At 36.3% G+C, this 72,089-nt stretch overlaps 1 long non-coding RNA gene across 1 annotated transcript; it reads right to left on the bottom strand.

The window, feature by feature from the left end:
- Nucleotides 1–24,891: 24,891 nt before the first annotated feature.
- Nucleotides 24,892–66,525, bottom strand: LOC123458570. The gene is made up of 3 exons (XR_006635723.1): nt 66,503–66,525; nt 35,717–35,761; nt 24,892–24,976 (listed from the first exon to the last, which is right to left on the bottom strand). It is a non-coding gene; the product is annotated as an uncharacterized LOC123458570 (long non-coding RNA).
- Between the last annotated feature and the right edge of the window lie 5,564 nt (nt 66,526–72,089).

The following is a 72,089-nucleotide window of genomic DNA, read 5'->3' as shown; positions in this document are numbered from 1 at the left end:
TTCAACGTATCTTAATATAGTGCTTTGTTAGTACACAACTCACATCAGTAATTTTAGATTGTATCAGAGCCCACATCGTCTGTAGCCATGACTTGCATAAGGAGTGACATTTGAGAAAAAAACATCATTCTTCTACTTATTAGTAGGGGAAAGCAACACAGATTCATCTTGGGAAAGTTACTCAACCTCTCCAGTTATCCAAATTCTTTTTGCTTAAAATTAATATTTGAAAAGTGAGTTTAGGGCTGGAGAGATGGCTTAGCGGTTAAGCGCTCCCCTGTGAAACCTAAAGACCCGGGTTTGAGGCTCAGTTCCCCAGGTCCCACGTTAGCCAGATGCACAAGGGGGCGCACGCGTCTGGAGTTCATTTGCAGTGGCTGGAAGCCCTGGCGCGCCCATTTTCTCTCTCTCTCCCTCTATCTGTCTTTCTGTGTCTGTCGCTCTCAAATAAATAAATAAAAAAGAATTAAAAAAAAAGAAAAGTGGGTTTAGCATGGCTGTATACTATTTTTTTAAGATACACAATCAAAACTTTAAATAACAATCAAAAATAAAATTTTAAAAAATCTAACCTTTCAGAGCAGTGCTTGGTCCACTAATTGCTTAGTTAACATTGGTTATTAGTACCAGTAACATATGAATACATGCTTCCTAGAGCCTCTTGTAGAGAAATCTGTAGTTCTATGGGCATAATTTAATCAGAATCTGATGTGACCTGTTGGCATTTTCCAAAGATGAATTCTTCTAGATGTTATCAGAAAGATGAGAAAGGAGTCATGGGAAACAAAAGTATGCTGAGCTCATTGTACTAGTGGGAATTGAATTCCATGCTTCAGAATTTGGGGGGGGACTAAGAAATATTGACCAATACTTGTGTTAGTTTTGGAGTGTTCTGAAACTGAACCACTCTCTAGATCCATGGAGAACACTGAGCAAGTATTACAGCATCCTGCAATGGTACTCAAATCTATGTGTGCTAATTTTGTATCCTAATGACTTCTCAAGGATAGTTTGCTTTCCATAAGCCTGTTCTCCTGAGAAGTAATTGGAACTCTTTTTGCTTACACCATGTGTGGGGGCAATGCATAAATTAGGTGAGGCTGGAAGCTACCACATTTTGCTTCTCAAGTTTAACTGAATTTTGATAAAAGGAGAAAAGATAAGGCCTAGCTAACTTCTGTAATATGAGAGAAAAGTAGTTCTAACATGGGCACATTTTCTCTTCACCAGCAACGTGTTTGGAACAAATACAGATTTTAATTACTTTAAGAATCTATTACATATATATTCTTATCTAAAATGCAAATTTTGTTTTACTTCCATTTCTTTTCATGCTGACATTTTAGTGTGCTCTGGGAATTTTTTATGAAGCCTTCAGCTTTTTGGCAGAATCTCATGGCACTGGGTGTATGTGTGAGTGCACAGATAACAAAGTTGTAGAAGAATAATGTATCACCGTGTTTGCTTTCATATAAACCACACTCCATTTTAATTCTGGATGAACTGCACATTTAGTTATGATTCATGTTTAGTAATTATCTTTTTACTTTATATATGTCATGAAAAGGCATCTTTTTATATTTATTGCCAAAAGAGGAAAATTATTTTGTTTTCTAAATACTAACATGAAATATTCTCAGGTGATGATATGCCTTTTTTTTTTTTTTTTTTTTTTTTTGGTTTTCCAGGTAGGGTCTCATTCTAGTCCAGGCTAACCTGGAATTCACTATGGAGTCTCAGGGTGGCCTTGAACTCACGGCGATCCTCCTACCTCTGCCTCCCAAGTGCTAGGATTAAAGGCGTGCGCCACCATGCCCGGCTTTTTGATATGCCTCTTAATGGATTTCTAAAGTTAAAAAGGAGTATTCTGGTCTGAAGTGACGGCTTAGCAGTTCAAAAAATTTTCCTGTGAAGCCAAAGGACCCAGATTTGATTCTCCACTACCCAGGTTAGCCAGGTGCAAAAGGTGGTACATGTTTCTGGAGGTCTTTTGCAGTGGCTGAAGGTCGGGGCATGCCCATTCTTTCTCTCTGGATTTTCTTCTCCCTCAAATAAGTAAATAACTAAAATTTTATAAAGGGAGTGTACTAATTTTGGTGGTCATTTGTGTACTTGCCTTTTCTTAGGCACTGAACATGGAAGAGAAGGTATCACTGATCAACCTCCTAAAACTCTAGGTTAGCTTCGTTTTAGATTCCTCAAATTTGAGAAAATGTGCTTCTCCAGGAATGGAATAATATTTGTAGTCTTGTAAATGTGCCAATTATTACAAGTACATTAAACAGTTTGTACTTGAGAAAAGAACTAAAGAACAGTGGAGAAATTGAATATTTTCTCACATGGAAACATTTTGATGAAGATCTTAAGTTCCTTAGATTCTCCTTTTAAAGACTCTTGGAAAAGTTCAATGTAGAGAACAGCATGCCAGTACTGCAGTGCTCAGTGACCATGGAAAAATTAGTACAATTGAAACAGCTCAGATCTCAGAAAACTTCAAAGTGCCTAAATCAAAAGATTGATGACCACACCTTCTCTGCTTACCCTAAATAAAAAATAGAACAGAAGATGCCACATAACTTGTTGTTTAGCATTCTATGACTATAGTGATATCTGAGATTCAAAAAAGAGGAAAGGTTTCATTTGACTCACTGGTTGGAAGATTTAGAACGTGCTCAGTTCACTCTTTTGCCTTTTGGCCTCTGGCAAGGCAGCAGGTCAGGGAGAGACACCATAATGGAAGCATCTATTCGGCTGATGACCAGTAATGAAAACAGAGAGAAGAAAAGGGGTTGGAGTCTCTATATTCCTTCCTCACTAGGAAGAACTCCATTATCTCAAATTTTGCACCACCTTCCAAGAGTGCCTTACGCTGGAGATGAAATCTTTATCACATGGGCTTTGTGAAGACACCTATTCAAATACTCAAGTAAAAAGCATAGCTGTTTAGAAAACTTATTCATATTAGCTGATAATTCTAAGATGATATAGCTCTGAATAATAATTAATTGTAATTGATCTTATTGTATTGACTCTAGCGGTGACCAAATAAAAAAGTCCATTTAATAAACAAATGAGAGTTCCTTGAGAAGACTGTTTCTTTACCTGATGACCTCAAGTGCATGTTTCACTTTATGCATTGTTTCTGTAATAACATACAAATTGAGATACTGTTAGCACAGTTGTCTAGCATGAATATGCAATAATCCATTTCTATATAATAGTGAACTATGCATATTACACATCTTGTCTCTAGCAAATAACTTAGAGAAAAGTTTACTTTGTTTGAGATATTAAATATTTAACTATATGTTTAAATATGAAAGATGAAGTGACCAAGTTTTTTATGTGGCAATGCACATTCAATGTGATGTATTCAAATAAATAAATGATTTGGAACTATCATGTTTCTAGGCTTCCTGTGGAAAACTTTCACAGGGAATATATATGAATTGTATGCTTATTATTCAGTGAAAGAAAGAAAATAATGCAAATTATGAAGTGACAGATTTTAAAGTATAAATAATTTACAGATTAAGTTTGGGAAAATGATATATTTTTCATTAATCCAGTATAATAAAACTTATATTAATATTTTAAATCTTTTAAGTTTTTGTTTTGTTCTGCTTTTTGAGAGGGTCTCACAAGGTAGCTCAGGCTTGTTTAGAACCCACTATGATGTAAGTACAGGCTGACCTCACACTCATGAGCCTCTTGCTCTTTAACTCTCAAGTGCTGGTGTTATAAGGGTGCTCCTGGATATCATGCGAACGTGCTGGCTTTAAAAGGGGGTGCATATATATTAAATTCCAATTGAAAGAATATTTTAAGAGCCTTTTGACTAAAAAAAGTAAGTAATTGTAGTTTTCTTATAGTGAAAGTGTGCATTTTCTCCCAGTTTCTGCCAAAATTTTCAATAGCAACCTCCATAAATCTGAAAGTATAACAGGACTAACTTTAAGTTTTTTGTAAGTCTGTTAGATTTCATAAACTTTCCACAAAAATCTTTCCTTATAATTATTTTAATGAAAGCATACTCTACATTAGAAACTACATAATAAGAGGCTTGCAGATTTAATAAATGTTATGAATGTAACACATACATGAACAATATCCAAACCATCAATAGGACATGACACAAATATCAGAAGCCACCATAAGCTCCTTCCCAAGAACAAAACTGACTGAGATAACTACTAACCTGAAAATTAGATTGTTTTATGCATATGGACGCATACAGAAATTATCTTTTTATAATTGGCTTCAGAATTAAGGAATATGAAAAGTGTTGCAGGGAGCTGCTACTTGAGCGTTTATTAAATTCCACGTGGATCCTGTTATATTACACAATTTACTAGATAACTATGAACAAATCTGTGGTTTCTGATTTCAGATGACTCCAAATGAAACTACTATGAGCATTCCTGCACATATATTCTGGTGTTCAAATAGGAACATTTTTTTTTCTTTGTACCTAGGAGTGAAATGGAACACTTACGTGTCCACATTTATTAGCAATCAAAAAGGTCAACAAAGTACGGCTGGAGAGATGGCTTAGTTGTTGAGGTGTTTGCAGGCAAAACTTCCTCCCACCTTCCCTTCACCTCTCTTTCAATCTTTCTCTCTCTCTCCTTGTACATAAATGAATGAATGAATGAATAAATAAAAAGTACAACAAAGTGGTTATAACACCAGGTTGGAATTTTTAATGTTACATATGTTGCTTGATATCATGTGCTTAATTTTTTTTAATTTATTTGAGAAAGACAGAGAAATTGAGAGAAAAAGGGGAGATGGAAAAAAAAATGGGCATGCCAGGGCATCCTATCTCTGTAAACAAAGTCCAGATGTGTGCATCCCCCTGTGTATCTGGCTTGATGTGAGTACTGGGGAATCAAACCCAAGGTGTCAGGATTTTCGAGAAAGCCCTTTAAGTGATATTTACATATGATTCTTTTTCTAAGGATTAGAGCTCATCATTAAATTTTATTTCTGTTACAGCCTCTATGTCTCACCTTTTATCTTTCAACTGAATCTTTTTTAAAGTTTTTATTAACTTTGAGTAGATTATTTGCATTAATTTGTCTTTCAGATTAGAAATTCTGATATCTCTTCAGAGACCTCAAATGAATTCTACCTGCCCAAGTTCCATAAGAACAACAACAAAACAAACAAACAAACAAACAAATAAATCATGCCATCCAGATTCTAACTCTCTCTTTGGCTGTCCAGGATAGAAAAATGTAGCATGATGTGATCAGGGATAAAGCTCACTGAGGCTTAAGACTTGGATGATACTTGTAAGTATACAAAAAAAAAAAAAAAAAAAAAAAACCAAAAAAACATAAACATGTTTAGGGTAAGAGCATCTTTTTAAAAAATTATTTAATTTTATGTATCATTATTGTACATTAATTGTATAAAACAATGGGTTTCACTGTGACATTTTGATATGCAGACAATACTTTAGTCTTTGCCATCACGGATTGCTCTCTTATTCTACTGCTTCCCTCACCTGATTACTTTCCACTTGGAGTTTTCTTTATACTTTTTGTCATTTTTCTTCTTTAGATATCAGAGAACACAGATAATATTTGTATTTATGAGTGTATCAACTCCTTTCTCATTGTTGGGACAAAATATCCAACCAGAAGTAGCTTAGGAAAAGAGTGACTACTTCCATTTACAGTTCAGGAGGGTGGAGAAAATCGATATGGTGTGGAAAGCCTAGAAGGATCTGGAAACTGGTCTTATCACCATGTGGCAGGGAGGAAGTAGAGAAAGTGAGAGAACAGCTAGCAGGTCTGGTACTGTCTAAAGACCTGTCACCAGTTACACCCTCTGTCCAGTAAGGCTCTATCTCCTAAAGACTCTACAACCTTCCTGGGCAGCAAACACATTAATGTATAGGGCCCATTTTTCATTGAAACCAACATAATAGATGTAGCTAATTGTGCTTAACAACATGATCTTTTCCCACCCATTTTCCTACAACTGACACGACTTCATTGTTCTGTATGGCTGAATAGTAACTGTTCACTTATTTTTGCTTCTTTTTTCATATTTATTTTTTTAATTATTTTTTATTTGAGAGAGACAGACAGAGAGAGATAGAAAGAGGCAGAGAAAAATGGTTGCACCCAGGCCTCCAGCCACTGCAAACAAACTCCAGACACATGGGCCCCCTTGTGCATCTAGCTAACGTGAGGGAATAGAGCCTTGAACTGGGGTCCTTAGGCTTCACCGGTAAGCGCTTAGCCGCTTTTATCTCTAAAACATTGACCACTCAAATGACTCTGTTTCTCTTTTTAATTAGTTTTGTATTCAGCAAATACAGTCAGTTTGGTACCATTAATAGGCTCATCCTTGACCTACCCCCTCCCCCTTGGCCCCTCCTTGTTGAGGTATATGAGTCATGCATTGTGGAGTTAGCCCACAGTTATTGGTAAGATAAATGTCTTTGCATATCCTGACCTAACATGTGGCTCTGACATTCTTTCCACCCCCTCTTATTTGAAGTGCATGCATGTACTGAACAACGACTTAAGTGGACCAGGGAATGGTGTCTGTGTTGAACAGGATGCCCTTGAATAGTGTGTTAAGCTACAGGGTCAAACATTCTCTATGGTCTTCTCTGCCACATGTCAATAGTCCTACTCAACCCTGCTTGCTATCCAGCTAATTCATCATCTTGGTTCAATATATATTCAAATGTTCTAACTTTGATTTGAATTTTATCTTAGTCTGCCCCTGTCCCTCATCTACATCCATGGATAGTGTCCTTGCTCCAAATTTACTATGCATGTCAGTTCTGGCCAGGTTTTAAGTTACTCTTCCAGTTACCTATAATGGTTCTCATAAGCAGACCTTTGTTGGGGCATGGACTTGACCTCTCTCTGTCTCCTCTATTAAGCATGCAACTATTTTACATTTGGGGACAAATGTATTTCTTAAAATTAAGAGCATGAAGTACTTTTCATCTTGAAAATAACCATACATAATATGTCATATGTAAAATTTAAGAAAAAAATAGAATGAATGCATTTTTATTTATTCATTATATCAAATATTGATTAATTTGGCAGATAACATGTAAGTAACAAACCTACTTTTGTATGGAAAAATTAAGTGTGTAGTTTTAATTCTATATTAAGATATATGACTTTAGCTAAACTCTTTCCATGTTACTGAAATTACAATTTCAAAGGGAATATGGAAAATAATGAAGAAAGTTTATTCACACTGATGAGTCTACATTGGTAATCAAGAACTGCAGACGTTGTTCAGTCAGATTAATAAAATGTGAGACATTATTAACCATTCAATTAATCATCTATGAATTGGTCTTTCAATATGAAACCTAAGTTACATGGAAAGCATAAGAAAATCATTTAACTTTAATTTCCAATGGGTGTTTTGATTTACTTCAATTGAAATTTACTTCACATAATTGTTTTATGTGTTCAATCTCACTAACAGGAATTTAGAAGAGATAAGTTACAATGAGGAGTTCATAAGACACTGTTCTCAAAGAGTAAAATACAAATAAATACACAGAAGATGAGGTCAAATAACTGTAATAGTAAAATGATTAGAAATATCAAAGCTTAAGCAAAATATTTACTGTCCATCTCAAAAAGCAGGGAGGGCATGGTTGGAAATGAAAAGCTCACTGTCATGGACTGAATTATTCCTCTGAGAGAGGCCGTGTTGAAGAAAAGCAGTGATTCCAAGGATCATGAGGAGGTGTGCTCCTGGCTTCATGATGCATGTCTATCCTGGAACATGTCCATTTGACTGAATGGGAGATAGCTTCATTGGCAGAGGCTGACAGAACTCTGAAGATACCATCCCTGACAGTTATAAAGCTAATTACTCTTGAACTTTTGGGCGGTTTGAGTTTTTTAATTCACCAAACTTCCTGGTGTAATCTGGCTTCTAAAGACTCTCCTATATGGAGTGGAGGTACTGTGTAGTTTGTGAACAGATATATTGCTCATTAAAATTAATATTTTGTTTCTGGTATATAGCTACATATTTTTAATTATGATTTTTGTTTTAATTACCAAGAAATTAATATACTTGAATTACACTGGCAAAAAGACAATTCTGATTCAGAATCTTTGACAGGAATAGAAGTCTAATGTATTCAATGAGAATTTTTAAATAATTTCTACTCAGTGCTAATATTTACTTAGCAAAATCTGATGGTACTAGGCACGTGTCACCATGCCCAAATGAAAACATAGAATATTTCTGAGACTCCAGAAAACTTTCTCCTGGTCCTATTTTAATGACTATGTATGTATGCCTGTTGAGTGTGCATGATGTATGTGTAGTCAGGTGTGGGGGCTCACATACTGTCGTGAGTGTGTAGAAGTCTAAGGAAAACTACTGGGTGATATTTGTTCTCTACTTTCCATATTGTTTGAGGCAGGGTCTCGCTACATGTGTGCCAGTTTCGCTGGACAGATTCCCTGGCTCCACTTCCCATTGCTGTAGGTGAATTTTAAGTCATTGTGTTCCTACAGTGGCAGATGTTATGATGTCTGTCACAATGGATTATTTCTGTCTTTTCTAGAAATTTATATAAATTGAACAATTGAGCATGAATCATGTTTTCCTTGAGCCTTCAAACAAGGACATACTGGCAAAAATTAACCTATTCACATATAATAGTAAAGTTATGTTCTTTAATTTCACTCTATGAATATGGCACTATTTTTATGTTGTTTTATCTAAGCTTTTTTTTTTTCCATCACAGCTTATGTTATTATAAAGAATTCTGCTGAAACTCCTTCATACATTCGTGCTTCAGAAAATTTGGTCATTCTTTTATTTTTGTCCTATATTAAGAACTAGAATTAATAGCATATGCTAGAGCCATGTTTGAATCTACAAAAGAATATCAATCTATTTTTCACTTTATTCTTCCTCTAGAAATTCATGGAATGAAAGTTTCCAATTTCTATATAACTTTAAAACATACAGCTTTTAATCATTTTAAATTGTGAACTTCTCTTCTTTTTATTTAATGGAATAAAATTGTCATTTTTTTTTCCTTCTCAGCCATTTTTTATTCCATTCTTTGATTAAAATTGAAAACAAACCTAGGGTTTAGGCCTCAAGTTCTTTCCTGGACCATGAGCACCCCATTATACTACAAGTTATAGGAACAGAAATCCTGTATTTCCTTTATCCAAGTACACCTGATGTAATCATTCTGCCCATTTGATTTACTGTTCTAGCTCTCACTTTCTCCCCCCTTCTCTCTTGCTCTCTTTTCCCTCTCTCTCTCTCTCTCTCTCTCTCTCTCTCTCTCTCTCTCTCTCTCTTTGTTTTTTAGTTATTCACACAATGTATACAGTCATGTTGGTACCATCTTTAGTCTCCTCCCTGTCCTCCCCCTTCTGCAGGGTCCCTCCTTGTTGGAGAATGTGGGTCATGCATTGTGGGTGAGCCATCAGTTAGGGGTAAGAGGCGATGTCTGTGCATCATGACCGGACGTGTGGCTCTAGCATTCTTTCCGCCCCCACTTCAGCAAATTTCCCTGAGCCATGTTGGATTAATTTTATGTCTGCTTCAGGGATGAGGTGTTGGGTGCCTCTGTGTCTCTGGATATCTGGTTTGGTAGGAGTTGATCATTCTCTGTGTCCATCTCCTTCACCCTTGGGCTGATACCAGGTTCACCAAGGAAGCAGCACTCTTGCTCATTTCCCCAAATATTTTTAGTTTCAGCTGAGGCGCTGGTGAGGTGTGATGGGACTGTTCTCTCCTTAGAATCTGCATCCATCTGAACAAGAGAAGCAAATTCTCCAATGGGGAGTGAAGTTAGCACCAGATAAATGGGATAAACTTTTTTTTTTTTTTTTAGAGAGAGAGAATTTAGTAGGTATAGACCCTCTTGTAGCCCATGATTGGTGGGAGCTTGATAATGAAGAGTGGGCTTATTTGGGGATATGGAATCTGGAAGAGAGTCAGTCCCCAGGCTAGTACCATAAGGTGCTACCTTAGCGACTGGGGGAAAATAACGAACATCTGTCCAAGCAACTTGCGGTCTAAGCTACTCAGTAGCAATGAGTGCCATAGTGGCACACAGCCATGGTGGCAAATAAGTGCTCTTGATTTGGCTAACTGATCTGCTCAGCGGAACGGAAGCCATAGCTAGAGTTGGGAATAAAGTCAGAACAATATCTAAAATTGTCAGTTTTAATTAAGCCTAATTCATTAAGTTTTTTTTCAAAAGCTGTTAGTGTTTTGGGATCCAAGAAGTCTTTGCCTTCCCCAGGGCTGTGGCAGCACCTTCCTTTGTTTTCATCTCTAAGCCTTACATTGTCAAATATTATAGAATAGAAATATATGTGATCAATTTTAATTGGTGTATCATGATATAATATCATATATTTTTGTTTTATAACTTGTTTTTCATTAATAGTCTCTACATTTGCTAACACTGCATTCCTTTAAATCAGTTTGTTAACCATAGCTGCTTCTCGTTGGTATGGTGAGGCTATGTAGTATACTATGCGACTATGGTTTATACTCTTTTGATGACAAGAGTGCCACTCCCAGTCATAACAAAAAAAAAAATCTATAGAGGTCCAAATATTCATCTTGGGGGTCATGAATTACTCTCAGTTGAAAACCACTGTTCCGGCATATTAACAATGGCTATAAATTACATTTTTTTTATAATTCTGTCATTATAGAGTAAATATCTTGTGTCTTTATTTGTACAAGCATATACTCTAATCACAGATAATGCACCATAAAGACTCTAGCTTTATTACATTCTTTTGAGGACTGGGCATTTTGCTTAACCCTTTATAACACATTATAACACATTATAGGTTTATATATATATATATATATATATACATATATATATATCTATATATATATATATGTATATATATATATATATGAAGTCCCCATGTATTTGCAAGCGCCTCTCTCTGAGCAGGACTTACAATGAGTGCCACACCTCCTATGAGACCAAGAGCAACTGACATTTCTTCTGAGGTTTTTCAGTGTCCCATCTGACCATATCCACTGGGTCCTGTGTAGTTTTCGGGACACAGGCACTGAATTCCAAGATTTAAACAGAGTTTCTTAAACATTATTCATTCCATCAGTTTCATCTTCCTTATAATCACTCTTTTAAAATTCATGTCTTGAAACATTGTGTGCATTAATATTTTCTAGTTTCTCATCATTATCTTCTGTGGTCATACCAGTGTAATGGTACCTAACTTGAAGTTGCCTGAGCCAGCCCTGCCTCTGGTTAATCTTTTATACTCCAACTGTACACACAATCAACTGTCAACTCAGCAAAAGTGAATAGCCTATTTACAGTCTTTCACCTTGTGCACTTATATTCTTTCCACTCCACTATACTTGCATTCCCTTATATAATTTTCCTATGTAGAGTTTTCTATTAATCATCTGAGATTAAAAGTTCATGTTTATATAAAATATATAAAATATATGCATGCTTTGTATAAACATCACAGGTTTTCTGTCATGTTCAAACACAGGTATTTATTGTTAGTGAGCAGCAAAAAAGGCATGTTTGATGAAAATGAAACAATTTAGGAAAAATTGCCATTCCACTAATATTTATTCAGTAAACAGGCTACATCTTCATTCTTTAATCAGCCCCAGGATGTTACCTCCAAACATCTTTCAGTTCTGTCACAATCACTTTTTCAAATATATGTAAATCAGATTCTATATTTCCTATTCTGTTCCATTCATTTACTCATGCAGCTGTGTATCAACCCTATACAAATTTGATTACTGCAGCTTTGTAAATGGTAAAAGCACCTAATGTTGTCATGTGAAGCAAAAGCTCTCTCACAGAGTGTCCTGCAAAAATAAATCCAGCATTGAAAACCCTTCATACAAGTTATTTGTTAGGACTTTGTGTTCAAACACATAAAAAGGGATTTTTCCTATTATTAATTATACTTAGTATAAAATAAATAATAATATTAGATCAATGAAATTTACATTCCTCACTATATATCTAACATATTTGTAAAAATATGTAATCAAAAAAACAGTGAGACATTTGAGTGTCCTATCAAATATTAGTTCATTTAGTCTAGCAATCTAAATATAATTTTATGCCTAGATTGATTACAGTCAACTTTGTGAAGTTGAAAAGATTTTTATTACCATAGCAGCACATCTAGACGAATTCTTTTTCTTCTACTTTCCGCTCCTGGAAGGGATGGACACCACTTCAATACCGAGTAACTGTTCTAGGTTCATGTTTGAACTCTTTAGTGATCAGCATCTGCACTTCACAGTTTTGGTTATTGTAGAAATGCTAAGCCATAGTGATATATTACTTCTGAATCAAACACAAACTAACTTTAGTTTTTTTAAAACAAAGATGGATTTATGTTCATATACATGTAACATTTTATGGTGTTCTATATTTTTAGGTTCTGCCCTCTTCTTTGAGGAATCAGAAGACTGCACCCCCCCCCTTCATCTGTTTCTAAACTAAACTAAAGGAATAACAGTCTCAGTTGACAAGGCTAGTTGAGATCACTACTGTCAAATGGAAACAGTTCATTAGCCAAGTCTGATAGTTTATGCCAGTAATCCTTGAACATGGAAACTGAGGCAGAAGGATTGCAATTTGATGCTAGATTGTGTCACAGAGTTAGATTCTGTGTAAAAAAAAATGTGTTTACTTGGCATTTTATTTTATATAAAGTTTAAGAACCTTAAAAATTAAAATTTATTTAAAAGACTTAATTTAGTGGGGTTTTTGTTGGTTTGCTTATTTTTGGTGGCAGAAACTCTTTTCTCAGGCTAGCCTTGAATGTGCTATGTAATTGAGAATGACACTAAACTTTTGATATTGCCTCTGTTCTCAGGTGTTGAGATTGTAATAAGCATGTATACCAAGCCCAATTTATGTGATACTTTGGGCCCACTCATGGCTTTATGCATGCTAGGCCCGCAATCTCACAACTCAGGTGCATATCTGCACAAAACACACACAAACACAATACAAACAATTTAAATAATCAAAAGGAAATATCTTAATTACTAAATCTACTAGAATTCCTGTGGTGTGAATTTTTCTGAATTAATATCATACTTCAGTGACATGCATTCAAGGTAAAAAATGTAACAGATATGTTATGATTGTAAAATGGATTTAAGCAGCTATTTAGCTCTTCCTTCTTAAAGAAAGCATTCAAAATATCTTTGTTAAGGCTAACTGCAATTCTAATTCTAGGCTTCAAGTGTATAATTTGTGAACATAGACAATTTGCCAGCCAAAATACAGGATGGTCTATTTTCCATAACTATGTGAGTTGTACTAAAATCTTCTTAATATAAATATTTCAAAAACACCAATTATAAAACATGTTAAGTGTCTTAAAAAGGGAAATGGGAAATTATATACTTGGAGGTAGAGTATGAGAATCTAAATGAATCATTTGGGAAAACTTCCAACCCAGCAACTTCTTAAGAGTGCTTTCCTGTCATAATAGTAATGATGAGCTTAACTCCTCTGGGTGCATAAAAATCACGTAAAAATGATATTGTAATTTCAGATGAATGAAAGTGTTGTGAACGAGTGCAAATTAGTTCATGCACACATATCCATAGCCCATGGGAGAAGAGATGAGCCTGAAGCAAAATCCTTCTTGATATTATAATTCTTAGCTTACAAGCTTATATTTCACATTGTGGGGAAAACACACCTACCAGAAAAATCTTTTGTTAACCTTCTGTTGCAACCTTGCCTCACACCAGCAAGCAGTGAAATTCAGTCACTCACACAGCTAGTGCTTATCTTTGAATAGAAATTGAACATTCCCAAAGGGTGAGAATATGGCTATTTGCACCTTTAAAATAGAATTGCAAGCCTGAGGCTGCAAACATAGCTTTATACAATATAAATTTGACACATTGGACCACCTCTGTCTGTCTCAAACTTTGCCCAATCTTGGAGATGCTATCACATTTTAGTATTTCTACAGGCTTAATTATTCCTCCTATCTTTCTCAATAGGATTCCTCCTGCCTGATAAATATTGGCTTTGATATCTTTAAAGTGGCAGCAGAATATTTTCATTTAGAAGTATGTTAACTCAAGTCTGAAGATCCAAATCTTTCAGAAACTGCTCATCCTTCCAGATTTCACTGTCAGTGAAATCAACTGCACCATCATTTTTCTTGACACATAAATTCTGACCTTTAGAAATGTATTTGAGTTTTTCCTCCCTTGTCTTAAGGATATTTCATTAGGTCAGGTTCCAAGTTCATAGTTGACATACTAGTAACTACTTTAGTGTCTCTGGCACAGTTTATATTAACACTTTTGTAAGCAAAGTTCTCATGCTTGAATATTCATGGTAGTGCTCTAGCTGGTTTTTCTCTTTTCACTAAAATCACCTCAATCTACACATGACCCTCAGATTACACTTGGCCTCTTTTATTGAGTGCTTAATCCTGGAGCTCGATATAGCTTAAAGTATTCAAAATAATATGCAAAAGAGTAACTGTTAGATTAATTATCTATTTAGTATATCTAAGCACAATATGCCTCTTATAGTTTACCCATTTCCAAAATCTACTTGGCCTATGAAATAAAACATGACTTTTAGCACACATTGACCATACATCATCTCAACATTGAATCCATAATGCATTGTAACAAAGTTTAGTATATTAAGCCCTCAGGTTAAATTTACCCTTTAAACTATTTTGTCTTGCCTGTAAGATAAATTAGTTTTATTGTGGTTGATTTTTTTTGTTATATTTGAAAACAAATATGTGAATATATTCTGAGGAGTTGCTCATTTACATACCAATTTACTCTGAAAATATTTATTACACTTTTTAAAAATAATAATGATATTTCTGGAGCAACACTGAGCTCCCAGTAATCCAGAATTATTCAGTATGATTTGGATCATCTATGTGAGCTCAAAGCAACCCAGTGTTATTAACAATGATTTGTATCATCTTTGAACTCTCAGTAACCCAGTGTTATTGATGATCTGATTCATCAACATGAGCTCCACGCCACGCAGTATTATTCTGGGTATTATCCAGCATGACCTGGATTATCACTGATCTCCCAGTAACTCATTATTATTCAGTATACTCTAGATCATCTGTATGAGCTCCCAGAAATCCAGTTTTATTCTGTGACTTCAGTGCTTTTGTTCTTATCTCAGCCTAAGTAAAGATGTTGTATTTAAGTATACTTGCAAGTATGTAATAGTGGCATTAGGGTGGCAATCCTTAATCTTTAAAGCATTTGGATATTGCAATTTTGTTAAACATTCATACTATGACAAAATGTGTGAAACAAAAGAATAAAGCTTTGGGCTAAGCTTCAGAGCCTTCAATTAATCATCCTTCTCTGTTGATCATAGACGCGGTGAGGAAAGAACGGCATAGTGGCAGGAGCATGTGGTAGAGGCTACTTACCTGTGAAAGATAGAAGAGAGCAAGATGGATAGAGAAGGACCTGGGATAAGAACCAACTCCCAAGGGAATATTTACACTGACCAGTAAGCAAGGTCTTACACCCTAAGGTTTCCAGATTCTCCAAGATGACGGCACCAGTTAGAGACTTCAATCCAGAGCCTTCATTTCCAAATGATAATATCTATAACATAAAACTATAATTTTAAGGTAGTAATAATTCCTTAATGGAATTTATATTCACTTATAGAAATTCGTGATATTCAGTAAAAATATATCAAACAGAAATTTGTAAAGCTGACATCTTCAAATACATTTGCAATGTCTAGGCTAATGCAAGTTAGAAACACTCTCCTATTCTCCATATATTGAAAAATGTTCTTTCTTCTTGAATAGTAGACTTTGTACTCAGGGAGACTGCACAGTAAAGATAGTTCCAATTTACCTGCATAATGCCTATAGCAATTTTATTTCCTTCTGATTGATTTAGTCATATTCACAGGGGACATCATGGGACAAGCATTGGTTGAGACAGAAACCCTAACTTCCCAGCTCATGAAGCCTTGTCAAGGAACTGCCAGAGCTGTCCCTGTGCATCGGATCAGCATCCTTGAAGGCCTTGGCATAGAAATGGACAGGCAAATAGGAGAGAGTAGAGAAATAATGAATCATGGTTTCTTTATAGAAAACATACCTTCCAGAGTATAAATTTCAATGTGCATTATGCTAATCTATAATTACTATTAAGTCTTTATCCTATGTGCACACCCAAATGTATCCATCCTCCTTAAATATGAGGAACAAAAAATATGGAAGACACTTATACAAATATGAATAGTTTCCAAAGGATAAGAATATAGATTAAGAAAGAATCTCATGAAGGCCTTGGCATAGAGATGGACAGTCAAATAGGAAAAAGTAGAGAAATAGTGAAGCATTATTTCTTTATAGAAAACACACCTTCCAGAGTATAAAATACAATATCCATTATGTTAATCTATAATTAGTATTAAGTTTTTATCCTATATGCACACCCAAGTGCATCCATCCTTTTGAAATCTGAGAAAAAAAAATTTGGAGGGCACTTATACAAGTATGAATTGTTTCTAAAGGATAAGAAAATAGATTAGGAAAGAACCTCACAATAGATTGAGTAGAAAGTATTATAAGAGTTAGAAGAGTTCCTTTATCATTTTTTGATCCATTGATTAATCAATGAAATTTGAAAACCAATGGTTGGACTAGAGAAATAGCTTAGCAATTAAGGTGTTTGTCTGCAAAGCCAAAGGACCCAGGTTCAACTCCCCAGGACCCAGGTAAGCCAGCTGCACAAGAGGGTGCATGTGTTTGGAGTTGGTTGGCAGGGGTAGAAGCCCTGACTGTCCATTCTCTGTCTCTTTCTCTCAAATAAATAAGTAAAAATAAAAAAATATTTTTTAATAAAAGAAAAGGTTTCTATGAGAAAATTAGAAATACTAAATATCCCAATAATTATTCTATGGGAGAATATATGGCTTCATTTTGACTCTATGGAAATGCTAGCAATAGTATACTTAATGAATATGTTCAACCCTGAAGAGGATGAGAAATGTGCTTGCTTTTGTTCATGAAAATTTTATTAGCAGGCAACATTGGTAGTACCTGGGTTCTTATTAGAAATGAAAAATCACAAACCTCAGCTCAAAGTTGCTGAATCATAACTGTCTTTTAATATCTTCATCAAAATATATTCTATTGTTATACATTTAAAATTATGATTATTGATTGTTAATTGTTTCCAATTATAACAACAAAGGGATTTGTTTGGGACAGAAATTATAATTAGAGACAATGCTGATGAATACTCTTAGACAAAGCCAATTGTGTTTTTCTGTATATACAGAAAAAAATTATACTTAGTAAGAGTTATCTCTTCTTTGCCAAAAGTTTTTAGGTGCTATTTATTCAAATATACCTGCTTTGTATCCCAGAAAGTTTACATAAATAAAGTTAAATATAATGAATCCATCAATTTAGTCAGGTAATGATCATTCACTAATTTAAATTTGTGCCTTTATTTTATTTTATTTTTTATGAAAACTAATTCTTGTTATATTTTTTTCCAAAAATTTATTTTCCTACTTAAAACAGTGTTATATCAATAAATATACATTTAATTAAAAGCAGAGAAAATAATTTCAGTCACATGCATTAAATGCTGAAAAATTTGATCTCAAGTTATTTTAAAATAAACATCATGACTGTTATAAGTGTATTTAAACATTTTCATTCAAAATACTAAACGTGGCAGGATTATACATAAATTTAAATTACATAAATGACTTTAACAAATATAATTTCTAAATATAAGCATGTTTTGGAAGTGTCAACTGAGGCATTTGTAAAATCAAGATATTAGCTTCATTAAAAAATATTCTTCTAGAGCTAGAGAGATGGCTTAGCAGTTAAGGCACTTGCCTGAAAAGCAAAAGGACCAAAGTTTGATTCCCTAGTATCCACATAAAGCCAGATGTACAAAGTGGTTCATGTATCCGGAGTTCATTTGCAGTTCTTAGAGGCTCTGGGGAGCCCATTCTCTCTCTTTCTCACTCTCAAATAAATACATAAAATATAAAATATTGAAAATCCTCTAATTTTGAGATTATTATTATTTCCTTCATTACATGAACAATATTTGGATAAAATGATCAGGGAAAATATGGGTAATAAATTCACTTCTATTTTTCCCTTTGTGTGTGTAAGAGAGAAAGAGAGAGAGAGATAAATAAATGGGTGTGTATGCTCAAATGGGTGAGCACAAGCATGACACAGCATGTGTTGAGGCCTGAGGCCTAATTTCAGGAATGTATTTATCTTCTGTCTCATCTTAAGGCAACTCTCAATGATCATTGTATGCTACTTGTTTGCCACGTTAGAAGATCCATAAGCTTCCAAAAAAATCTGCATTCTTTTCCTCCAGTCTTGCCATAGATGTTTGGGAATGCAGAAGCCAGTCACAAATTCAAACTTTTAGACAGCTTCGCAGGATCTGAACTCAGGTAGATAATTGAATGACAAATACTTTATCTGTTGAGGCATCCCAGAGCCCCACCTTTTCCTTCCTTCTAATTAGCACCTAGCCATTGCTTAAAATGAGGAATAATTAGAGATAATTATGGGTAAGATGGTGCTTAGGAGCCAGGCCAAACCTCCCTAGGGAGGGATTTAAGCAAAACCCCAGAAAAATACACTATTCTTCTAAAACGTGAAGGAGTATGGGTTATTCTTAGACACAGCAGAGAAGCTGAAGAGACCAAAATCTGCCAGAAAGGAGGAAAATGGCCAGAGTATTTATTACTGAGGCAATCACAGCCCAGAATCTGCACACCTACCCAATGCAGTCCCACCTGGCATGCCAGGTGGCAGCAGTAGCAGAGACCAAGCAACACAATTTTCAACCCCAGCAGCCTCATGCAAAGTTAAGAAATATGAAGGAAAGACAGGTGAGATCAACTAAAGAGCTACTGAAATTGCAAGCAACTTCAGAAGCCTGAACTTTCCCATCCCCCACCATCAGTACCCCAAGCCTCCGGCATTCAGCCTCCAGTGGCAGTGCAGCCAGCAGAGCAGATCACAGGTACAGCTGCACAGCACATCATGGAGGGATCAAGGCGGGCACTCAGCATTGGTGAGATTGGAAGCCACTGCCAACAAGTAACAAGGCTGACTGACAAAACAAACAAACAAACAAAACAAAACAGGTACACAGTCCTGCAAGAGCTAATCTCTCCTTCCTTGTCAGGGCAGGTTATGGGCTATATATTCTTGACTGGCTTTACCATTTTCAAATAATCTGTATTTGGGGGTTGAATATTGTTGCCTTTGATGCTTTCATATATATAGGGCTCTTGTTTTTTGCTTCTGTCATTATTGGGGGTAGAGCTGATCCAGATCCAGGTTGACCTGGACCCCAATTCAGAACAGAAATCTCTACCTCCCCGCTGACAGGATTAAGGGTGTAGAACAACACATATCCTTAGGGATTTTGGTTTTATATGACTATCTGTTTGTTTTAATCCCCACAATTGCATATTTTGTCCAGGTTTTTATTGATTGCATATTTACTCGGTTGAAGTTTAGAATTTGCCAGTAAATTATTCTACCCAGTCCACTAGAATACTTGCTTAGCAAGCAAACTCAACACCTAGGATTATTTCTGTGTCTTGATTGGGACCAAGAGCTACACCTGTAACCTTGAACTCATATCCTGAGGGTATATACAGGTGGCTTTCCAAATCTGGGAACACTGCAGATAAGTAGAAAACTCAAGCATCAAATCAACTTAGCATGAAAATTCACTACAATATAAGAAACTCAAAGAATCAACACAATACAGTCCAACTAACAACTATAAACCCATCAGAAGTGATCACCAATGAGACTGTTTTAGATGAAATGCCTGACATTTCAAGAAAGATTTCAAGGAAATGATGGTATCGATGCTCAAAGAAATCAAAGAAGAAATGACGGGGAATCAAAGAAGAAAACAAAGGAATTAAGGAAGAAAACAAACTTCTGAAAGAGAACACAGAAAATCAGCTTAATGAAATAAAGAGGTCATTATAAGACATGAGTAAGGCAATAGAAATATTGAAGAAAAAACAGCCTGAAATCCTGGCTCTGAAGAATGCAGTCAGTGAGATAAAAAAAATAGAATAAAATAAAATAAACTGTGGAAAGTCTCACTGGTAGAATAGATGAAGGAGAAAAAGAATATATAAACTAGAAGACCAGGTTGAAGACCTAATACAGTGCAACAAAGAGAAAGACAAGCTAATAGCAAGGTATGAATGGGAATTTCAAGATATCCAGGACACTGTGAAAAGATCAAACATAACAATTCAAGGTATAACAGAAGGAGAAGAATTTCAATCCAGAGGCTTAGTAGGTGTTTTCAACAAAATCAAAGAAGAAAATTTTCCCCAAATTGGGAAGGAAATGATGAATTCTACGTTCTGAAAGATAACAACTGTCAACCAAGATTACTTTATCCTGCAAAACTGTCTATACAAATTGATAGAGAAATAAGGACATTCCACAAAAAAAAAACCAGACTAAAAGAATTTATGACAACTAAACCAGCTCTACAGAAAATACTTGAAGGCATTCTTAATGCCAAAGAGAAGGCAAAACACACAAAAGAGGAAATAGGAAAAAAATAACATTCCAATAACTGTTAAAACAATCTAACAAAGGGAAAATAGGAAACCCTAAAAAATAAGAATGATAAGAATAAATGCATAACTTTCAATAATAACTCTTAATATCAATGGCCTCAATGCACCACCCAAAAGACAAGCTTGCAGACTGGATTAAAAGGCAGGATCCTGCCATTTGATGCCTCCAGGAAACTCATCTCTCAATAAAAGATAGATACCACCTTAAGGTGAAAGGATGGAAAATGGCATTTCAAGCAATGGGCCTAAGAAACAAGCAGAGGTTGCTATCCTAATATGTGACAGGATAGACTTCAAACCAACATTGGTGAGGAAAGACAAAGAAGGTCATGTTATACTGATTCAAGGAGTACTTCAGCAGGAGGACATTACAATCATAAGCATATGTGCACCTAACATGGAAGTCCCCAGTTTCATCAAACAAATACTATTAAATTTAAGGCCCCAGATAGCATCAAACACAATTGTAGTTGGAGACTTCAATACCCCACTCTCATCAAGTGAGAGGTCATCCCAGTAAAAAAAATAAACATAGAGATATCTGAATTAAATGATGTCGTGCAACAAATGGACCTAACAGATATCTGCAGAACATTTCATCCAAATGTTGCAGAATATACATTTTTCTCAGCAGCACATGGAACATTCTCTAAAATAGACCACATATTAGGACACAAACAAAATCTTCACAAATATAGGAAAATTGAAATAATCCCTTATACTCTATCTGACCTCAATGGGATTAAATTGCAAATCAGCAAGAAGAAAAGCTACAGAAAATTACAGACCAATCTCCCTCTTGAACCCAGATGCAAAAATTCTCAACAAAATATTGTCAAACAGAATACAAGAATATATATATTAAAAAGATTATCCACTTTGACCAAGTTGGCTTTATCCCAGGAATACAGGGATGGTTCAACATATGCAAATCAATAACTGTAATACATCATATAAATAGTCTGAAGGACAAAAATCACATGATCATCTCAAGATATGCAGAAAAGACATTCAACAAGATTCAACATCCTTTCATGGTAAAAGTATTACAGAAACTGGGAATAGAAGGAACGTATCTCTACATAATAAAAGCTATTTTTGACAAACCTACAGCCAACATAATACTAAATGGTGAATAACTGGAAGCTTTTCCACTAAATTCAGGAACAAAACAAGGGTTTCCACTGTCGTCACTTTTATTTAATATACTACTGGAAGTCTTAGCTATAGCAATAAGGTAAGAAACACTCATAAAAGGGATACAAATTGGAAAGGAAGAGATCAAATTATCTCTATTTGCAGATGGTATGATTCTATATATAAAAGACCCTAAAAACTCTACCAGAAAACTGGTAAACACTTTTAGAAACTTAGCAGGATACAAAATAAATACACAGAAATCAGTAGCTTTCATATTAACTAGCAATAAGCATGCAGAAGATGAAATCAGGGAATCTCTCCCATTCACAGTTATCTCAAAAAAAAAATCAAATAAAGTATCTTGGAATAAACTTAACTAAGGAAGTGAAGGAGCTCTATGAGAACTTTAAAACACTCAAGTGAGAAATTGCAGAAGACACAAGGAAATGGAAAGATATCTAATGTTCTTGGATTGGAAGAATCAATATTGTGCAAATGTCAATCTTACCAAAAGCAATCTAAACATTCAATGTAATCCCCATTAAAATTCCAATGGCATTCTTCACAGGAACAGAAAAAAAAAATCTTAAATTTCATCTGGAAGCCCCAAATCCTCAAATAGCCAAAACAATTTTGAGCAACAAAAATAAGGCTGGTGGTATCACATTATCTGAATTTAAGCTATATCGCAAAGCCATAGGAACATAAACAGCATGGTGTTGGCACACACACAGACATGTAGATCAGTGGAACAGAATAGAGGACTCAGATGTTAATGTAGGCAGCTACAGCCATCTGATTGTTGACAAAAATGCCAAAAATATTCATTGGAGAAAATACAGCCTCTTCATCAACTGGTGCTGGAAAAACTGGGTATCTATATGTAGAAAGATGAAAATAGATCTTTGTCTTTCTCCATGCGCAAGAATAAAATCCAAGTGGATCAGGGAACTTAATATCAGACCTGACACTCTGAAACTGCTAGAGGAAAATGTAGGGGAAACACTTCAACATGTTGGCATAGGTAATGAATTTCTGAATATAACTCCAATTTCTCAGAAAATAAAATCACTAATCAACTACTGTGATATTATAAAACTACAAAGGTTTTGTACGTCAAAGGACACTGTGAATAGAGCAAAGAAACCACCTACAAAATGGGAGAAAATCTTTGCCAGCTACACATCTGACAGAGGATTAATCTCCAGAATATGCAAAGAACTCAAAAAACAGAAGAGTAAGAAATCAGACAACCCAACCAAAAAATGGACTATGGAACTAAATAGAGTATTCTCACTGGAAGAAATACAGATGGCATATAAACATCTAAAAATGTTCTATATCCTTAGCCATCAGGGAAATGCAAATTAAAACTACCTTGAGATTCCATCTCTCTCCCATCAGAATGGCTACCATCAAGAAAACAAATAACAATGAATGTTGGCAAGGATGTGATAAAAGGGGAACCCTTCTGCACTGTTGGGGGCAATGTAATATGATACATCCATTGTGAAAATCAATATGGAGGTTCTTGAGACAGCTAAAAATAGATTTGCCATATGATCCAGCTATAGCACTCCTAGGCATATATTCAAATAACTCTTCTCACTACCTTAGAGATACTTTCACAACCATGTTTATTTCTGCTCTATTCACAATAGCTAGAAATGGAACCAGCCTAGATGTCCATCCATATGTGAATGGATAATAATGATATGGAGCATATACACTATGGAGTTCACTGCATGACATGCAGGCAGCTCAGTAGGTCTGAGCTAAAGAGTCTCTTCCCCCACAATGTCCTTACTCCTTATGTAAGCTTGAGAAGAGGCCTTATGGATCCGGTAAGTTTCAGTGATATCATGAGGCTTGCGAATTGTTCATTTCCTGTGCCTTGTAAGTTTCAGAACTTGTTATCCTTAATAAACCTCCCTTTAGGCTGGAACATTTCAATTTCGAGGTTATTTCCATATAACTCATAGATAGTACTGAAACTCATATATTCAGATTGAGTATTAATAATGCAAAATGCTTGGGAATAGAGGTGTATTATGCTTTACAGGTTTTGGAATATTTGTGTATATGAGATATATTGTAAATATTACCCAAATCTAAACAAAGTTTCTTTGTATTTCATGTATGCATGCTTTATACACATGGCCTATTGGCTACATGCACTCACATGAGATGAGACCAGTTGTGGAAATTTTCACTTATGACATCACAGTGTTCAAAAAGAGTCTTGACCAATTTTGCAATTTTGACTTTTCATATGAGAAGTGTTCAAATGGTATCACATTATCCCTATACATACATACATATGATGAAGATTGATTTATTAGACATAGTAGAACATTAAAAATCATTTAATTCTGCCAGTATAAGAGTTATATGGATTTGATGTCTCTCTAAAAATATCCAAAGTACTTATAGTACTCACCCTTCTTTTTGTGATGTTCTGAGATTATGTATCAAATAAGTAGGCCTCAGCTTCTTCTTGGCAGTTCTAAATTGCTGGTGTCACATCCTTTGTGCTTCAGAGTCATTATTAAGTGAGATAAGAATGACTTGAACATAAGCACTATACAATAGCAATAGTTAGAAAAATGAGATGGCTACTGTGGTAGTAGCCTGTAAAGCTGGTATATTAAACAACAGGGTGATACACAGCTTGGGCAGGGAAGAGTGAGGTAGCTTGACATTCCCTCATACTCACAATAGCTCTTTGAAAGTTAAATTACTTGTCTCTGGACTTTTTCACTTAATACCACCAGCAATTTGCACAGTGAAAAACAAAATGACAGGTAAGGAAATACTATAGTCCTACATACATACTTTGTGAAGTTTTCACTAGCATACTTATATAGTGTACTGTCTATTGCTGTATAACAAATTATCCAAAAATCCAGTGGCTTGAAACAACACAAGTTTATTATCTCAGATTCCTTATGCATAAACATAGCTGGGCAATATTTATGTCATGCCTCATCTGAGGAAAGAATTGTATGTGAGCTCACTCACATGGTGGTTGGCAGAATCCAGTCTCCCACAGGAGAGTGGATAAGTTCTTTGCTGATTGGTGACCAGTGGTCTCATCAATTCTTTGTCATCTGATTCTCCACACAAGAAAGGTCACGTAGAGTCACAGACGATTATCTGAACAAGAGGAGCAATGGAAACAGAAATTGTCTTTTTGTAACAATCACGGAAGTCAGTTCCCATTAGTTTTTCTCTACTTTATCCATTAATAGTAAGTTACAAGCCCAGACTGCAGGTGAATGGCCTAAGCACTGGGTAGCCCAGGTCTCGTGCCATCTCAGAGGCTGGCTCCTACTTCATACAGGCCACAAACATAATACACATTTCTCAAATAGCTAAAGTATTTTTTTCAGAGTATTATAATATCAATAAGCAAACAAAACTATCTAAATTATATCTAACACAATATTTTTTTAATGCTGAGAAATAACGCTTCCTAAAATCAATAGAATTAATTGTAAGCAGCAAAGAGCAACAGCCAATCCAGTAAATAATATAACAAAATTTATCTAATTATTGCTATTTGTAGCCTGGTGTAGCTTGGTAACTTGATGAAAAAAATCATTCAGTTATTTAAAGAGATTCACATTTTAAAGATAACCACAAAGGTTCCATCTTAATGTTAACATTATAGTATTAAGATGTTGATGCTTTATAAAATGCTTTAACACAATACTTCCTAGGCAAATGGAATACTGACATGAACAGATATTGAGATAAATGGACCTGACTGTTCTTACTATCAAAAAGTGTGCATGTGCATATGTGTATTTTATAGGAATGCTTTAAATAGCATTCAGAGATGGGTATTTCAACTTTTTTGGTATTGGTTTTGTTGTAGTTGTTACTGGCAGTGCTAGGGATTGAACCCAGGGACTTGTGAATGCTAGACAGGCACTCAACCACTGAACTATATCCCTAGCCCAAATACAGATGTTCTAAATTTAAATGTATACCTAAAACATATGATATCTTCAGAAATAGGGTGTTTCCAGGTGATTCTGATAAGAAGCCAGGAGCCTTTGGCAATGACCTACATTGTTATGGAGACATAAGGGACCTCTTTGAGTAACAGTTCACTAGGGGATTTCCCACTCTTGGCAATGGTATTTTTCAGTAATAACTTATGGTTTCTGAGTATAGCATTATACACTACCACAGGGCACTTATGCCCAAACTCTCTCTAAAAAGCATTAGTTTTCAATATTGACTATTCATGACATCACACTCTCTCTTCTCCGCCATACCCTTCACCTGACCCTACTGACCCTCTTATTTCTGATGCAAACATGGTATGATCAGTTCTAATCTTCATTCTGCCATACCTTTGCTGCCATAGTTGGACTGTACTTTCTGGAACTTTAAATCAAAATAAACCCTTTCCTACTGTGATTTCCTTCTAGTCAAGTACTTGCTCATAGCAAAGAGAATGAAACAATGATACACAGTACTTTCAATTTAAATTGAAAACTTCACTTGCAATTTTACTCATCAGCTTTAACATGTTGCCATAATTCTATAAATACCTTTGTGTGTTTTTTCCTTTACAACCATTCTTAAAAATTAACAACATATATGAAATCAGTTTCTTTTGATTATGAAACAACTTTAAAATAATAGTTTCTGTTTCTCTTTAATTTTTGAAAATTAAGGCCTAAAGTTACCAGCTTTTTTAGTGTATGTTTAGATTTACTATAAAGCACTTAATATTTCTATTCCAAAAGAAAGAAGTATAATCATCAAGTGAGGAATAAGATTCTTTTTTAGTGCTCTTTTCAGTAGGAAGTAAGACAATCCATCAACATTTTATGCTTTTTATTGAAATGATAGAGTAAATAAATCAAAAGATAATGTTACCCATAATTCTTGGATATTAGTATCTTGATGTTGAAATTTCTAATCCTAATATGTATAAATAATGCTATTTTATTGTTAATTGCATTTAAAATAATAACATGAAATTTGGTTAACAAAATTGTAATAAAAGAATTGAGACAAAAATGCTCACATAGTGATTGGTTTAATATACAAAATCTAATTAATAATTCTTTATATTTAGAATTTAATATTTAAATTATTGGAATAATATTATAGTTGGGTAGTGCTCTCCTTTTGGAGCCTATAAATTGTAAACATATTTAGAAAATAGTATGTCACGATGTAATGAAGACATTGAGAGTAGGTCTTCCTGAATTTTTGGTATACCTTAAATTCAATGACTAGTGTTCATAAGGGGAAAGATACAGAAAGATAGGAAGAAATCCATTTGAGGACACATTTGAGTCAGAAATTTACCAGACAAATTATACCAATTGTCCACAAAACACAGAAGCCAAGAAAGGGTCATGGGTTGGATTCTCTTTACAGATTCCCAGAAAACCAATCCTGCTTGTACCTTGACTTAGATTTTCTTGCATATAGACCTGTGAGGTAATAACTTTACATTGCTAGTACTTTTGTTAAGACAATGACTCATTATGTAATCTAAGATTGTCTAGACCTCATGATCCTCCTGCATCAACCTCCTGAGTGCTATTATTTACAGATACCATGACACTCTTAACTTCTATTGGTTTCAGTGACTTTGTAATAATTAACCAAGCCATTCTTTAAGGAAATCAATATAGCCCCATGAATATGTAGTAAAACACAGAAATTCTTGTTTTCCTAAAAAGTCAGATATGTAGCTTACTTGAAATGAATATCATAAGCCTAGAGGTAAATATATGAAATAAATACTCTTCTAAGCCACAGTGACTTTCATTCCATTTGATACAGATTGGGGCACTATAATGTTTTAATGAAGTATTAATCATGAATGTTGATTTGAAAGTTTTTTTTTTTTTTTGTAAGCAGAGTGGAATCAATTTTATCATGCCAGTGATGTTTATGTGTCACAGATAATTTTGAATCCCAACTGTTAAAGTTAAAAATAAGAATTAAAGGTATCAGCTTTAGAGCAAAATTGGGTTTAAATCTCACTAAACTACATACAAGCTGTGTGACCTTCAGCAAGTTACTGAATGCCTGAACCTCAGTTTTCCCATCTATAGAATGAGTTTATTGTATTTTCCTAGATATTGTGGAGATTAAGTAATTGAATACCCATACAGCATTCATGCTTCCCAGAGGCCAGGGAGCATTAACTAATATCAGCAAAAGCAGAAAGTGACAACTGATGTTTCCACTTAGAATGCTCATGAAGTCTTTTTCTGAATCTAGACTTAAAGGTATTGACAAAAAGGCTCTTAATATGTGGGTTCTTTAATATGGTGGCTCTCATACTTGCTGTACTTGCTCTCTGGAGGGCTTGGCTGCCTCATTCTGTGGTGGGAACAAAGGATTTCATTTCTAACCAGTTCCAGGTAATATTGGTGCTTCTAGACTGAGGCTCCTTCTTTGAGAGCCCGATGCCATATTCATTCCCTCATAGGATTTAAGACTTCTGTGGATTTTACCAAGAAGGTTTGTGAGCTCCATCTCTGGAAACCTGGGCAAAGAAGTGCTTACAGCTGGGGTACCCTGCACTGCAGCCCCTAGACCCTTCTGAAAAGAGCAAGTATAGGGACATGAGATTGAACATCTTTTCTGTAGCTTAACATTGAAGTTGGACATCCCCTCATCCTGTCTAAGGACAGAAAGGAGTCACATAGAGGTAGGGATAAGGCCTATAGCTTTTAATGTTTCTTCCTCATTACTAATGATCAGTTATTCAAGTCAAATGGAAGCAGGCCTCTGAGAAAATTACACTTAAACTGAAGATTGGAGTGTGTTGCTGTGCAGGTATTCACAGGAAAAGGTGGCTTGATCCTCACCTGAAGGTCGTGGATGATGGCTGAGATCCTACCACACTTGAGACAGTCCAGAATTGTCGAGTGGCTAACAGATTTCCTTTTTTGTAGCTGTAGATCTCATGTTCAGAGGCACAGCCAAAGGACACAGCCCTATAGGGACCCAAACTCTTCAGGGCAGGTTAAGCTCGATCTCACGTATTTTTTGTGTGTCTCAGTGTGAGTGTAGGTGCGTGTATGCCACAGCATGCATGTGGCTTCTTACTTCTGTCTTGTTTGAGGTAGAGTCTCTCCGTCTTCCCCACTGTGTACTCCAGCCTAGCTGGCCCATAAGACCTGGGATTCTTCGAACTCTACCTCCCCTTTTCTTTTTCTTATTATACAAAAACTTGATAGGGACACATTATGTGTTGTCACCATCATGTCCCTCTTCTTGAGGGTGGTTCTTATAGGATTGCTGGTATTCACCATGGAGTTGTAGGTTATGAGTTGTGAGAGGAGCAGTCTGTCATTAGGAAAATAGGTATTCCCACCCATCCTGTGGCTCTTATAATCTTCCTGTCCCATCTTTGCAGAATTCCCCGAGTCATGGTGGGTTTGTGCTTTAATTGTACTTTAGTGTTGGGCTCTCAACAGCTTCTGGATTTCTGCTTTTGTGTGTTCTGAACATCCTCAGTGTCTCTCAGCTTCACCCTGGCCCAGGTTATCAGGCTTGCAGTGGAAGCAGCACTTGATCATCTCATCAGTTCCTCTGCTGTTCCCCCTGGGCCTGGGCTGCTGTGTGAGGGGTGGCTCATCTCTTGTCAGGGAGTCAGGTATCTATTTTTTCTTGTTGGTAGATTGTGGTGGTCCTTGGTTCTTACTGCTGAGGAAAAAAAAAAAATCTTCAATGGAGAGTGAAATCAGGATAGGTTAATGTGGATTAACATTGTTCATTTTGCAAGATTTTGATGGGTGTAGCCTCACTTTTGGATGAAGGCTACTGGAAGCTTCTCATTGGAGTCTATAACCTTGGTATCCAGAGAGTTTTCAATGTGTCACACTTGAAAAGTGAATACATACTATTATTATATGAACTATTTTACTTATGTTATTTTTACAGTCAAAGAATGACAAAAATCTAGGCAAACAAAATCCCAATGAGTTCTATTACTATATTAAAAAAATCAATAAATTAAGTAATAAGTACAGAAATAGCTTAACATTACATTTATCCCTTTAGGAGAGCATGGCGGTGTCGATTCTTAGAGTTGATGGCATCTTTGTGACTGCCAGACAGGCTACATTCATTTCAGGAGAATTTGAAAGAAATTTTTGCAAAATGACTTTCAGAAGATTCATCTCTCTTATGCAAGAGACCTATGAATAGCACATAGTCCCTTCCCAGAGATGCCGGAAATGTCTGATTCCCAAAGAAGTTGCCTTATTCTGAAGCAGATGTAAATGTTATGCATAGGATATTGTATCCCGTAGAAAGGCATTTTTAACAACCACAACCACAAAAAAATTGGACTAATAGTGTACAATTCAACATTGGGGTTGTTTTAGTATTGTCATCTGTGTATTCTTCTTGGCCATTCATATTATCCTACAAACATATATGTTAAGAAAACAAAAAAATTAAAAGCATTTTTATTATTTTAACTTTATTTTATTTATGAGAGAGAGAGAATAGGAGTACCAGGGCCTTCAGCAACTGCAATAAAACTGGAGACACATGCCCCACCTTGTGCACCTGGCTTACATGTGCCCTGGGGTCCTTTGACTTTACAGGCAAACACCTTAACGATTATGCCATCTCTCCGTCCTCATTTTTTTTCTTTCTTTCTTTCTTTTTTCTTTCTTCCTTTCCCCCTTCCTTCCTTCCTTCCTTCCTTCCTTCCTTCCTTCCTTCCTTCCTTCCTTTCTTTCTTTCTTTCTTTCTATTTTTCTTTCTTTCTTTCTTTCTTTCTTTCTTTCTTTCATTGAGAGAGGGAGAAACTAGCAGAGAGAGGGTGCACAAGAAAGAGAGAGAGACGGGAGGCGGGGAGGAAGAATGGGAGTGCCAGAGACTTCAGCCACTTCAAATGAACTCCCCATGCTTGTGCCACCTTGTGCATTTGGCTTACATGAGTCCTGGGGAATTGAACCCTGGTCCTTTGGCTTTGTCGGCAAGTGCCTTATATGCTAAACCATCTCTCCAGTCCCATTTTCATTGTTTTAAATGCATTTTTTTTTCTATTTTTGTGCTTATATTTTGGTAGCTACTGCGTTTTCATTTAAAGTTTTAATACACAAAGATAAAAGCATCTCTCGTCTGGCAATTGTTCATATGATGTTCATGCTACAAGAGCTGTGCAGTGTTCAGCCGCTCAGTCAGACATTGTTCTGCACATGTCTTAGGGGTCCTTTCATGGAAGAAATTAACATGAACAGCCATGCTGCGTAAATATGGCTACCGCTCAGTGTTGTGTGGACTTTATATAACTTTCTGAAGCCTTTAATACAACAACAACAAAAGATTCAGTGGCAGATAAAAGATAAAATTGCCTGCCTGGCAGATTGAGAAGTATTTCTCCTGCCTACAACCACAATTGCACCCATTGGCTCTTCTGATTCTCCATGATGTAGATGACTTCAGACACCAGGATTACACAGCCATCATACTAATGAGAGACAATTCCTGCTAATGAATCTCTCAAAAGAAAAATCTTGCTACACAACCCTTGTACACTTAGAAATTGCAGCGAATTTTATGTCCATACACCAAAATAACCTCTTCTTTTGTGGGGAATGAGTTATGATATGGTCTAAAGTAGAAAGCATAAAATCTAACAAAGATGATGAATTTCTACTCTCAAATTTATAAACACATTTTGGTACAGATACATGTATGTACACATATATAAATGTATAGATATGTAAACCCGTATCAGTGTCTTTTTTTATCACTGTGTAAGTAAACATAAGCATGTATATGTATTTGAATAGAGCATAGTGACTCCCTATCTTTCTAATTTTGAAGAAATAAGCTGCCCTATTGTGAGGGCCTATGGAGAGATCATGTTACAGAAATGCAGGTCACAGCTGTAAGGTGGAAATAGTGCTTGCTGTTCACAGGACATCGGATAACGGAGAGGCTTCAGGGTTATAGCTGCAGCCAGCAACACAGGGGTTTGGAATTTGTCTCTTATGGCCTACACCTGGATTACAGCCTCATCTTGACATATCACAATTGATGGAATTAACATGTATTGCTTTAATCTGTTGAATTTGTATTGCTTCATTATGCAACAATAGAACACTACTGCAATTGTCAAAATTTTATGCAATATAAATGAATAATCTGTTTTTCCCCTCTTGTTCTATACTGCTGGCATTTAGTATAAATTAAGTCATACCTTATACATGGTATCTTTTCCTACGCTACACATTTGTTTCCATTTTAACACCTTAAGTGATTCTAATGAAGCATTATTTAGACACTAACACACTTCCAACTTTAACACTGGGAGGGTTTACATGGTAACTAGTTTTCTTTTTATTATGTTTTCTGTAGAATCATTCAGGTCCATTCAAATGCTATACTGAAAACCATATGTAAGCACCATATCAACAAGGCACATTATTTTGCAATTGCATTACAAGCACAGTTTGAAAGAATATATATTTTATATAATCAATTATTTATAATCAAAGCTCTGATTATTTAACAAGAAAACTCTCTTCATGTTAAATGATTCAACGGAGTAGCTATGGCAACTATCTGTTCAATGTCGATTACAACTATTGAGATGCCTTTGCCCAATATTTTTACTTTGAAAAGCAGCTGTTATTAAGGCAATGCCAGTCATATTTTTGCCTCATCTTTGGTTTTCATTAATTAACCACTATCTACCACATCTTTATTTTGAATCTGTTTGTCTGGCATGAGTACCATATCCTCTATAGAAAGACCTTTTTATTTTTATCCACTCAGCTCAGGTTTTTTTTTTCCCCCCACCTTTCTGACACTTGTCCCACTCTTTGGTACACTGCAACCCCTTGAGAGTTGTTCCTGTCATGCCCTCCTTTTCCTTGAATGTGTCAGCCAAACTCAGTCACAGTGACATGCCTTCCCCAAACTCCTTAAAGAGAAATACAGTACAGTGTGTAGTTCTCCTTCTGAATTCCACCAATAGCATATACTTAAGTCTACAAAAACTAAAAACTGTATTGGCTATAGATTTTATTCTTAAATTCTGATTCTTTAATTCATTGGTGACTTTTCAAATCCAAACCTTAAGGAAATGAAAGCAGTGGAGCATGGTAGGCAAGAGTAAAATCCCTGAAATGACAAATATGGCTTCAATATCTGCTCTGCTATAGTGAGTCAGACTCTTTGGACAAATAGTTCAATCTCACAGCGGTTCATTTTCCTCAACTGCAAAGTGAACTTCATTACAAACCTTTCTCATAAGCAAGAGGAAGTGAATTTGAAATGATATAGTTTCTTTGTTCAAAATGCATTGCAATTCAAATAATCACTTTAGGCAAGTATTAAAGCATGATTTTAAAATATCAGCTCAAGCAACAACCAGCATTAGCATGTTAAGGATATATACATATATATACTTATAGGATTTATACGTAACTAGATTAAAATGTAGAACATTGTTATATTTTCAAGTAAATAAGCTGAATAAATTTATTAGAACTAGAGTTACTTTTTTCTAATATTGGCATTCTGTATACTTGTGAGGATAAGTAGTTTTGTTAAATGCATATAAGTAGTCATTGCTATTACATATTCTCAAGTAACACATCATATTTACTATCACTGCTGATCTCAATAGAGTATATTAATAGTCATGCAGAAACAAGAGAATAAGGCCATCATCTCCCACTTTTAGCTGTTGATGTTATCCATTACTGACATTTACTTGACTATTTTGGATATTTTTCAGGTCACATAAATGATAATTAGCAGTCATAATATTTAATCAGGTATAATGAGGCAAATATCCTATACTGATTATATATTGACATCAAATTTTGTTCTTTTATCTATTTAAGAACACACACACATGCTCAAATTCTACTAACTCAGTGTAACCACTGTAATAATTATCTTTAATAGAACAGTCCCAACAGGGAATACAGGGCATACTTCCATTATTTTCTTTCCTTACTCTATTTAGCTCCATATTAGGTGTAACTAACAGAGTATAATTATTAAGCATACTCAAATTTTTATTTCTTTAGTTGACTATTATTTCACCCACCTCCCAGTGCTAGCATATATAAGAATATGTGTTTTGAAATATTAAGCCCAGGTTTTAATTACAGTTCTGACTCTGGGACTAATAGGAAATTCAATAGCTCTCTATTCCTCAGCATTCATGAAAATAATAATGTTCTATGCCATGCAGGGTTTGCTACAGTTTGCATGCTGTTTGAGTTTCTAATGGTCTTCATTGTGACTTAAGACTCAGTGCCTATAATAGTGCATTGATACAAGGCTTCATGAGGATATGTATGCTGGGATGCCCTTATGTCATTTGAGACTGTTGCCTCACCAAGGATTTTAGGAAGCCAATCTCTCTTTCCACCCACTGTCTCTCTCCTTTCCTCCTAGTTTGAGATATAACTGCTTTCTCATATGTACACCAACCATTGACATTTGCTTTGATGGGTTAATGCCACCAGATAAAGGAGCTGACATAGGATCTATACCTTTGGGCTTGCGAAACTATGATCTAAATTAACCTCTTGGACTATAAAGTTATTTTGTATTTTTAGGAAGTTCAAATAAACATATATTTATACATGTTTTTAATACACAGTAAACACTATGGAAATGTTAAATTTTAAAAGTAAACCTTATGAAATTGGAAGTGTGTTTTTTTTTCTTTCTACTATGTCCTTGCCATTAAAATATTGACCAGTAGTAGACAGTGAAAGGCTTACTTGAAGAATTATACTCACAGTCAAGTAAAGTGCCCGTATGTACAATCTCAACACTAAAAAGGTACAAGTCAGCCTAGGTTACATAGAGAATTTGAGGCCACCTTAAGCTACATCTTGAGACCTTGTCTGTAAACATAATGATGACAATAATAAATAAAAATTATATTCATTTCTAAGTTATCACATTTCTCTACCTATGATCTCTTTCACATACCACTATCAATGTATTTCAAATCTCTAAGACTAGGGAGAGTCATGACAAGCATCAACTTAGTTATTGTTTTTTTTTTCATTTATACTTGAAGATGAGATTCCTCTTAAATGAATTTAGTGGCTTACCTTGAAATGAAAACAAATTTAACCAAAAGCAATTTAGATAAATTTGCTCTTTACTTTTATACATGAAATCTGGAGGTAATGATATGTTAAGATGCAATGCTTGTAGGTATTCCTAACATTTATATTTTAAGCAGATGAAGGTGGGACCTGGAGAGATGACTTAGTGGTTAAGGCATTTGCCTGTGAAGCCTAAGGATCCAGGTTCAATTCCACAGTACCCATGAAAGCCAGATGCACAAGGTGGCACATGCATCTGGAGTTCACTTGCAATGGCTGCAGGCCCTGATATGCCCACTCTCTCTGCTTCTTTCTCTCTCTTTAAAATAATAAATTTTTAAAAAAATTAAACTAAAATGAAGGTGAAAAAGTTAATTACCCTTCATATCACAACCAACAATTAAATCTAAATGCATGACTAAAAAAATCCATTTTCCAAAAACCTGAAGTCACCTCCTTTTTTTAATGAGAAATATGATAACATAGATTTTTCCCCCAATGACACAGGTATTTAATTTATATTCTCAGATTAATTTTTGTACTAGCTTTCCATAAGAAATTTCTGCTATTAGACATGGAGGAGAAAGAAGAAAAGGCTCTCCCATGAAACCCAACAAGAAATTAAACATAATATGATGGGATAATTCTAGATATTGGACAATAAAGATCACAGGTTTATGAGCTTTGAAAAGTAGGACATAAATCATATGTCACATACAATTCCCTTATTTCATTTCCCAGAGACAATACCAAGACCACTGATGCAGGGAGGGGAATTAAAACCACCTGAGCATGAACTTACTGTGAAGATGGAAGTCTTGGGGAGTCTGGGTCAGCCAGAAGTAAGCTAGAGTTGTGGAGGAGAGAGAAGTATGTTGAATGAGTATTGTAGAAATGTATTTAACAATTGTTGAGTGTTTGCTGATGCTAGGCTGTGTAATCATGGGGAAAAGCTCCAAATAGCCAGGCAAGTAAAAAGACCAAAAAGAATATAAACACAGTGATTTTTGGAACAACTGCTGGACAAGTGGTCACATCAATACTATGTAACCTAAAATGAAAAAAACGTGAAAAATAAAAAGAAAACCTTAAGCTTAGCTTCCTGATCTAATTAATAATTGAAAATATAAAACATACATAATTGGAATACTAGAATAATGAAGTGCCTAGAAAAGTACTGAAAAATAATGACTGAAAATATTTATATGTGATATTTAAAAAGCTATAATCAAATAATCACAAAAGCCTAATAAACTTCTAACAGGAAACAAATATTACTAGTTAAATCAAAATAATTTTAAAAACCAGAAAGTCACATTTATATACAAGTGAAAAGCAAAACATATTATGTGAGCAGAAAGGAAAATAAGGAATTTTCAGCATAAATAATGACAGCCAAAAGATAGTTAAATATATTTTAAAGTAATGGAAGCAAAAGAAGAAATCATTATAATCTAGAATCCTACATACTAGGAAATATTCCTTAAAATAAAAGTAGACTAAGAGCAAGTCCACAAAGGGAAAGAAAATAATGCATCTTTATCTGGATAAAACTAAAAGAAATACTAAATTATTTGGTCATAAAAAGCTTATACTACATGGAATCTTGATTCTATTAAAAAGAATTCTAAATTCTGGACATTATAAATAAATGATTAAAATTTGTTCAACTTAAATTAATGAAAGTTTGTTCTACATTTCTAATTTGTTATTTATTTAAAGGATAATAAGAATTTTATGCTGAAAATCAAAGCAGTATTCCTGGTCTGATGGCAGAGTAATATGTAGGAATAAATTGTATGGGAACAAAGGCCTAATGGAAAGCAGGGAAGAAACCCTCATTTTCAAAGGCATATCACATTGCACAGCCATGAGGTACATAATGATGTTTCAGTTAGTGAAGGTAAGCATGTATAACCATTGCTCTACAGAAGTTGTTTAACACTGTAATCATTTTATGTTGTGTGAGGTTATGCTATGTTTGTTTGTTCACACAATCATGGAATCACCTAATAATGTATCTTCTATAACATAGCCTATCATTAAGTGAAACATGACTGTATGTGAACTTTACATCACATCCAGGTAGCCTATCACATAGATACATATGTAGTCTAAATGTCATAACAAAATTAAAGCAATAATTTAATTGACAATATGGAAAAATAATTTCTCCCAAGATAATATTTTTATTTAAAAGTCAGGATGAGGTAAAAAGAATAAATTGATATATATAGAATAAAATCAGACTATTACTATAAACTTTCATATTGCCAAGTTTATATTAAACACACATAGTATAAACAAGTAAATAAATGGCAAAGATTATAAGATTTTTTTATAAGAAAAACATTTACATGTACAAAAAATTATCAAACACAAGTAAGATAATAGAAAAATAAAAACCCGGAAATGAAAGGACATAGGAAACTGGGAGGTCTGTATCAAAAATATAATAGAAAGTACTAATGGAAGTTAGTGTTATTGCTAGAAATAAAAATGTCCATGAAAAAAGATGCCTGGACAGTTAATCAAATTCATTCACATTATTTACCCAATACAAAAGCCAAAAAACCTGCCAAAATTAGGGCTAGAGAGACAGCTTAGCGATTAAGGTTCTTTCTTGCAAAACCTAAGGACCCAGCTTCAGTTCCCCAGTACCCACGTAAGCCAGAGGTACAAGGTGGCACAGGCCTCTGGAGTTCATTTGCAGTGGATAGAGGCCCTGGTGTGTCCATGCTCTCTTTCTTTCTTTCTACCCTTTTCTCTCAAACAAACAAATAAATAAATAAACAAATAAATAGTGAGAATTAATGGTGAAATACTCAAAACCAAATATTTTGGGCACTTTCCCACAACCCTTTCTCAGTGATCAATAAAATAAACAAATAATCAGTGAGAACACAGATAAAACATTAAATTATAGACTCTAATATTAATAAATGTATTAGAGCACTAGATAAAAGAAAATTTATAATTTTCAAGTACTCATGGAATATTTTGAAAAATACCCCATAGCATATGGCATAGGAAAGGCTTCATCATGTATTAGTGAATTGAAATTATGTCTCTGACTTTCTTAGAAAGAAATTACAAACTAATGATAGGAAGATATCCGGAAAAATCCTTAAAAACGGGAAGTGAAAGAAGGACATTTGTAAACATCCCATATGTCAAACAAGGAAACAAAATAGAAACTTTTGAAATAAGTGAAAATGAAAATATAGTATTAAAATTTTTGTATGATGTAGATTATATAAGGCAAAAGGGAAAGTTCATAGCTTTTCACATCCAACTTTGAAAAAGTAAATCAATAATCAGAGAAATGGGAGTTTCCAACAGCTTGGCAAAGCTGGTAATTAATCTTGGCTTCACAGTGTAGTCTTGAAATTACCAGCACTTTTTCAGTAAACACTTTATAGAATGTGTAAGTGAATTAGCCTGGGCATAACCCACAAACAAAATGTTGTTGATGGAAAGTTCAATTTGAATTTTATGCTTTTATATTTATATGTTTTATGTATTTTTTAAACACAGAAAAATGTAATAACTACGTACTTTTAGGCACTGGAAAAATGATGTTGGTTGTGTTTTGTGTATGATCAGTGTTTGCTGACTCATGAGGTTAATTGCATCCTGAGCATTTTAACAAAGGAAGCACATTCTACCAAGAGTGGAACAAAGAAATCCAAGAGATTAACACAGTGTTGAAAACCAATTGTGATAAATAAAGAGCAAAGGGAAAAAGCCATGATCTATAATAAGCAGGTGATTTAGAGAAATCACTCAGCTTTATGGTCTTACAGCCCTACTACTATGACAAATATATTACAATATCACTGAGGTTAGTACTAAAGGATAAATCTTTTCTGGATTAAGGAAAAATTATGAACATCATTATGAGAATTTATTTGACAAACTAAATAAAATTAATGCATTTCTTAGAAGATATAAATGACCTAAATGGATAGACATTTTAAATTTTAGCAAATAAATCTGGAAATATATAAAAAGCATATCATAATTTGATCATCAAATATCTATCTGGTGAATAAAAGTACTGTTAGATAGAAATGATTAGGAAAAGAAGAAACTCAAGATTGCATCTTCAAATTTATAGATACCATTGGATAAATATATAAATCTCCTTCATTATGAGAAAGCACAGATTAGACATGGAAAAGAAAGTCTTGGGAAACAGCTAAGAAAACCTTAAAATGGTGATTATAACTTACTGGTAAAAAAGTTCTCTTTCTAAACTTAAAAACAAGTCAAAATTTGCAGAGTTGAGTACAATGATATTTACATACGAGTTTGGAGGCAGAGGCGAGGAGATTATGAATTTTCAGCCATTCTAGGAAGCTACATGGCAAAACTGTGGCTCAAAAGGAAAAAAAAAAAAAACGCTAAAAATATACTAGCCAGTACATTCATGATAAAAGAAAATAAATGTGAAATGGAAGAAAGTAATTAAGAATATGTGATTATCATAAGGAATTTACGAAAAAACTTCCAAAACTAATTTGGTTTTAGCTAGTATAGAAGGAGAATTCACAAAAATTTAGTAGCATATATTATAAATAAACAATTAAATTTTAAAAAGCCAAATATTTTGTAAAGCATCAAAATATTTAATATATATGGAGATATTAAACTTCATAAGTATAAAACCTAAAAACATTGCTAAAATTTTTTGAAGCAGACAAAATTATCATGAAAAGTTTTTCTCTCAGTTTATTCATGTTCTGCATAAGCAGGACTTAATATTTTTATTAAAATATTTTATTTATTTGAGAGGGAGGATAGGAGTGCCAGGGCTTCTAAGCACTGAAAACAAATTCCAGGCACATGTGTCACCTTGTGCATCTGGCTTTATATAGGTACTGGGGAATTGAACCTCAGGCTTTGCAAGCCAGCGCCTAAAGTAACACATTTCTCCTGCCCTAGGACTCAATATTTAAGATACCAATTCTCCCTAAGATAATTCATTGGTGTTACTAAATTCCAACCAAAATGGCAATACTATTTTTAGTAGGAACTAGCAAACTGATTCACTTATTTACATGAAAAAGCAAGTGACCTAGGATCTGGAAGAATGAAAACATCAAAACAGAAAGGAATAGATTTGAATGACTCCCCAGATCAAGATTTGGTAACAGTATATAATCACAATAAGCAAACAATGTTTTGGCATAAAGATGGACATACTGATTAATGGAAGACTAGCAAAAGTTAGGAAATTAGTTCACATATATATAGCAATTGTTTTAACAACAGAATTGTCAAAGTCATTTAGTTTGGAAGGCATAATATTTTACACATGGAAAAGCCATTCATAAAATGCACAGCTCTGGAAGGCCCACTAATGTTTCTTCATTATATTTTGTGTTTTTTAAACAGCTAAGTTTGAATACATGAAAAAAAAATGCAATTAGTTCTTACCAGAGCACTATAATGCATTTTAGGACTAGATTTACAAAAAAAAAAAAAAAAAAAAAAAAAAAAAAGAAAGAAAGAAAGAAAGAAAGAAAAAGAAAAAGGACACTTGCCTGTCAACAACTACGGGATACCAACATCCATTTCACTAAAATGTCTGAACAACTGACTCTGCCATCAGCCTGTGTCCTGAAGAGAAAATTTCCTATGGAGAAAAGTGACTTCCACTCAGGACCACCACTTAAATAGTGTTATTTTTGAACACAGCAATTTGAACTGCTGAAAAAGAAATTTTTTTCTTGTGGGGAGAAAAGTGAGCTTTATTTTAAAAATGATAAGACATATCAGTAATGTCTTTTTATTACTTATTTTTATTCTTAAAACAGAATTGTCTTTCTGAAAGCAAAATATTGTAATTAATTAATGAGTCCTAATTCCTGCATTATTCCAATTATATCTGTGTGATACTGGTAGTATAATTGAAAATTCTGCATTTTATAGGTACATGTTTATAAAGATCTATGTTATTTAAAATAAACTGATGTATATAGTTTTTGCACTTATGACTGACACCCCTTTCTTAAAGGGATTTTGTATGGGAAAAATGAGATAAATTAATTATTTCATAAAATATAGTGAACATTTTGGAACTTGAACAGTGTATTTTTGGTTTTGAAATGCATACATGCCTTCTCTAATAATTCATTCATATATAAGCCAGCTCTCTCTTTCTCTCTCTTTCTCTCTCTCTCTTACATGCACATGTATCCTACATGCTAGCAATTTTCTATTGGGGCTTTGATGAAATACTTTGAGATGAAAATAAAAATTTTAAATGTTCATGTTAAGAACTGAAGGGCTGGAGAGATGGCTCAGGGGTAAAGTCACTTGCCTTCAGAGCTAAGGACCCAACTTTATTCCCCAGTATCCATGGAAAGACAAATATACAAAGTGGCCCATGCACTTGGAGTCCATTTGCAGTGCCAATTCTGTCTGTCTGTCTCTTCTCTCTCTCTCTCTCTTTCTCTCTATGTGTGTGTGTGTGTGTGTGTGTGTGTGTAATAAATTCACACATGGTGGCTTATACCTATTATCCCACAACTTAGAAAACTGAGCCAAGAGGATCATTGGTGAGATAGTGGCCCACCTGGAGTACATGAATTCCAGACTTAATAGACCTATATAGAAAATAGGATCCTGTGTCAAAACAAACCACAACCAAAGAAACAACAAACAGAACTTATAAACAATTAAAGTCATACTTTATTTGGATTATGGTAGGTATTATTTGAAAAATTTCTCTTGATTATATTTTCCATAAAAATTAAGTGTAGCAAATGATAATACTTAAAATTAAAGAACTAGGGGAAAATCATAAAATTGCTTAAATTCAAGAAATATTTTATCATCTTGGTTTAAATATACTTGTGAGGTATTATAAGGCCCCTAATTTCAAAATAAAAATACAATTGCTGGCGAGGCTGTGGAAAAAAAAAAAAGAGAAATCCTTACCCACTGCTGGTGGGAGTGTAAACTGGGAAAACCACTATGTAAAACAACATGGAGACACCTGAAACAAACCAAAATAGACCTATCATTTGGTACAGCTAAACTATCCCTGGGCATATGCTTTAAAGACTCCAATCTTTTTTATATTTCAATAGATCTCTCCTTCTTTTTAAAGTATTTTATTTATTTATTTATTTACTTGAGAGAGAATGGGTGCAACAGGACTTCTAGCTGCCACAAGCAAACTCCAGATTCATGTACCATTTTGCATAGGTAATTTGGGATCAAACATGAGTCCTTAGGCTTCTCAGGCAAGAGCTTTAACTGCTAAACCATATCTCCAGTCCCAAAACTCCACTCTTTATGACAGCGATATTTGTACAGCCATGTTTGTTGCTGCTCTATGCATAATTTCTAGGAATAGCAATCAGTCCAGATGCTCACCAACTGATAAATGTATAATGAAGATGTGGTATATATACACAATGAATTCTACTCAGTATTAAGGAAAAGTGAAATAATGAAACTTGTAGAAAAGTGGATGGTGTTGGAAAAACTAATTCTAAGCAAGGTCACAGGCACAGAAAGACAAAGGCCTCATGCTCTCTCTCATTTGTGGTTCCTAACTGGAGTGAATTGGAGATGAGCACAAACGGTAATAAGCATCAGGAACATAGGCATAAAACTAGAATGAGAACAGAAGAGAGAAAGAAAGTGGGAGAGAAAAGAGGAGGAATTCTTTGACAGGATAGAGAAGGACAGAATAGACAGGATAGGAGGTTCTTGGAAGGTATAGGGAATAGGGAGCGTGGAGAGGGAATTGCACAAAAGTTAAGACAACACAAATGAGTCCAGACAGAAGGTGGAAAAGCTTAACCTTAAAATTATGTACTTTGACAGGTAAATCGCAGGCCCAGAATTGGGTTATCCCCCCACCACAATGAGCTGTTAGCTAGGGAGACCCATGATATCCCCAAAACAATGTAGACCATTGTCAAAACACTTGATTATCTGCCATAACTAAAAGGTAAAACTCTATATAGCTAAAGACATCTCAGGGTACAGTCACAGGATATTGAATTAACATGTTGGAACAAAAAGGAGACAATCTCCCGCCTGGCTACCCCTCCTGCTGCTGGAAAGCACTGTGGTAGTTGCTGCAGTACAATAGACCCCAACAGCACAAATAAGCAGGGGAACCTACAGATTATGAAATCAATCAGCGGGACAAGATGTACACACTGGTGCAGTAGTGCCACACAGCCTAGTTGAGGAACCAGTTTTTTTCTGATTGGACGTGAGGCCCAACACAGAACAGTGGGAGAGAACTCCTACCAGGCACTGAAAATCAAGTCACAATCCTATGGCCAGGAAACTCAGGCTTCCGAAAGAAGCCCCCACTGCTCTCTGGAGAGGAGTGGGCTTGCACACCAAAACTCTGTCAAATAATTTTGCATACCTCCCTTAACTCAAGCTGCCCTGACCCTTGGTTGGAGAATCTGTTTTGTTTTATAGATGGCAGAGAAAATGGAGGAAAGACAAGATCCATTGTGAAGACAAAAAGATAGCCAGCTACCTACTACAGGACATACCTCTTCTACATCTTTCAGAACCCAGGAGAACCTGCAGAAGAAGCAGCAACATGAATACTGCTCTTACTGTTAGCCTACAAACCAGCTTCATGGTGATGGTAACAGACACTGTGATCAATCAAAGCAGAATTCAAAAGCTACAGAGAACTCAACACTGTCAGACTGCCAACAGGCCTGCCATGGCTCAGGGAACATTGCCTAAGAAAGCAGGAAGACTGAAAGAGTCAGAGAGGGTAGGGTAGGAATACCCTGAGTTATGGTCCCCCACTACCCCACAGGAACTGACTGAGGCCTGATGCCCCACAGGGAATACCATAATCCCACTGAGGAACCTCTCCAAGGAAATAAGGTAAATTGAAAAAAACATGTTGCTGCCCAACAAAAATTGTTATGTAAAAGAAATCCTTAGCTACATAAAAAGAACAAATAAAACACCTATTGAGATGACGGTAGATGATGGTTACTAATAATTGAACAATAACAATACTTTATTCAATTCTCTACATACTTGTTTCAAAATCCATATTCTCTTGGAACATTTTCTCTGAAAACCTTCTTAAAATCAGTTGGACCTCCAGGATAGCTGTGTTCCTGAGGCTGAGAGAGGAAGCAGCATTTTCTGTCATGTTTTGTTTTCTTTTATCTGGTGGCTACAATAGAGATTTTAATTGAAAAGAATCTACATAGAGTACAGGCAGGTTTTAATAGAGTTCTCCAGAGGGCAGAACTGATGGAAGGGCTATGCATTGTAAAGGGAATTTATTGGTTTAGTTTTCAGGGTAGGAGGGTAGCAGTCCAACGATAGCTGTCTGCAAGATAGAGTGTCAGGGAATCTGGTAGCTGATCAGTCCATGAAACTGAATGCAGACTGAAGAGTTATAGAACCTAGTACCTGCTCAGTACCCAAGGCTGGATGCCTCAGCATTCCCAATCCAACACTGAAGGCCTGGAGGATTGCTATAGAAGTGGTCTGCAGTCCACTCTGAAAGGCTGAGGGCACACAGTTCCAATGTCCAAGAAAGGACAACAAAAATGGGAGAGATGCATGTGAGTGAGCAGCAAGGGCAGTCAGGTAAAGTTCTGTGTTCTCTTGAAGCCTCATTAACTCTAATATAAACATAGTCCACAACTGGAAGGACTACCCATTCTGCAGGAAGGTCTTCCTTCCTCAGTTGTTCATTCCAGTACCAACACCCTTATAGACCCACCACGAAGGAATGTAGCTTACATGATTGCTAAGCTGATAAATTTTACCAGAGGACTAAACCTTCACACTAGTAAATCAAAGGGCATTGCCAAAATTGCATAGGCAAAAACATACTGACAATGAAAGTTTAAAGAACCTCATATTTACTTCTGATCGTATATTTACCTAATTTTAAAGTATTTTGTGTATTTACATGTATGTGGTGTGTGTGTGTGTGTGTGTGTGTGTGTGTGTGTGTGTGTGTGTGCCTGTGTTTACCATGCATGTGGAGGCCAGTGGTTGATGTTCCAATATCATTCATTCTTTATCTTATTTTCTTGATATAGGTTCTCTTAACACAGAAATCAAAAGTAAATTCTGCTAGGCAATCTAGATAGCTTGTTTCCTGTCTCAGTCTCTCCAGGACTAGAAATGAAGGACATACTATCATCATGCCCAGCTTTTTTCCCCAATATTTTATTTTCATTTATGAGACAGAGAGAGAAAGAGAGAAAGAGAGAGTGGGGGGGAATATGCCATGGCCCCCAGCAGCTGAAAATGAACTCCAAACACATGTGCTGTGCCACCTTATGCATCTGTGTTACATGGTGCCTAGGAATTGAACCTGGGTGGTTTGGCTTTTCAAGTAAGTGCCTTAATCACTAAGCAATCTCTCCAGCCTCATCCCTCATGATGATCATGATGATCCCTCATGGCCTCATGAAAATATAATTAAACATGAAGGGAGGCTAAACTAAATTTTTTTTTTTTACCTGGCTACTGGTGATTTGAACACAGAACTCATTGAGCCAGCTGCTTAGCCCCTAATCATGTTTTTAAAAAATGGAAATGTGATGATGTCACAATATCATTCATGGGTAGAATCTTTCAAATTAGGCTATTTCCTGAAAAGAATTTGAAATCTTTATTAAGCATTTGAAAGATTTCTGGGAAGGTAGTAATGACATGTTCGTGGTGGTATATGACATTGCTCAGAGAAACCTCTGCCCTTATTACATCTGTTCTCCCTCTTTCAGTGAAGTTGAGAAGTAATTTCTGTTACATCTCTAAGCTCACTCTTTAAAATTTTTGTGAAATTTATTTACTTACGATGTCAAAGAAAGGGCAATAAGTACATCATATCCATAAAGACCTTCCACCTGCTCTTAGGAAAAGAAGTATATAAATTCCTTTGCTTTGCTTTGGAAATGCAGACTCCACCAGTTCCACTGAAGTAGAGATAACCTTCAGATACTATTCCAAGGACAGATGCATGGAGAGTGCTGACTCTTAGCCAAAGAAAACAAATGACTTTTTCACTGTTATTCTTGCATGCCTTCTGTGTCCTTCTGGGCTCTTTGGACTTAACACTAGATATTTATAAGATCCTTTTTCCTTATTATTTCTATCAGGTATAAAAAACAAGAAATTGGAAGTTGATACAGGTAATTATTTGCTTACTCTTGGATTTTTCTTTTCAGTACAGTGAAAATTGGTTTTCAATTTATCATGAAATATATATATATATATATCCATATATATTGCAATTGTACTAAACACTCATGCTCACATACATATGTGTGACTTACTTTTAATATGGAAATATTGCAGAAGCTTAAAACCTTTAAAGCAATGTTATGAGAAAATCGTGATCATGTCACTTTTTAATGTGAAAAAACTGAGACAGAAAAGTTTATCAGGTTATGCAAGATGAACAATATCACTATGGGTTATCTGTCTTTTAATACTCCTCAATAAGAATGCAGTTACATATTGCTATACCTGCAGACAACAAAAGATATGGACTTTTTTAGATAAAATGTAGGAGCTATATATAGACTTTCTAAAGCTATTAATGATTATCACCTTCAATAAGCTTCTTATAAATCAGAGGCATGTCACTGTCTTACATAATCTGCAGCCCTTTTGAGGTAAGAGTTTCCCCAAAAAGAAAAGATTAAACCCACATTTAATAGGAATTTCAAAGATATGCATCCTATAGTGAACTTTAGAATTACAAAGACCTCATGAAAATATAATTAAATATGAAGGGAGGCTAAACTAATAAAATGGTTGTTGTGCTCTTTCAAGGATGTTATACAAATTTTTTCAATCAATGAAAAAGTGCTAGGACTGATATAGTGGTCAAGACACCTTATTGGGGAGACAAACTTCATTTTATGTTTCCTAAATAATGTAGTTGGTTTTCAATAATATCGATTTACTGAGTGCTAAGTAATTTGAAGGGGAACAGTATCTATTCTCAAAGATAGAGTCTTTTTAAATAGCTAACAGTCTCATTCTTGCTTTTTTCTTTTGGAAAACAGTATAATTCAATGTTAGGATTATTTTGTTTTCCAACTTTCAATTTAGAATGATTTTATAATAACATTTTCTTTTAAACTATCCTCATTTAATGTTAACATATTACTGGCATATCTCAGTGATTGCTACTAAAATGTTGCATTGCTGCACTGCCATTATCTAATGGACAAACTATCTGGATTGAAACTTTTTTGTCAATAATGGTCTTTTTATTCAGTACGAGCCAATTGAGAGCCAACTTTTCATTGTGTTTTCACCATTCTTTACCTGGTCATTAACATGCTTTACTTTCTATAATTCTTTTAACATTTTTGGATTATACTGATCAGTTATTTTTCCAAAACCTCCTTGAGTTTTTCTAATATATTTGAATAACTTGCTATGGGGTTCTTTCTTCTTGCCAGTGCACCACAGTTGTGAAGTACCCTTCTCTGTGTCAGATCAAGAATGACTTCAGAGACTTCCAGTTAAGATGGTGGCGTAGGTACCACGTCAAAGCAGCCTAGGGGGGAGAAAGGCCAAAAAAAACTCAGCAAAATACACACTTTTACTAAAAAGTGAGGTGTATAGGAAATTAAAGTGGCAGCGGAGAAGTAGAAGAGATCCAGATCATCCAGAGCCTGCACAGGCTGGCAAAAGTGGCCCCAGCAGATCCACTGACCATGATGGTGGCGGCAGCACAACAGAAAGCCTCCAGGCTTGGCTCCAGCCACAGGAAAAGCCAGGTGAGGGGAGCTTCCACTCACACCAGTGCTCTGCGCAACTCAAGAAACATGAAGGGAGAGCGGCAGTGAGCAACGGAGGAGCAGAACATGAGGCAGAAGAACACGTGGAACAGCGAGAGAACCAGAGCAGCTGCGGCTCCCTCCCCTCCCCCACCACCTGTGCCCAGCTCCAGTGAACAAAGAAGCAGTCCTGGGACCTGGCCACACCAACTTGAGCCAACAGCGGGACCCAAGCAGGAGCAGAGCCCAGCAGCAACATCAGTGGCTCTGTCACTGCTAACAGTGGCCCCAGCAGCAGCAGATCCAGTAGCGGCAGCAGTGGCAGACCCAGCAGCAGCAGCTTCAGTGGCAGTGGTGGCTCCAGCAGTGGCTGCTACAGCAGCAGCAGCAGAGGCAGCAGCAGCGACAGACCCAGCAGTGGCAGCTTTAGCAGCAGCAGTTCCAAAAGCAGGGGTGCTGATCTGAAGGGCCACAGTTGCCAGGCTCAGTTTGCCCCACAGGAAAAGCCAGTGCCCAGCTCCAGAAACCAGAACAGCAGCCCAACAATCCAGCCAGCAACTTGACAGAGACCAAAATCATCCAAGGTAACCGGGATTCCACCAGGGAGGGGTCTCACTTGGTCACAAGCTGACTTGGATCCATCAACAGATAAGAAATCTTAACCTCTTTGTTGATAGAGGACCTGGCTGGAATAATAACTACTCTTGCATACATACTTGGGGCTATTTTTGATTGAATGTGTACAGTGTTTAGTTAAATTTTAGAATCTACCTGTATTTTATTCCACTCAGCCTACTTGAATACTCCCATAGCAGGGAAACTCAACCCCTAGGAACACCTTTGTTGATACTCTGAGAGTCTTAAGAGCCGCACCTAACACCTTAAGCTCCTACCCTGAAAATATATAACATCAAATCAATTGATACAGCTAAGAATACCCAGCTAGCTAGAAAATCCAAGCATTAACTTAATCCAAGATGCAAAAATATATACATTATAACACAAGAATGACTTCATGTTCTGTGTTATGCTGTCTGGTGCTAACTTTCTCTCCATTGGAGAATGTGCTTCTCTTTTTCAGATAGATGTAGATCCTAAGGAGAGAGCCACCCCATCATACCTCAAAAGGGCCCTGGCTGAAACTAAGAACGATTGGCAAAACAAGTAAGGGTGCTGTTTTCTTGGTGAACTGGGTACCAGCACAAGGGTGAAAGAGATCAAATCAGAAAAAAATCAACTTCTACCAAATCAGAGATCCAGAGACCGAGAGGCCCCCAACACCTCATCACTGAAGCAGACCAAAAATAAACCCAACATGGCTCAGGGAAATTTTGTGGAAGAGGGGCCGGAAAGAATGTCAGAGCTACATGTTGGGTCATGATATGCAGACATTTATCCTACCCATAACTGTGGGCTAACTCCAGAATGCATGACCCATATACCTCAACAAGGAGGGGCCAAGAGGAGGGGCTAGGTAATTGATGAGCCTAATAATGGTACCAAATTGACTATATTAGCTGAGTACAAAACTAATTATAAAAAATAATTAAATACATAAATAAGTAAAATTATGCTTATAAAAATTGTTTTGTGTGTATGTCTTTATAATTGAGTATCAAGAGATCCTCACATGTTCTATATTCTTGTATTTTTTTTTATCAAATAGAATCAAATAAATGAAAACCAATAGACCACATAAACAAAGTGTTGTGATAGATTATTATGGGACTGGAGAATTCTTACCATTCAGTAACACTATGATTACTCATCATGGTGTAGAATGATGAAGTACTCAAGTATTTGTGAAAATGATGATATAAACAAACCTGTTGCCAATTTCTTCTCATAAAGGCCTAACACATGCAATCAAGAAATGTACAGAGTATTTGACAATGGTAATAACTGACTGTATTTTTGGTTAATGCACTTAGTACACTTTATAATTGGTTGCTATTTTAGAATGAACTGCTACTTATTTCCAAAAGTTAAATGTGAAAAACCTCAGACAGGTCCATCAGAAGCTAATGAAGGAGAAACAGAAGAAAGATAGCTTTTATATAGGCAGTTAGTCAGGAATGGAAACTGAAAGGGGGAACAGGGAGGTGCCGTTTTGCCTGCACTAGCAAAACTCACATGTGAGCACTCACATGTGATCTCTACATCTGTTGCTGAATATTCTTTCTCCACTTAACTGTCATAGACAAAGATTATTTGTTCACCATTTATGGGTCTCATTCTGGATTCTACATTTTGTTCAGTGAATCTATATTACTATTTTATCAGTACCATGTTAACTCGTTTTAATGAGCTTTTTATTAAATTATTGAAGTAAGGAATTTTAACTGCTTGTCTCTGTGGTAGTTTGAATACCCCCCCCCCCCCACCGCAATATATTCAGTGTTTTATTTGTTTGTAGTTTAGATCTGCAGTCACCTGGCTGGAGGAGGTGTCATTCTGCCGATCAGGGTCAGCCCTAAGGTGTGGTGGTGGATTTACAATTCCATTCAGAAGTGTGTTTCTTGTGGTATGGCCTCTGTGTTTTTGTTTGTTTTATTTGTTTATTTTGGTTTATGGCTTTTTCTCTGTCTGCTTGCACCTGTAAAATGTAGGCCAGCTTCTTCTGCCATTATGAAACTTCCTGTGGATTTGTAAGCTTCAGTAAATCCCTTCCTTCCATAACTGTACCTGGTTTGGGAGCTCATCTCAGTAACCTGAAGCTGTCTACTACAGTCTCCAACATGGTAAATTTTGCTTCAACATTTGAGTGATTGTTTTTATCTGTTCTTTAAACTTTTAAACATTATATAGATCTATGAGCTTTGAGTCGAGTATCTGTCGAGCTTCTTGAGCTGTCAGAATGAAAAGCTTAACAAAGCTTACAAAGCATAAGTCAAAGATCACCAGCATAGAAAAATCTTAGTCTCAACAGATGACTTTTATCTAGTCACAGAAGTAAAGAAAACAGCCTATGGTATGGGTTGTTTTCAATTGAAAACTCTTACCAAGGGATCACTTTAATGGAATGTGTCTGTCATAAAACAAAAGGACCTCAGGAGAGCTCTTCTGATTTGGAGAGAATCCAAGTCTTCATGCCTACTCCAGAGTAGAACTGTTTTACAAACACTTGTATTTCCCAAAAGGTAAATACTAGAAAGGATTCTGCAAATAATATTTATATGTATATAACATAAAAGCATAAATACAAGCTCGCAAAACCCCACAATTGAGGTGCTATTCCTTGAATACTGATCAAAGGGAAAAAGGTTGAACTGAGGGCTACAAAATAAATATTTGTTTTATTCAACAAGCAATTATTTGTTCAGCTCCTACTGAGTATTTGTCATTGCCCAAACAAGGCAAATCAAATTCATTAGGAAAAATATGAAAGTATGCTAGCCAGAGGCACATTTATAGAAAGTCCTATTCTGGTTGGAACTGAAGTGTTCCCCAGTTCCCCACGTGGTAAAGACATGGAGGCCAGTCTGTGGCACTGTTGGGAGGTTATGGGAACATGAGGAGGTAGAGCCCAGTGGAAGGGGTTACACCACAGGGCATATCATAGCAGGTTCTACGCTTACTCTGTTGTGTCTTGGGTTTGGTGAAGTAGGGGAAGCACTCAGCTCTTCTCCGCCATGTGCTCCCACCATATTGTTTACCTTGTAACAGCCCCGAGGTGATGGGGCCAGTCTACTCTGCTCTTCATAAGGTCTTCAGCTCACACATTTTGTCAGAGTGATGAAAAGTTGACTACCCCAGTAGTAATTTGAGCTAAAGGGCAGAAGTGGTGATTATTTTTTTTAAGTTCTGAAAGTGATATTGATAATGTGTGTTAACAGAGTTGTGGATTAAATATAGAGAAATACCTGTAGAGATATAAGATTCATACTTGTGAGGAAGAATTCTGTATACCAACAAGACTAGACAAGGAGATACCAGTTAGCTGGAAAAACATGATTTTGAGCATGTTTGTGAAAGGTGATATTTGAATCCGTATATTGAGAATGAAGATGTGCCTCACCAAGGTGGACAGTGGACATGTAATCCATGAGGGGTTCAGAAAGAACAAAATTGGTGTAAGAACTAAGTCTCTTATTGATCTTGTTCTGCCTTTGAACATCAGAAGTCTTATTTTCATCCCCTTTGACTCATTGAACTATACTACTAGCTCTCCTGGCCTCACAGCTTAAAATTGGATATTATGAGAGCTACTGATCTTCATAATCAAATGAGCCAAATCTAATATTGTATATCACAATATGTAATGTATATATGTAACTTCTTGGGAAAATTCTGACAAGTATAATACTCTAGAATTAAATAATTAGTCAAATAACTTTGCATACAATTTTGAAGAGGCAGTGTAGACTATAAAAAGGTCAAACCTATTAATAAACAGAAAAAAATCTATTATGCATGCAGATACTATTTAAAAGCATTAACTTGCCCATAGTTCATGCTTACCACAAAATTCTTCAAGCAAATGAAAACTTTGTCTTTTCACAAGCTACATCTTATGATGAAGTGCTAGTGTGTGGTTTTTATGCAGTTACATCCTGTGTGTGGTGTGAGTGTTTGGCTTGTATGTAGTTGCATCTTGTGTGTGGTGCTATTGTTTGGTCTGTATGAAAAACTGTATCTTTTATGTGGTGCTAGTGTGTAATTTTGTTGCAGAGGACGTGGAATCTAGCAGTGTAGAGTTTTAGGGTCATTCCTTAAGATGAACAAAGAATTGGATGCTCCAGGACAGGCAAACAGAGAATTGGGATAAGAACGTAACTGGTTTCTTAGAAACAAAAGCTCCCTTTGGACTGAGAAGGGTCCCGGAGCTGGGAAATCTCCTGAGTTTACTGGATCAGGTTTTGTATGTTAAGCCACTTCTGCCCTCCCTCATGCTTATGGTGGATCTGGATTCTCATCTTCTCATTGGTCCCTCTAGTCAAGGAGTTTCTTCCCTTAGTAGGTCTGATTTGCCTGAAGTATGGCTGCTTCCTTGAGCCTCTCCTTATCACATTTCTTCGGGCCCATTGGTGGGGGAGAGGATGAGCCTGCGTTCATTTCAGGACAATCTGAGTCAGGCAGCAAGCAGTATTTCCTTTCCTCCAAGTAGGTAACTTCCAGATGTTCTGCTTTGGGGCCTGTTAAGGTGGACCCAGTCTCTATGTGTGCATAGCCTGAACCCACAGGGCTCACACTGGGCAATTCACCATGGAGTGGGGGTGGGCGGCTGTGGTGGTAGCACTGGGGTGCTGTAGTAGGTAACAGCTGCTGCCACTGTGACCAGAGATGGGCTCTAGCTCGACAGCCGCATCTTGGAGCCCATGGCCATCCTCATGCCCTGATGGAGGATGTAGCCCCAGTAGCCGCTCTGCGGTGGACTCTGAGTTACTCTCTTTGGGGCCATGTAAGGTCTCTTCCTGCCTGCCTGCCTGCCTGCCTGGTACTATGCTGCTCTGCAGGCTAGAAGCAATCATGGCCAGATTGTCCATCAGCTTCGTAGCCCCTCTCAGTTTGCATGGAGGATTAGTTAGGTCCTGTGCTTGCTGCTAGTGTGTGGTTTGTATGGACAGCTGTATCCTGGACATGCTGCTCGACATGTGGTTGAGCTCTATAGCCTACTTATTGAAAAAAAAAAACTGAAATCACTCTGTCAGATGCTGATAATGAACCCACGTCAACAGGACGCCCAACCTCTGCATTGTGATGAATGGCAATATATTTGGGCATTTAATATTTATATTCACTGCAAGTTATTTGCTCATTTTTCACTGTCAGTACCTATAGAGATGAAAGAAATTAGTTTCATTATTGATGATTTTTAAATACAGGCAGGCTGGGAAGGCTTGAAATCAGAGATGCATGTGCTCCCAAATGAATGTGGCATCCAACCAGTACCTTTTAAAGAGAGCTAATTAAAGTGGTGCTTTAGATAATGTGCTTAAAGTCTCTTTTCTTAGTCAGCCATCTGTATACATGCAAGTGTTTCAAACTGTCCTTACTAAAGAAGTCACACAAGAAAAAAAAAAAACTTATATTTTAAATGTTTAGTTTTAGAATTTAATTTATTGAAAAGTAATGGTGTTAGCCTTTTCCTAGCATTTTTTGACAACTTCCATAATTATAGACAATAAGACAATAAACCATCATAACACCTTTGTCATTTATGCCCTCCCACACGTGCAGGGGCAGCTAAAACCACAGCCTTCTTTCTAGTGAATGCTGAACTCTCTGGGTGACTCAATGTGATACTATAATGTAGTATTCATTAATCTGCAGTTGTTATGGGAGACGAGAAACTTCAAAGTTAAGAGTAAGTGTTCTTGTTTCCGAGCACATACCCAGTAATTCATGTTCTCTTGGCAGACGGGTAGGATTCTTGCCCCAGTTACCTTTGTGATCATTGGTTAGGTGGGTTGGAATGAGAAAAACAGTTCATGTTTAAAATATCCCAATTAGAAGACTAATGTCAAACCTTTATATTGATATATAATAAAAGAATAATTCAAAAGAATTCCTAGCAATGCTAATGAGCTTCCTGAAAATCATCAGAACAAGGCCTACATTATCATCTTGGCCTTTCTGCAACTGAACCCCTAAAAGCAAATCATGTGGCATTTCCTTCACTAAAAGATCGTTTTGACCATTTCCATGAAACATACATTAGGCTGTTTTGGAAGTCACTACTAATGCCCTTGCCCTTTAGACTTCTGCTTGTAGAGATAATGAGTTAGAGTAGGCGGGACAGTTCATCTTTGCTTCAAGCTCTAGTATGGTCAGTACATTAAATGACCCAGCCTGGTAAAACATATTTCGCTTTCTTTATTCTCATTGCACTTGGGAAGTAGATCTCATTAGCTAGCTGACTTGAGAGCCCTATATGATTAAGTGAAATATACTCATCAAATGGGAAACTTGGCTTCTTTCTTATTACTTTAAAATTAAGGGGAAGGCCAGCAAATCAAGACAAATTCCACATGCCTTTCAATAGGAGATTTATTTAGCCACAAGTAAATTATCTTTCTAGACAATAAATCTGAAGTGTACTTTCTGAAGTCTTTCTTAAAATGTTCAGAAAATGCAGGAGAGGGTAGATTCTTAAACTGCTTATTATTTTCACTACTGTTACTGAAACAGATAAAAAATTCTTGATAACTGGGAAATATAACATCATCTTATAAATGCTATTCATGTCGTGATATTGTCTCTGCTAATCCCACTCAGTTCAGTCCATAACCATCAATATGTTGAGGTAGAGAAGTTGAATGGATTCCTCATTTACATATTGGTATCGTGTGCTACAGTGAGCAGAATACATGCAAAGGTTAATAATGTATGGGGTCTACCTTCAGACTTAAAATTCAAAACCAGATGAGAAAATACTGTGTTGTATCAAGAGCTCTAATTGAAATAAGTACCCATGCCTGCATATGCAATTGTAGAATACTTATTTCTCTAAAGAATTCAACATTTGCTTTAGGGGCTAGGGAGATGGCTCAGCAGTTAAGGCACTTGCTTACAAAGCCTAAGAACTCAGATTCAATTCCCCAGTACCCATGTAAAGCCAGATGCACAGGATGGCACATGTGTCTGGAGTTTGTTTGCAGTGGCTAGAGGTCCTGGTGTGCCCATTCTCTATCTTTCTCTCTGCTCCCTCTCCGTCAAATAAGAAAACATTTTAAAAAATATTTTCTTTCTTTATTTTTTATTATTATTATAGAGAGAGAATGGGCATGCCAGGGCCTCCAGATGCATGCACCACCTTGTGCATCTGGCTTATGTAGGTACTGGGGAATTGAACCTGGGTCCCCAGGGTTCATAGACAAGTGACTTCCTCCCAGCCCTAACTAAAATATTTTTTTATTGAATTTTTTTTTAATTTTTATTTTTTTTATTTCATTTAATTGAGAGCGACAGACACAGAGAGAAAGACAGATAGAGGGAGAGAGAGAAAATGGGCGCGCCAGGGCTTCCAGCCTCTGCAAACGAACTCCAGACACGTGCGCCCCCTTGTGCAACTGGCTAACGTGGGACCTGGGGAACCGAGCCTCGAACCAGGGTCCTTAGGCTTCACAGGCAAGCGCTTAACCACTATGCCATCTCTCAAGCCCTAAAATACTTTTTAAAAGGAAGGAATAAAAACATGTGAACTACCATGTTAGGCTAGCATGTTATATTATGAAATATTATTAGGTATATTTGTGTGTATTTGTGTAAACATAAAACTACAGTTTCTAATAATGAATTTGAATTATCAAAGTATTCTGTTATATATACCTGTTAGGTAAGAAAAAATTTTTGTTTTTATGTGATAAATACAATAGATAATTGGAAAAAATCAGAAATTACATGATTTCCACTGAAATATTGAACACATTTTCATGGAGCTGATAATAGTTATAATGTAAGCACTAAGATTTATTAGCCATATAAATATAAAGAAGTTACTTTATTTCTTTCTACTGTTAAAACACATTTGTGAATTACCTGACAGATTATAAGTTCTACAAAACTGCAAGCTTACATTACCTCCATCTTAGAATCTTTATGTGTTTAATTGAAAACATCAGTCCTGGCGTGAAAGTACATCAGTATTTAGAAGAATGTTGTGAAAAATATTGTGTTATGATTTACATATTAGGTAATATTTCTGAGTACTTTCACAAACATCATGTTTCTCCTCTAAAATCATTTAATGAATTATTTTAGAAAATAATTATAAAACACCTGTGCAGGACATGTCTATTACTTAGCCCCTTTTCCCAGGGTGAGTCAAAAATTATGTCCTGCATGTTCATATGTACAGATTTCCTTTTTACTTCTGCTCATGGCTACCTCTTCTCTGTCTTCTCTCAAAAGTGTATATAATTTTAATGGGATAAAACACTATTTTAAAATTTATGACTAGGATTTGGCAAAGAAGCATTATCTTTCACAGAATTCTATGTGAAAATAGAGTTTAAAATTATTTTATGTTGAAAATTCTATAATACTATATCTCATCATTGAATCAGAACAGTAAAGTTCTTTAAAGTGAAGTTATAGGGCTAGAGAAATGGCTTAGTGGTTAAGTGCTTTCCTGTGAAGCCTATGGACCCCATGTCAAGGCTGGATTCCCCAGGATCATGTTAGCCAGATGCACAAGGGGTCGCATGAATCTGGAGTTCATTTGCAGTGGCTGGAGGCTTTGGCACGCCCCTGCTCGCTCTCTCTGCCTTTCTCTGTCTGTCACTCTCAAATAAATAAGTAAAAATAAAAGCAAAAAAAAAATTAAGTTATATAATTACACATGTACATTACCTCGACTTGGTTGGATATTTTAAATCTCAGACTGCTCTGATGAAATTCTGAATCACTCCATCTTTCTCTGACCACAAATGATGCCTTTGTAGAGAGCTTATGCTCTGTATGTCTCTGCCTTAGTCTCTCCTTAACTATCAGATCAAATGTCTTACCACAAGACTTGTGCTCAAGGGATGTGTCATATGTTTTGTATTTTAATTTAAAGAATGGCCCTAGAGCATAAGAATAATGATGCTGATCGTTCAGATATGCTAAAAAGAAGCCATGTAATACCAGTTTAAGTGAAAAGGGGAAAGTTCTTAATTCAATAAGGAAAAAAAAAATCCTGTGTTTGTAAAATTCTATAGGAAGAATGAATCTTCTATTCCGAAAATTACAGAAAAAAAAAAGAAATGCACCTCAAATTGCAACTGCTGTAGCCACCGTATATTATAAGGGCCCAGTTAACATGGGAAGGACACTGAGTTGAGTCTCTGCACTACCCACTGCTCCAGGCATCCCCTAGGAGTCTTCACATGCATCCCGTCATAAAAGGTTGGACTCAGGTGTCTAATTTTATTTTTTTCTAATATTGTAAAAGTTTAAAATATTACCTCATTTTTTTTTCTTTTACTTTCACGAGTGAGAGACATAAGAGACAGAGAATCTTAGTCATTTACTTGGATATGTGCAAAGCAATGAACCGAGGAATATAACCCCAATTCATGTCTCTAATAAACCCAGTACTGATGTTTGTGAATACTTGATAAAAGTCTGGTAACTACATACAGGCCTGTTTGCCTGTACAAACCAAAGGCTCTTGCATTGTACTTTACTCTGAGAACGATAGTGAAGTGCTACGTCCACGGCAACCTCGCCTGTGTAGCAAGCAGAGATGCTTCTGCACTGGAAGAGAGCTGAAGACAGAGGGCCAGCACTCCTCGGAGGGATGCCCCCGGTGACCCCTTGGCAGTCAGTTACTGTAATGGTTCCTGCTGCCCAAGAAGTCACAAAGACCCGATTGCTGGCGTCAATGTGCTGTTTTCTGCGCTCTGTTTCTTTCCTGCTTTCTTCTAGCTGTTTGTCTAAGAACAGCTAATTCAACACTTATTAGTAATCATGCACGCAATCAGAGTACAAGAAACAATCTAAGCATTGAATGTGCCCCTCCTATGATTAGGGCAATGGAGGGAATGTATAACTCTACTAAGAATAAAAAATTAACTCTAGAACAGTTTTTAGATGGTGTAAAGTAAAAACAGCTTATGATGTTTGAGAACGATACTGAGCCTGAGAATATGAAAGTAGAAACGTTGATCGGTAGTGTTCATAAGAAGCATGACAGTTCTGCAGAAAAGGAGTTACAAAACTTAGGCATTCCCACTAGGAAACTTTCTGGGGGATATGTTCAGTACTTGATCAAGGGCAGATGGTGGACTCCTAGAGCTGGAATCTACTTAGTTCCACTCCCCTATGAGGGAGGATATGATAAATTCGGTAATAGATGGGTGAATTATGAAGGAATAAGGAGGCTATGGCATTCTCTTCCATTTATGAAATGCTTAGCAAGGACACGTAAGCCTTGGTGCTTACACTCTAGACAAGAAAGAAAAGAATTCCTGGAAAACATTAAACCAGCCTTAAAATATTGGTGGTCTTTTGGATAGAAACACTTTTATAATGAATATGAGGATTATATAAATAATCTTATAAGTGGAAAGAGATGGCTCTCTGCTCGGTTTATAAAAAATAAATAACCTATTGTTCACCTTACATCCCTTACCCCAAGCTTCTATTCATGTAAAGCTGTGGTCAATGATGCAAGGCGTCCTTCTTAAAAAATGGGTACAGTTCCTGCCTGATCAACATTGCATGTATGCTTACAATAGAACAATATTTAAGATTGTTTAGATTAATGATTTCTGAGATCACTTGTTGGCTTGCTAAGTTTCCCTGTTCAATCTGTATAAAATCTTCATGAAACCTTCAGTAAATTGCAGCAGCATATTCAACTTAGAGTGTGTCTGTCTGTCATTTCCTCGCCAAATCCCGAGTTCTCCTTGAGCCTTCGCCCTGTTCTCCCTCGATCCTGATCTCCCCGAGAGTCAGTCCGCGGCAGTGAAGATCTTGACATAGTGACAAACTCTTTGTCATCACAGGTTAGCATAGTGTTTATTTCTGCTTGAATTTATCTTCTGTCACATCCTGACAATGGGCTTTTCAAAAACCTCAGAAACTGGTCCAACATCACACTGAAGGACACAAAGACAAGCTGCTGGAACTAATATATTCAAAAGCTCTAGTACCTCCAATTATTTTCACTATCTCCTAATGTGAAAGAAGGATCCAAAGCTCTTATGGCCATTCACATATGATGTTTTTTTTTTTCCTCCCATAGAGTAGATTGTCACACAATATTTATTTAACACATAATCCACTAACAGCTTATACTTACTCTAAGTCACCTAGTTCTGGTGAAATCCTACCATAGTACTGTAAGACACCTCTTTTTTTATGTTTGTTTGTTTTGTTTTTCAGAAGTAGGGTCTCTCTCTAGCCCAAGTTGACCTCAAATTCACTATGTAGTCTCAGGGTGGCCTTGAACTCTCCATGGCCTTGATCCTCCTACCTCTGCCTCCTGAGTGATCTGATTGAAGGTGTGCACCACCAGGATCAGCAACAACTGCCTTTTATTTAGTTTTAAGGTGGTATATCCCTTAAATACAGCACATTTCTACACAATGGGCTTATCACCTAGGAACAGCAGTACACACACTGGTGTGTGTGGGGGGGATGCGTAGGTAGGTAGGTAGATGAAAGAGCAGCCACAAATAAAAGACAATAGATTTAGCTGGGCATGGTGGGGCATGCCTTTAATCCCTGCCATGAGTTTGAGGCCACCCTGAGACTACATAGTTAGTTCCAGGACAGCCTAAGCTAGAGTGAAACCCTACCTCAAAAAAATAAAATAAAATAAAATAAAAATAAATAAATAAATTGGTATTTTTAAAGATATTGTAACACAAAGCACAGAAGCTTTGATATCCCTAAGGATAAAACATTACTAAAGCACAGACAGGAAAGCTACCAGCATCTATAAAGCTTTACATATTTTCTTTGTCAAACTGGAGTTTTCACCAACATAAGCACCCATGGACCCTGACAGTAGTAAGGTTCCACCTAAAAGGACACGATGCCAGTAAGGTAGGAAGGTAAACACCTAGTGGGAGAGAACAGAAGCCACTACAGTGACCTCGAATATGACATCTAGGGAATTAACAACTATTATTAGAAGTGAGCAGAATATCTGACTTAAAGGTAAACACAGTTAATTTATATTCACATGTTCAAATTGCACCTAGAATTAAGTGGGGAGGGAAGAGTTCTGAGGACATTGACAATCTTTTTTTTTTTTTTTAAATCTTTTATTTATTTATTTATTTGAGAGCAACAGACACAGAGAGAAAGACAGATAGAGGGAGAGAGAGAGAATGGGCGTGCCAGGGCTTCCAGCCTCTGCAAACGAACTCCAAACGCGTGCGCCCCCTTGTGCATCTGGCTAACGTGGGACCTGGGGAACCGAGCCTCGAACCGGGGTCCTTAGGCTTCACAGGCAAGCGCTTAACCGCTAAGCCATCTCTCCAGCCCAACACTGACAATCTTACAATAGAGCGAAGTGAGTTACCAAGGTCTTTTTTTAAAGAAAGAGAGTCCTGCTCAAAATATTAACTGAGATGCACTCACTATAATCCTTTGTTCTTACTGTCAATCCTATTTGACTGGTAAGAAAGAACATTTGCACTTTCACTGCATTTTTCAATTCCATCACACATTTTTTAAATAACTTTTCTTGCTAAGGTAGTGCTTTATCCCTCTTGAAACAAAATGCTACTAGTAAAAGATGCTAGAGCTGGCAGGGTTCTTGATTAACATCTCATACTGGCAGTATTTATTGCAGAGATGAGAACCAGGTACATAATTCAAATCACTCAGATTTTTCATACCCCAAGACTCCCTGTCCATGAGCTGTGCATTTTATGATGCTATGTTGCAACTCTTTGAATATAAAATCTGTTTTTTAATAAATAGAAAACTACTGTTTTTTCACGAGAAATAAGTTTCAGAAACCAAATTTATTATGAAACCAAATCACTAAATTAATGTTTTAATGTTCAATATATATAAAAGTAAAAGATGTTTGAGTTGAAATGGATATTGGGTATTAACTCACAAAATCATGAAAATAAAAGCATTTTTAAAAAGATACAAAATGGGGCTGGAGAAGTGGCTTTGTGGTTAAGGCACTTGTCTGTGAATCCTAAGGAGCTAGGCTCAATTTCCCATTACCCTGGTAAGCCCCAGGTTCAATTCCCTGCTACCCCAACTAAGATAGATCCACAAGGTGGCACATTCATCTGGAGTTTGTTTGCAGTGGCTAGAGGCCCTGGCATGCCCATTCTCTCATGCCCATTCTACCTCTCCCTCCACCTCTCTCTTTATCAAATAATAAATAAATAAAATATTTCAAATTAAAAAGTACAAAATAAATATAAACTTTAAATTTATATTTCATGAAGAATTTATTGAGGAAATGTTTGATGTTTGAGAATGAATGACACAATTCTCCGTATGTGTTTTATTTGTGTGTATGTGGTGAGTGTTCATGTGTGTATGTATATCCCTATGGATGGCAGCATACATTTGTATGTATACCCACATGTACATGTGTGTGTATGCACATAAAGGCCAGAGGAAATCTCACATGTTACCTTCATGTACACCCTCACAGTCTTGTAGAGACAGCTATCGCTCATTGGGCTGGGGCTCACCAATTAGTATGGACCAAATGCCAGGTGAAGTCTAGGGGTCTACCTGTTCTGGTTTCCATAGTACTGTGATTGCAGGAAGGCATGCACCAGCACACCAGGTATTTTTTTTTTTAATTTATTAGTTTTCTTTTCATCAAATTCAGGCCGTTTGGTACCATTGTTTAGGCTCATCTGTGATCTACTCCCTCCCATAAGACCCTCCTTGTTGATGTAAATGGGTCGTGCATTGTGGAGTTAGTCCCCAGTTATTGGTATGCTAAATGTCTCTGCAAATCATGACCCAACATGTGACTCTGACATTGTTTCCGCCCCCTCTTCCGCAAAATTTCCCTGAGCCATGTTGGGTTCATTTTTGGTCTGCTTCAGTGCTGAGGTGGAAACTAAGGACAATTGGTGAAGCAAGCAAGGGTGATGCTTTCCTGTGAACCGGATACCAGCACAAAGGGGAAGGAGACCAACGCAGAGAAAAATCAACTCTCACCAGGTATTTTTATGGGTACTCAGGAACAAACTCAGGTCCTTATAAGCTTGCTTAGCTGGACCATTGACCCAGCTCTCCATGAGTTTTTATCTTCACGAACTATTTTAAAAGATGAAATAATTATGACAGAATTGGAAGAATGAACATGTATTTGGAGAGTTGTCAGATGTACTTCCTTGAAAGATGTTGGTATCAGTATTTCCTGTCCCTCATTTCTAGAACAGCTGCTCATCTGGGGCCCCTCAGAAACCTGATAATTGGCTAACCCCCACTGAGAGGCAAAGAAGACTAAAGCCAGAATCAAGTAGAAGAAAAAGCAGCTGGAATATGTTCTGAGAGCACACAGCAGTGAGTGTGTGGAGGACAGGCTGACCTTCCTAAATTTTGGAGGGCAAGGGATGTATTAGTGTTTGCTGGTCAACTGCTCCGAGAGGAACATATAGACCTAGAGATTGAAGGGAACCCAGCACTGTGAACATGTTTACAGTTGAATGCCAATAAAGTAAGGCCTAAGATTGACCTGAGAACTATTAATTTCCCACATGCTGTAATGTCATGGAAATAAAAATTTGTAACATGGTAGGTTTGTTATTAATCCATGATTGTTAAGAATCTGCTAAGAAAATGTTTCTTGATGCAGCAGTTTTTGTGACCTCAGAGAAATCTAGATACATACTTCCATGGACTTATTGAAGGTGGCCAGTTAAGAAGAACCTGTATTTCACTCCCAGCCTGTACCACTAGAATGTCAGAATGAAAAGATTTCCTATTAAGAAAACATGACACTAAAATCATACAGAGAAGGAAGAGATGCCTCATAGAAACTGCTAAAAACAAACAAAAAAAAAATGCTTGACATGAAATTATGCAGTGGTATAAGCTTGTATTTGGATCGTTATTCTTCTTGACTTTCTGGTAGCAGAAACATAGAGACCTGAGGTCTGCATTTATATCTAAGAAGTATGAGCATAAAAGAAATGTCCCCCTCATGGCCTTGGGCTATAACTGGAAAAATATGATCAAAGCTTTTAAAAGGAAACTAGTATTGTACGGGATATTTGGAAGGAAGGCTTCCATAGGTAGAACCTATGCTAATCCTGACTTTTTCATACCTAACTCAATTCAAAGAAATGAGACAGGCATAGCAGTGCATTATCCAGGTCACTTCTTCTCAAGAAAGTACTGGATGCCTTAGTTGCTGGCTTTACTATGTGAAAATAATTTTCTGTGGTCAAGGTGAGGTAAAGAAAGCTACCTCTACAAAGGTCATGACTGACACTGTGTGACTGAGAGGACGAAAGGATCAAGATCCAGCTGAGAACTGTGCTCAAAGTCTATTTTAGGATCATATTTGTCATGGAGTATGCACTAACTGTTTCCAGGCCTATTTGTCCCACACCTTCCCTTTCTGCCCAGTTATTCTTCTTTTTCTAAAGACTTTTTCTTATAAAGATACTACAAGCTAAACATATCTTACTCTGCTTTCCTAAAACACAACTCAACTGCCAATGGTGCTAGCATCTTTTGGGCAGTTTATTAAACAAGGAATGTGCTTCTTTGCCTTTTTCTGAAACATCCACTAAGAACATTATCTGGCAAAAGAGAAAGAGAAAATATAGCAAAGCATCCTTGTGGGATGAGAGAGGGTGTTACAGAATAGACAAGAAGAAACTACAGGCATGCTTTGTCTGGTCCTCACAGGAAACAAAGGGAATTTTCAAGTATAGACTTACTGTACATCATGAATTCAAACTTAAGTGAGACCCCAGGACCTCTTTTATATATCAAAGAACAGACCTAGAATGAACATGGTGTAGGGTTTACTGAAAAAAAAATTAAAGACAATTCTTATTTCTCTAATATTTTAAGCAAATAAAACATATATTTTTTATATTAGCTTTGTACTGAGTGAATACAGCCAAGTGGGTACTATTGTTAGCCTCCTCCCTGTCCTCCCCCTTCCACAGTGACCCTTCTTGTTGGGGTATATGGGTCATGCATTGTGGGGTAGAAGGAAATGTCTCTGTGTATCATGACCCAACGTGTGGCTCTAACATCCTTTCCACAAATGTCCTTATGTCATGTTGGGTTAATTTTAGGTCTGCTTCAGTGATGAGGTCTTGAGAGCCTCTGTGTCTCTGGATATCTGGTTTAATAAGAGTTGATTGTTCTCTGTGTCTATCTCCTTCACCCTTGTGCTGGTACCAGGTTCATGAAGAAAACAAAACTCTTGCTTGTTTCCCCAGTTATTTTTAGTTTCAGTTAGGGCCCTTTTGAGATATGATGGGGTGGTTCTCTCCTAGGATCTGCATGCATCTGAAACAGAGAAGCAGATTCTCCAATGGAGACTAAAGTTAGCACAACATAAATGGGATAACCATTACTTTTTAGAGAGAATTCAATAGGTGTAGGCTCTCTTCTAGCCCACAATTGGTGCAAGCTTGATAATGGAGAGTGGGCTCACTTTTGGATATAGCTATGACTTGTTTCTCAGATCCAGCTATAGGTTTCATTCCACTGAGAAGATCAGTTAGCCAAATCAAGAGCAGATGGTTTCCTACCCTGGCTGTGTGCCACTATTACACTTGTGTGAGCATCATGTCAAGTTGTTTGCTTCTAAGTAGGTTAGACTGTGAGTTGCTTGGAAAGATATTGGTCATTTTCCCCTAGTCACTTATGTAGCACTTTCTGGCACTAGATGTGCTATCTGGACACTGACTCTCCCAGCTTCCAGCCATGTCACTCCTTATTACATGCCAGCAGCATATGGTGTCTTCAGCAGTAGGGTCTTACCACTAACCTTTGGTTGGTCATCAAGTACTCTGAAAGAAATCTTTTTATTAGCCAAGTGTGTGTGTGTGTGTGTGTGTGTATATCAGATATGACTCAAACTCTGCAATTTATATTTAAATCTCCCAGGTATACTTGATTGCAGGTCTGTAACATAAGCAAAGAATCTGCCAGTATATACAATATCTGGCCCTAATTATCATCCTTTCCTGCTAAGATATAATAAATACATACACTGTTGAAGATATCTTAGTAATTATTTATGAACATAGAGAAGTACACAACAGTTAAGAAATAAAAGACAAATAAATGAAGGCAATATAAGGTTGATGTTGAAGGGAAAGGTTTTGGAATAAAGCAGCCACTCGCATGACAGAGTTAGAGACACACTTGACCCAAAGGTTTCAAATCCAGGAATATGACCGCTTCTTGGAAAATGATTAAAATGAAAATGAGCATTGGACTAGATCCTAGGAGCACAGTAAATAATCTAGAAGATGCAGATGCCAAATGGACAATAATGGTGATTAGTGTTACTTGGTAATTGAAAAGAAACAGCAAAGGCAGAGGCTGAAATCAACAGTCCACCCCTCCAACATGTTACTATTTGATGCAATTAACTTAAATTACTGAGATATAATTGAATAAGTTATATAATAAGCTATGAGTCAATCAAGTTCACGCCAGTTAGTAAGGAAATTCAGTGTTTTGTTAACTGTAATTTAAGAGTTAATGGGAGTAGGTAAATAACATTTGATTCCAAGAACAGAGCCTTCTATTTTGAAAGAAAGTCTAATGATTTAAAATTGAATCCTACCTCACTTGTTAAGTAGAATGAGAAGACAGGGACTGAAAATTCTAATTTTGAATAATTATTCATCTCACATTAGGTGAGGCAATTAACTTTGGTTTCCCTGGGTACAAAAGGGAAACAAATAATTCTCACTTACCTTGTTGAAGTAGTCTAATGAGAAACTCTAGCTGAATATTTATTTAAAAAAGGACTCAAAAGCACAAAGTTCTTGCATATGTAAAAATAACATTTGGAAACTTGTCAGTTGCATGTAAAATTTGTAACAATATATTACATACTGCTGTCTTAAAATTGTATGCAAACACTGGAAAATTTTCTTCATCTTTCCAAGCAAAATTGCTACAGTGAACTTACATTTAAGAATTGTAAACTTATCTGTTTAAGACAGAAGGGTTTTGCTCAAAGAATAAGAAAGATTTAATCACCTCATTTCCCTAACAGCATTTAGAGTTCACTCTCAGGAGGCCAGGGTGATGATATGGATTAGGTGCCAAATAGATTTTTTTTTTCCTGGTAGGAAGTTAACTAGGTACCGGCCCACAGAAACATGGATGTCATCTTTCCTGTCCTGGCAGGACTAGAACTTCATTCTGTTAAGTCTCCTCAACAAGTTCCTGTTTCTTACCTAATTTAATGGGCTTGGTTCTGGTTGATGGACCCTTCCTCAGTCAATATTTCTTCTGGGAATCATTCCCTCTCTTTCAGCTGAGCCTGGTGAGGGGATGCATCCTCATTAGATGTCGGATTGTATAAATTGCCTTGAAATTGTGTATAAGCCCCTTCTTTTCTATTCCTCTCCCCTGCCTGGGACTGGGAAGAACTTCTTTTGACTTGGGAACTTTCCTGCTTTGCTTTTCTTCTTATTAGCTTCCAAGGCAGGCATTTTAAATGTAAAAGTTACCTTCTCATTGACCAAAAGCAGCTTATGAGAAGTGAAGTGTTTAATTTCCAGTTTACAGTTTCAATGGCTTGTTTCAACATGGTGGGGAAAGTATGGCAGAAACAAACAGCTGGGTGCCACTTGTGCACATCAGTAGTGAAGATGTAGAGTGATATGAGAGGCCAAGAAGGGCTGGACAATAAAACCTCCAAACCTTCATCCAGTAACATAATTCCTCCAGCAAGGTTCCACTTTCTGGTGCTACCAACAGGAGATTAAGTATTCAAACACATGAATATGTGTGGGACAATCTGCACTCAGATCACTGCAGCTTGTTTCCTTGCTAAGGAGTGCCTGATAAACTGAGGTCTGGCTTTCATATTAAGGTATATCTCACTAATGTACCTCCCTATCTAATATACTAACACACTCCTACAAAATGCCACTCACTATATTGTTTCATGATGCATCTTACTTACTGTATTTTCTGTATATACTAATATATGTTATATATATATGTACATATTAAATATTTAATATTTATAATATATATTAATATATATGTATATTTAATATATATTTATAAGTAAGCATATATTACCTTAGATTTATGTGTAAAATTCATAACATAGAACCCCATAGAATGATGGCTTCTGTTGGCTTTTAGGTGGAGGAGGAGGAGAATCACATTGGCTGGATTTTGTTAACACTGTTGTCCACCTGGCATCAAAATCATATCCCTTTGGCCTTAGTCTTCACAGTGCTGGAATTAGAAATATGCTCAACCACACCAAGCTTTGGATTGCTTTTGTATTCTCTTCATCTGCAATACTGCAAGATATATAATAAGGATTTGGTAAATATGTACTTGTAAGGTTCAGTGAATCAGAATTTCTCTTCATTTTTGGTATTATTCTACAGCATTATTCTTTCACTTAAGATTTTAAATACAATAATTATTAAACAAAAAAAACCTTCTAGATTACTCCATATTATTAATAAAAATGAGAAGAACCCAAGGTATTACATGTACTAACATTAAACTTTTTGGCATAAATATATCTATAAAACATTTTGTTAGGAAGAACACTCCAGACGAAGGAAAATAGTCACTATTTTTTTTTTCTAAAGTGATTGTCTCCTATTTTATTGTGTTAAGCCAAATTGCACAAAAATTAGATTTCTCAAAAAAAATATTTAAGTATTATAAATTGAGGTGAAGTTCTAATTAAAATATAGTATACTCATTGAGATAACTGGTGGAATAAAGTGGTGTTAGCATTGGCCCAACTTCTAGAAGTGTGAGAAAATAAGCTATTGCTGGTTCAGCTATTCAGACTAGGTTATATCATTTTGGCTTTTTTTAGGAAAAAGCATTTGGTTTTTCTCATATATTATCTGCATGCTCATTCAATGTGACTTAGATACTATTTCCTCTAAAGTAAAAAAGGCATAATTAAGTTGAACATGGTGGCACATGCCTTTAATCCCAACACTCAGGAGGCAGAGGTAGGAGGATCACTGTGAGTTCGAGGTCACCCTGATACTACATAGTCAGTGACAGGTCAGCTTGGACCAGAATGAGACCCTATCCCAGCAAAAAAAGACATATTTTAGTTTTTTTCAATATTATTCACAAGAAAATCTTCTTGACCATTCTATAAATGAATGATAACATTAACTTTTTCATGAAATTACCTATGGTCTATTAACATAAGCACAAATTGTGGATATATTCAACACTCAAATTTCTCTCTCCTTGTGTGTCTACTGAAGTGTGGGTATATTCAACATTCAAATTTCTCTTTCCTGTGTGTCTACTAAAAAACTCTAACCTACACACTCTCTTTATGTGTTACATTCTGCAAGTGATTCTTACTCATAATTAATTGATCTGTTTCTTCATTATGAACACTCTCCCATAAACACTCAGACTGTCCTTTTCTCCTTCTTTAGAATTGGTCCACAACCTCTTAGAAAACATTTCCATGAGCCACTGGTAAGCACAGTGGGTCACCTTCCACTGATTTATTATTTTATTTGAATTTGATATCATTCCCATGGAAGAGTGTACACCAGGTTATCTTGTCAAGTCAAGATCAAGATATAACTCAGGTAAACACTCCTTTCTGATTCCAGCTTGTGAAATTTCACTTTCATCTGATTTTTTCTGTATTTAAACCTGTAGCTCAACATGTATTTTAATCTTTTTTTTTTTCTCAATTGCTAGGATACTCCCATCACTTTTCTGACAAAATTTTTGGTTTTAGTTGCTGAAGCAGACAGCTTCAGGTTATCTGATGAGCTTCCAGGCCAGGCACAGTTATGGAGGAAGGGATTTATTGAAGCTTACAGATCCAGGGGAAGTTCAATAATGGCAGAAGAGGCTGGCCTGCCTTTACAGGTCCAAGCAGAGAGAGACTCACAAGCCAAAAGCCACACAGCACAGCACACTTCAGGAATACCAGCTAGGCACTCATTGCATATATTTAGATTGAAATCTCAAACCTACCACCATACTTTAAGATCTGCCCAGTGACACTGCCTCCAGCCAGGTGGCTACGGATCCAAATTACTAGCTAACAAAACACTGAGTATATTTGTGGGCCATACATTCAAACTACCACAGTGACTTTGAAAACTTTGGTTACTCTTTCAGTCTGCAAGTTATAAATATCTTGGGAACATTAGATATTTCTGTATTTCTATATCACTGTACTATGAATTACAATATAAAGTGCATAAGATCAAATGTCTGTGAAGTTAAAATCTTTGTGTAATATCATTAGTATACAGCTCTACTTCACACTCAATAGCCACTACCACATTCACAGGGAAATCTCAGTGTTGGATACTGTAATCATCAGATAGCAGTATCCATGATATGTCTGTAGGGCTGGGGTTATAGCTCCCTAAAGAACACTTGCCTAGCATGAGCCCACATTACTCAGTTCCACAAAGAAGAGAGAAATGAAAATAAATATAACTTAATTAAAGTTGGTTAATTTAGTATGATATTCACATAACTTTCCCATGGTTAAAATGCCCTTAGCTACATTTTATTTATTTAAGAGAGAGAGAAAGAGGGAGAGAGAGAAGATAAAGAATGAGTGTGCCAGGACCTCCAGTTACTGAACATAAACTCCAGACACATGTGCCACCTTGTGCATCTAGCTTACATGTATCTTGGGGAATAGAACCTGGGTCCTTTATCTTTGCAGGTAAATGCCTTAACTGCTAAAATATATCTTCAGCCCTCCTTAGCTATCCTTTACCTGCCAATTTACCTTTACTAAAATTTTTGTCTAAAATATCTACTGTTGAAAGGAGTATTTAAAATTGTTTTGGAAAGAATATAAAATAGTGAATAATGCTATACTAGAAAATATTTTGCAGCAAAATCTACTTCTTTTATTCTAAAATATTATGAAGCAAGCTTTCCATGTTCATAGATTCCACATGTTCATGGATTAGACCAACATTTATCAATACTTATCTGGAAGTCCACTCTACCCTGATTTTGTTAGAATCCCTGAACAACACTGTGTGGCAACTGTTACATTTTGCATTTATATTAGAGTAGGTATTATAAGCAACATATAGATGATTTAAAGCATATAATAATATACATGGAGATTATATGAAAACACCACATCAGGCCTGATGGTCCATGGCAGTGTGAATACAACAGTTGATTGTTCCCTGCTTCTGACCAGGAAGTAAAGAACCAAGCTGAAACCAGCCTATAAGCATCAAGGCCCATCCCTACTGTTCTATGTTAACCAGACAAACTACATGTCAAACGGTTTCACACTTCCCGAACAGTGCCATCAGCTGGAGAACAAATGTCCAAACATGTGATCTTATGAGGGATATTTCACATTCAAACCACAACAAAGATAACTCTCAAAGAATTAATTATAATATTATAAAAGATCACAGGTGAAAAAGCACAAAACATACTCCTGACCAAGATGGTGACTGCCTAACTGAGCTGCAGATCCACGGGAAAGAAAGGCAAGATATTAAGGGTTCACTGGGTCATTTAGGGGAGATCAATCTCCAATAGATTTCCAGTGGGATGGCACAGAGGGGGGGAAACAGGGAAGCCCTGATTCCCTCATGGGCAGGTAGCCCATCCCTCCCCCAAGCAGCCATTGTCCTCACTCCCAGCTTTAGGAAACTCCCACACTTACTATAAGAAAAGGGTCCCAGGCCAACATAGTTCCACTTGCCTCACTGCACAGTGACATTCCACCTTGCTACCCTTGCTGACGATTGACCTTGGCCAGGCTATGCCTGCTGGCCCATTGGAGGTCAAGCTCCTTTGATCAATTTGGGCACCAGGGCGATCTATCCCTGCGTGTAGAACGTTAGCCTGCTCCACCCACTCGCTCACTTACTGCTCCAGTCTGCTGCACATTCACGTGTGAGACCAGGCACATTGTAACTGCCACATGAGTTCAGACTGTGTCTGTAGCTTGCACCAGCTCAGGTGCCATCCAATCCCTGTCTGCCACACTAGTGGCCATTGTCCTGTTGCAGGGGAGCGCAGACTGCTTCCAGGTCCCAGTGTTCCCCCACCAGAGTTTAGACTGCTTCAATGCTTGGTGCCTCAGTGTACCTTCTAGCACAAGCACAGGCAGCTTTGGTGAATTACCACTTGAGAGCTCAGGCAACTTTGGTGCCCCTGACAAGCAGGAGCCCAGGCTGCTTGGCAACTGCCTGAGGCTACTGCAGATTCCCATTGTGCTTGAGCCCAGGCTGATCCACCCACAAAAGTGACCATAAACTGTGATGGGCAGACCACAGTGAAAAAGAATTAAAATGAAAAATCAAATGCAAGAATATCCACTTAGCTCACCCACTCCTATAATGAACATCTCTTATCAAAACATAGAAGAGTCATTAGGATCAGAATACTAAAATGAAGCTATGAGCATTGCGACCTTGACCAAGCTACTGGTAGAACTTGCAGAAAACCAACAAAGGACCAATAATTGTGTGGGTGCTTACATCACTAGACTATACTAAATAAGATAAGAAAATGAAAGGAGTTTAAAGACAGTTAAGAGATTTGAGGGAGGGTGAAAAAAAAAAGAAGACCTCAAAAATCAACTGGCAATGCTAAATGCAGACATAAAGAAATGCAAGGATGAATTCCAAGAAGCATCAAGAAAATCACCAAATGATATGAATGAAAAGGGAGCATGATAGAGGGATGGAAATTATACATAGAAAAGTAGTAGAAAATTCAAACCTAATTGAACAAGTCCCAAACTCACTAGAAGCTCTCAAGAATATAGTCAGCCACAAGGAGGATAGAAACTCT

This window comes from Jaculus jaculus, chromosome 2, assembly GCF_020740685.1.
Source record: "Jaculus jaculus isolate mJacJac1 chromosome 2, mJacJac1.mat.Y.cur, whole genome shotgun sequence".
Taxonomy (NCBI): Eukaryota; Metazoa; Chordata; class Mammalia; order Rodentia; family Dipodidae; genus Jaculus; species Jaculus jaculus.
Note: the sequence above shows the minus strand (reverse complement) of the source record. Positions and strands in the feature narration are given on the sequence as shown.